This window comes from Octopus sinensis, linkage group LG18 (assembly GCF_006345805.1).
Source record: "Octopus sinensis linkage group LG18, ASM634580v1, whole genome shotgun sequence".
In the NCBI taxonomy this organism is placed as follows: domain Eukaryota; kingdom Metazoa; phylum Mollusca; class Cephalopoda; order Octopoda; family Octopodidae; genus Octopus; species Octopus sinensis.
Genome location: NC_043014.1, coordinates 38,352,259 through 38,404,758, shown reverse-complemented (window position 1 = coordinate 38,404,758; position 52,500 = coordinate 38,352,259). Strand labels below are relative to the sequence as shown.

The following is a 52,500-nucleotide window of genomic DNA, read 5'->3' as shown; positions in this document are numbered from 1 at the left end:
TTCCTTCCTCTTTCTCCTCCTCCCCCGCTCTGTCTGTCTGCCTCTCTCTCTCTCTCTCTCTCTCTCTCTCTCACACACACACACACACACACACACACGCACACACATTCACATCCAAGTAATGCCTAGTACCAATATTAGAAATCAATATCTAACGATATTCATATTATCAGATTTATAAATATTATTCCTTGTAACTTTCCAGCCCTTTCTACGAATATAAACATGGAATGAAATATAGGCACCCTTCGCTTTATCACAGTATGGCATTCTTGAGAACTTTGCCGCGGTGTAGGATTTCGTGACGCAAAATATATTCCTCTCACTTTAACGTCTATGCAACGAGAAAGCCAGTGATAAGTGGGTTTCTCGTTACGGAACTCCATGTTACGGAAATATTTTCAGGAATGCAACGATTCCGCAACACAAAGGGTGCCTTGAGTTTATATTAAATATATTTTGAAGTCTTAAAATTATAAGGGTGTCCATGACCTACTTCACAGGAAGAAGTGCAAAAGTTATCCCTTGATCGGAGATCAGACCTTATTGAAATTGTTGTGCAGTGCTACGTAAAAAGGGGGCGGTCAATCCATAACCACATAGTTGCGAAACAGCTTCTTAAACGCACAGACATTCCTGCAACCAAGTTACCATCAAAAATCGAAATTAGCTCGTCTTTAACGTATGCTAATTCCTCGGGTAACTTTCTCTTATCATATCTTTTATCTCTTACTTGTTTCTCTCATTGGAAAGCAGCCATTCTGGGGCATCAATTTGAAGGGGCTTAATCAAAGAAGTCGACCCCCACCAGTACGTACTTTTGCACTCGGCGAAGGCAAAATACCAGGGGATGAAAATGGTAATATTGCCATCGATTCCATTTGTACCATTGTTAAAACGCCTTCTGATCTCAGAGATGCAGTGTTCCCAGATCTACAAGCTAATTATCAGAAAATGGATTGGATTGGCCAAAGGGCTATTCTGGCCCCGAGGAATAAAACTGTTCACCATATTAATGATGAAATGCTAAAATTCATTGCTGGGGATGTCTATGTATATAAGTCTATCGATACAACTTCTGACCCAGAGGACGTCATCAACTATCCTATAGAGGTACTCAATTCCTTTGAGCCCCCCGGACTACCACCACACATTCTCAAACTTAAAGTTGGTGCCCCTATAATGCTCATTAGAAATTTGGTTCCCCCAAAACAATGCAATGGCACACGTTTGATCGTTAAGTCCTTATCTCCCACCGTAAACTTATATCAATATTTGCCTGAATAGTCATCATAATTCAGTGCAATCATTAGCAGTACTTTCAAGCAATTCAGCCCCGAGGATCGCCGGGCAATTCTGCTAGTATATATATATATATATATACAAACATATATACGACGGGCTTCTGTTTCCGTCTACCAAATCCACTCACAAGGCTTTGGTCGGCCCGAGGTTATAGTAGAAGACACTTGCCCAAGGTGTCACGCAGTGGGTCTGAACCCGGAACCATGTGGCTGGTAAGCAAGCTACTTACCCCACATCCAATCCTACACACACACACACCATATATATGTATGATGGACTTCCACACAGATTCCGTCTACCAAATTCACTCACATAGTTGACTCGGGGCTAAAAGACATATGCCCAAGAAACCGCGCAATAAGACTGAACCTGAAATTTGAAAAGCCAACGTTTTAAGCATACACCCAAACAAACACATTTCTGCATGTATGAGACCTCATTTTCTCCCATTACCCCCATTTATACTAATAACACATTTTTGTCTTTACATTTTTCAGGAATGTTGCCGATATTGACGTATGGAGTGGTGGTGTGTCCGAAATCCAAGTTGCAGGTGGCGATGTTGGTCCTACATTAGCTTGCATTACAGCACGACAGTTCCAAGCTTTGAAAGTCGGAGACAGATTCTGGTACGAAAATGCCGGACCCAACCAGTTATCGCTCGGTAATACAAATTTCTTTTTTAATGACCAGCTTTTATGTACGTTTAAATTAGAACGGCGTTAGGATGCCGGAATCAGTAGAGTCACACAAAATGTGGTATTTCGATAGAAAGTCAAACAAAATGTGATATCTCGGTAGTGAGTCAGACAAAACGAGATACTTCGTCGTGAATCTCTAATGTTACTTGGAGTCAATTCAGTCAGTTAAATTGCCTACACAGGGGAAGAGAGAATAGATTAAGTGATGTACGGGGTTATTTTCGGGTAAAGATATTTCTAACAGTTGGATTTCTGGCCTATAATATCCCTCTGTAACAATATTCCATTGTAGATACTTTGGCTGCTGTAAGAAACGTTACAATGTCTCGATTAATCTGTGACAACACCAACATCGAACAGATCCAAGCTGATGCTTTTCTGCAAATCTCTGACACGTAAGTTTTGTTTATTTTTCATATAATTTCATTTTATGTTACAGTATATGTTGTTCACTTAGGTGAATATATGGTATATTCTGTCATCAGAGATGAAGAAATTTAGTAAACAAATAGCTGGCTTTTAAAAAGGTGCTCTTATGAGTTGTACTTCTCCACCGATGTTAATCTGTTATATAAAATCAGTTCTGTCTGTCTGTGTGTGTGTGTGTGTCTTCTAGGATCTCGGGCATCCTCCATCCGATTGCGCTCAAATTTGATATGTAAATACCGACGGTATTAGGGCATTATAAGTCCTGAAAAAATTACAAAAATCGATTTCAAGTGAGAATGCGATCGATAAAGCCGTGGGAACGTGCATTTGTACGCGCAAGTACATCAGCTGTTGCGATCGATACTACGCGAACGCGAGAAAAATGCACGTGCAGTTTGCGCAAAAAAAGCCGGTTGGCTTGAAATAATGCCACAAAATGCAATATATTTAAGAGACCAAAAAATTTGGTTTAAATGTTTGACAACTCAGCACCGTTGTTAATATATAACTAGTCACATGTTTATCTGAGATAATCTTGAGCTGTTTCGTGGTACTTTCGATTGGTGAGAGAGAATTGACAGCATGAACATGAACATATGTCACACGTATACAATATGATGTTTCAGGAGAAAGTCGGGAAAAGAATATTGGACAACTCCATTATACATACGTGCGTACATGTGTGTGTGTGTGTGTGTGTGTCGTATGAAAAGCAAGATGGTGGTCCAGCATGGCCTTAGCTAAAAACATACAAAATACACACACATACATACGTACATACATACACATTAGGCTGACCTAACTGTATATATTTTGAGTTCACTTGATCTGCCAGGCTGTTTAACACCACCACTACCACCTGGGCCTTGAATGTCTTTCAACAAAGACCACTCGGCTGCAAGAATTCGTGCATCTGAGCAGTAGATAACTTCCACCCACTAATAAACAAGGCTCTAAGAAAAGCCACGGTAGTTGAACTTCAATATTTGACTAAGTCACTACTAGTACATTAGTATGTATGTATGTGTGTATATATGCGCGAATTATTTGGCGTCGTGTACGAAACTCTAGGCACTTGAGTCACATATGTAGCGTTACAACTAATATATATATATATATATATATATATAAACCACTATTGTTCCTGAAAGTTGTTTTTTTATACCTTCTACAGGCTGCTGGAGACTTACCTTTGTACCACATACCCCCACCCCATATGTATATATATGTCGAAGAGCGTAGGCTCGAAACGTAAAAGACTTTTTCTATTCCTGAGCGCTATACTAATACGTTTGTCTGTTTGTACTCCACCTGCCTTCGTCTTTTGTTTATTTTCGTAAACTTTCCCTTTATATATATATATATATATATATATATATATATATATATATATATATATATATATATATATATATATATATATATTCTTTAATAGTACATTTTTCTATCTATTTTCTTTTTCTTTTTTTTTTCAACAGTAACCCCTTGGTCAACTGTAACAGTTTGCCATCTGCTGATGTCTGCGCTCTGGTGAGAAGTTACGGTGTTTGGTCTGCTTGGACTGCTTGCGCTGATGGCCAGATGAGTCGAACTAGAGCTTGTGCCGCCCCAGTTGATGGTCCTTGTTCTTGCGACGGGGTAGCAGAAGAAACCCAAGTACAAGTGTGTCGAAATCGAGCTCAGCAATAAAGGATATAAGCACAAGACAACGAAGATGATAATGAAATGAATATATAAATGTATATGGAATATGATTGTGAATAAATATTTTCCTTGTCTGCTTTATTTCCTCTCATCTTCTTTTCCGTTTTTACTATCATTATTATTATTATTATTATTATTATTATTATTATTATTGAGTGAGAGAGCAGTGCATGCCATCAAATTGACACTGGGGTAAAATATACGAAGCCCGGTATAACCATCAAGACTACCCGTCTGATAAGGGTACACTAGGCACATGCATCACAACCATATGTGCGCGACATGGTGATCTCATATCAAGATAAAAAGCACATGACCTTGCAGGTGGGGCCCAGTTAGAATTTTCTTCAGGTTGAGTAGCCCATCCCGCTCAAAAGGTCCCTGAATAAGGGTTGTTTAAGGATGTTGAAAGAACCACCCATGTTTCCAGAGGTGAATTATTCAAACCCCAAAGAATCCCTCTCAACACATGGCTATGATGCTCCCCCACTACTTCTGCTCGTGATCAGAGATGCACATATCGTCAGCCACTAAGGGACATGATCAACTGATTAAGGTCAAACAACTGACAAGCAAATCTGTGGTATTGAGCAGAATATTTGCTGTAGCCCATCTTTTATACCAAGACAAAACAATGTACATGATAACACTTCCAATCAGTTAAAATCAGAAGCCATGAGAGCCACTGCCTGGTACTGCATCAGGGCATTATTATTATTATTATTATTATTATTATTATCAGGCCTTGTGCCTATAGTAGAAAGGATTATTATTATTATTATTAACTTCTCTATGCCGTTATCTTGAGAAAATTACAGTGTTAGTGACCCTGACGGTTTCAAATTATTTTGAGGGACGATACAACTGAAGGTTTCCTCGCTGGATCTCAATGAAGCTAACAAAACTTCTAGTGATTAATCAAATAATCATGCATCACACAGCTTGCATTAGAATCGTAAGGTAACGTTAAGTAGTTAAACCTTTGCTGTGAAACTGAATATATGTAAATATATCTTGTTATTCTTTTCGCGTTTAGAAAAACAAAAGATATTGACCTGACAGGTTTTGCGGTTAGTTCGTCACTCATCAGAGGACGTGTGCGTCCTCATCATGCAGCTAACGAACTGAACTTGTAAATTGCTATTTACAACAAACAAACGGGGATTTAGCAGTAATAGCTAGGCTAATTTGCATACTATTCATTCGCCTTCGATGTGATTAAACTATTAATAAACGTATATGTATAACACGGTGTTTATTAAAATCTTAACATATATTTAAGGTAGTTCAACAACAATTGTTGAAACCTTTGCTGTGAAACTTTAAACAGATGTAAAAACAACTTATTCTTTTCTGAGCTGGAAAAATAAAGGAGATTGCCCTAACATATTTTATAGTTTGTTGAAAACTCATTAGCGGACAACTCCCTCCAATTTTCATAAAGTGTTCGCTGGCGGCGTAATTATAAAATGTTTATGCATATCGCAACATGAGTCAAAAACCCAAAACCTGTTAATTAAAATAATTATCCAACTTGCTACCATCTTAAAGAGGCAAACCATACTTTTCAAGGTACCTATTGCACAGCTAGTTGTAACAGGTCTCTTTTACTTGTTTCAGTCATTTGACTGTGACCATGCTGGAGCACTGCCTTTAGCCGAGCAAATCGACCCTGGGACTTATTCTTTGTAAGCCTAGTACTTATTCTATCGGTCTCTTTTGCCGAACCGCTAAGTTACGGGGACGTAAACACACCAGCATCGGATGTCAAGCGTTGTTGGGGGGGGCAAACACAGACACACATACATACATACATACATGTGTGTGTATACATATATACGACGGGTTTCTTTCAGTTTCCGTCTACCAAATCCACTCACAAGGCTTTGGTCGGCCCGAGACTATAGTAGAAGACACTTGCCCAAGGTTCCACGCAGTGGTACTGAAGCCGGAACCATGTGGTTGGTAAGCAAGCTACTTACCACACAGCCACTCCTACGTGCAAAATAAATTTATGGTTACGGAGTCCTACCAGTAACGAGACACGTACCACCGACTCTTTGACATGTTGTCCAGCACACTAATTATTCATTCAACAGAGATCACATTTGAGTTTGTACAAATACAACAAAAATCAGGAACTATCAGCAATTGGTACTTCTTCAATTTTTTTTATGGTGGTGTCCCAGTATGGTCACAAGCCAGTGGTTGGAACCAGCAAAAGAGTAATTAATTGGAAAAGGTGACGTCGAGTGAATAAAGGAAGCAATTGTTCAGATGCGTTCGGCTGTTATGACCACCCCAACTTCTTTCCGTGACGGCGCGCGACTCGGTGGTTTGGGCATTTGGTTCACAATCGTGAGTTCGATTCACGGCGGCGCGTTGTGTCCTTGAGCAAGACATTTTATTTCACACTGCTCCAGTCTAATCATCTGGCAAAAATGAGTAGTACCTGTACTTCAAGGGGCCGGCCTTGTCACGTTCTGTGTCACGCCGAATCTCCTAAGAACTGCGTTAAGGATACGCGTGCCTGTAGCGTGCTCAGCCACTTGCACATTAATTTCTGTGGCAGGCTGTTCCGTTGATCGAATCAACCGGAACCCTCGTCGTCGTAACCGACAGAATTCCGGTTATCTTCTTTTCAGGCACAATGCAGTATCATCTCGCACAACGCTACTCAATCAGTCCTTTCCTTTCTTGATATGGTTCATAATTTCGAAGTAGATTAGGTTTCTGTTTATAGCAAGTCAGACACACACACACAGGGACTCTTTTGTTATCTTTTAAGGAAACAAGGAAACATCTTGATGTCAAAAGAAGCAGTTTTAAAGACATTGGTTGATATATATATATATATATATACATACATACATATATATATATATATATATATATATATATATATATATATTATATATATATATATATATTATATATATATATATATACATACATATACACACACACACACGAGTGGTGCCTGTATTTGGTGCTCGATGTGACAGAGATAGTAAACTTCAATTGACTTCTCTGAGGATCCTTAACCAAATTACTGGGTTGTCTGGAAAGTCTGTGCCGATTTATAGTAGCTTACCTTTCAACTTATTTTAGAACATGGTTGAATCCATAAAATAGGATTTGACTACACCTCCATTTAGAGTACATTTTAAGCTATCTTTTCGTGGAAGAAGGTTTGTGTTTCTATAACCTGTATTAATTTTGTAACCCTTTACAATGGAAGATAAGAAAGGTCATTTTCGGCACTTGATGCTTTGGGAACCATACAAAAATTGCTGCAGCTCGGCTGGGATATATTACCCCACCCTCCATATTCACCAGATATTGCTCCTTCGGATTTCCACTTATTCAGGTCTCTGCAGAATAGTCTTAAGGTAAAAATTTCAATTCCTTGGATGACGTAAAAAGATACCTTGATGAATTTCTTTGCCATGAAACCACCTCAATTCTGGGAAGAGGATATTTTCAAGTTAAAGGAAAGATGTAGACGCATGATGTAACAAAATGGTTCATATTTGGTTGACTAAAGATGTAATGGCAAGTATTTATTGACCTTTTCTTTCCTTTAAAAATCGGCACGAACTGTCCCGGACAACCCAATACTACCAAGGTTAATAAAATAACAGGCACTTCGTCGGTTACGACAACGTGGGTTCCGGCTGATGCGACCAACGGAACGGCCTGCGCGTCAAATTAACGTGCAAGTGGCTGAGTACTCCACAGAGAAGCATACCTATTTCTATTTCTTTACTACCCACAAGGGGCTAAACACAGAGGGGACGAATAAGGACAGACAAACGGTTTAAGTCGATTATATCTGGTACTCATTTAATCGACCCCGGAAGTTTGAAAGACAAAGTCGACCTCGGCAAGAATTGAACTCAGAACTTTGCGGCAGACGAAATACTGCAAAGCATTTCGCCCGGTGTGCTAACGTTTCTGCCAGCATACCATTAATGTAGTTCTCAGGGAAATTTGGGGTGACACAGAATGTGACAAAGCTGGTCCTTTGAAATACAGGTACAACTCATTCTTACCAGCTGCGTGGGCTGGAACAACGTGAAATAAAGATTCTTGCCCAAGGACGCAATGCGTCGCCGAGAATTGAACACATGACCTTACGATCGCGAGACGAATACCCTAATCACTAAGCCACGAGCCTTAATTATTTGTTAAAATATTGGAGCCATAGCTTGGCAATGGGTGACACTGCTCAATTATGTGGTGAGTAAAACTCATGTTTATTAACTAGTTCAGACCACATTGGTGGGTTGACTGACCGCTGACTGCTACTGCTATTGGAAGCATTCCGTCGATTACCACGGCGAGGGTTCCGGTTGATCCGATCAGATCAACGGAACAGCCTGTTCGTGAAATTAACGTGTAAGTGGCTGAGCACTCCACAGACACGTGTACCCTTAACGTAGTTCTCGGGGGATATTCAGCGTGACACAGAGAGTGACAAGGCCGGCCCTTTGAAATACAGGTACAACAGAAACAGGAAGTAAGAGTGAGAGAGAAAGTTGTGGTGAAAGAGTACAGCAGGGATCACCACCATCCCTGCCGGAGCCTCGTGGAGCTTTAAGTGTTTTCGCTCAATAAACACTCACAACGCCCGGTCTGGGAATCGAAACCGCGAGTCCGCTGCCCTAGCCACTGGGCCATTGCGCCTCCTACTGCTATTAACTGGCAATGGAATCGCTAACTACTCCCAGTTACCATATGGGAGGTAAATTTAGCAAAGTGAACAAGAGTAGTCTCCCTTGTGCGTATCAGCAAAGAATGTGAAAATAAGGATAACTCACAGTATAATCAAGCTCTTTCTTTTACTTGTTTCAGTCATTTGACTGCGGCCATGCTGGAGCACCGCCTTTAGTCGAGCAAATCGACCCCGGGACTTATTCTTTGTAAGCCCAGTACTTATTCTATCGGTCTCTTTTGCCGAACCGCTAAGTGACGGCGACGTAAACACACCAGCATCGGTTGTCAAGCAATGCTAAGGGGACAAACACAGACACACAAACATATATATATATATATACATCTATACGACAGGCTTCTTTCAGTTTGGTCGGCCCGAGACTATAGTTGAAGACACTTGCCCAAGATGCCATGCAGTGGGACTGAACCCGGAACCATGTGGTTGGTAAGCAAGGTACTTACCACACAGCCACTCCTTTCAAACCAAACTAAGTAACATCGACGTCAAATTTGGGCAAATCCGTGTATGTGTGTAAAACACACACACACACGTACGTACGTACACCTATTGCATACATGTTCGTGTGTGTGTGTGTGTGTGTTACCTGTATATCAATAAAACACTTTTTTCCTCGATGGAAAAAACAACAACTTAACAAAAAAACTTCCTCGTCACTAGAAGGGGACTTAACTCCAGTTTTCAAACAATGGTGATTTCTCCGACTTGAAAATTGTTAACAGGTTTGATAGAAAATTTATTTTTACTGCTATTCGCTGGTGCCTCTTGTGAAAATAAGTCGACGAAAATACAGCTAGGGTCATGACGAATGTCCTCCTAAAAATGGAACGACATGCGTGCTAATTTGTGGACGTGCATAAATTACATTCACGTACACACATACAGGCACACGCACATCCTGTCTTTTATATATACAGATGAAAGCTTTGTGTTGCTTAGAGAAATCCAACTGCTATCAGTGAAAGATGTGGAATAATTACAGAGGAAGAACATCGAAGAAAAGAACAGAGTCGGAAACACTGAGTCTGAGAGGCAAGGTTAGAAAAGAAAACATATAGAGATGTTGTCGTGTATACACACTTTAAAACAGTAACTCCTTTTCATCATTTTAATGTTTACTTTCCCATGGGCCTTTGAGGCAAATTTTCTACAACCGAATGCATCACTGTCGCCAACCCTTGTTACCAGGTAGGTAATAATTCTCTGAAGCAAATTCTTGTTGGTGTTGTTACAATTACACTGATCCTCCTTCCTTAGTTGGTATTTGATGAATAAGGGAGTCTGAAGTTATCATCCTTAGTTGTGTGTCTCCTGCTCTGAAGAAGATTCATTTGGAATTCTAGACAGTAGAACGTCCAGTTACACTTTGAAGACATTTACATACACACGATGTAGGTTTCTTAATTCCTTTGGCTGTCAACTGGTGAAGAGGGGACAAACATAAATGCTTACATATACACACATATAGCCACATGCACGCACACACATATGCACACAGAAAGGGCTTCCTCACAGTTACTGTCTACCAAATTCATTTCCAATGCTTTAGCAGAACTAAACCTGAACTAAACCTTACATGGCTGCAAAGCAAGCTTCTTAGCCACACAACCTTATCTACACACACACACACACACACACACATAAGGATAAGGAAAATTATAGAAGGAACACATCTAAGGCGATCAATACAAATTCCAAAGCATAATGTAAAACACACAATGAAATATATATTCATATAAATATTGTGAAGTATACTTAAAAAACATACTTCATAAGAAATTTAAACTTTATAATATATATATATATATGTGCAGAAAACAGCTTCTGTCGCATTCCAGGGAGAAAAACTACAAGTAGTTGATAGCTTCCATTACCTAGGTCACCAAGTCAGTAGCTGGGGTGAATGCTCTGAAAGTGTAGCTGCTAGAGTAAGAATAGCCTGGGCAAAGTTCAAAGAGCTTTTACCTCTGCTGGTTACAAAGGGCCTCTTGCTCAGAGTAAAAGGTAGACTGTATGACACATTTGTGCAAACAGCCATGCTACATGGCAGTGAAACATGGGCTGTAACTGCTGAGGACATGTGCAAGTTTGCAAGGAATGAAGCCAGTATGCTCCGCAGGATGTGTAATGTCAGTGTTCATACACGATAGGGTGTAAGCGCCCTGAGAGAGAAGTTGAACTTAAGAAATATCAGCTGTGGTGTGCACGAGAGACAAGTGCACTGGGATGGTCATGTGTTGCAACTCGATGAGGACAGCTGTGTGAAAAAGCATCACACTCTAGCAGTAGAGGGAACTTGTGGAAGAGGTAGACCCAAGAAGACCTGGGAAGAGGTGGTGAAGCATGACCTTCGAACATTAGACCTCACCAAAGCAATGACAAGTAACCAAGACCTTGGAGATATGCTGTGCTTGAGAAGACCTGGCAAGTCAAGTGAGACCATAACTGTGGACTATGCCAGTGCAACATAACCAGCCCATTTAACAGTACCCTTCAATCATTGGGCAATAAACTGCACTTGCGAAGACCTGTTGAGGCAAGTGAAATCATTATCGTGGCCAATGGCAATACCACCTGACTGGCACCTCTGCCAGTGGCACGATAAAAGCACCATTCAAGCATGATTGTTGCTAGTGCTGCCTGACTGGCTCCTGTGCCAGTGACACATAAAAAGCACCATTCAAGCGTGATTGTTACTAGTGTTGCCTGACTGGCACCTGTGCTGGTGACATGTAAAAAACACCATTCAAGCGTGGTCATTGCCAGTGCCGACTGACTGGCCCTCATGCCTATAGCACATAAAAAGCATCCACTATGCTCTCGGAGTGGTTGGCATTAGGAAGGGCATCCAGCTGTAGAAACTCAGCCAGATCAGATTGGAACCTGGTGCAGCCTTCTGGCTCACCAGCCCTTAGCCAAACTGTCCAACCCATGCCGGCATGGAAAGCGCACATTAAACGATGATGACAAATGCACAATGCTTCAAGTGACCTACAATACTTTCCTATATGTGTGCGTGTGTGTGTGTGATGATATATATATATATATACATACACAATGGGTTTCTTTCAGTTTCCATCTACCAAATCCATTCACAAGGCTTTGGTCCGCCAGTGGCTATATATAATAGAAGGTACTTGTCCGAGGTGCCATGCAGTAGGACTGAACCTGGAACTATGTGGTTGGGAAGCAAGCTTCTTACCACACAGCCATATGTGTGTGTGTGTGTGTTTGTCCCCCACCACTGCTTGACAACTGGTGTTGGTGTGTTTACATCCCCATAACTTAGCAGTTCAGCAAAAGAGACAGATAGAAAAAGAACCATGCTTAAAAAGAAAATAAGTTGATTCATTCAACTAAAAATTTTTCAAGGTGGTGCCCCAGCATGGCCACAGTCTAATGATTCAAATAAATAAATTTAAAAAATATGCATTTTTAGCACAAACAGAACGCGTTGGATCCACTAAGCATTCCTCAAAGTAGTCGTTACAACACAAAATTACAATATATAATCAAGTTGCTTTCATAAATGGTGTTCATTTTCAAGGAGGAGGAGGAGGGGAGGAGAAGAAGAAGAAGAACAAGAACAAGAACAAGAACAAGAAGAACAAGAACAAGAACAAGAAGGAGAAGAAGGGCTAGCTGGCCTAGAATTAAAATCAACAGATTGTGATTATTTATTACCCATAGTAGAAACTACATATACAATAAATTAAAACACAAATTCATTTTCTCAGAGAAATAAATTACAAAAAACAAAAAAAAATTTTGTTTTAATATTTGATAAGAAGTACATATATATATATTCATGCTTTTTGAGAGTTCCACAGATCTAGATATTGCAAACATATTTCTATTTTGCAATTGAAAGAAAAGTGAAGAAATACTATTAATTACGAAATCAATAAATTATTATAAAAATATAAGTTTCTTCTTGTGTGTTTATAAGGTTACCAATGTACCAGTCAACTTTTCTTCATATTTTGTTGAACCTTCATTGATTATAAAGTGACATTAGTATCATGCTAGTGATTAAGATATATATATATATTATAGGTACATTATTTACATTTGATGGATATTTGTCCTCATCTTGTTTGTTGTTAACACAATGTTTCAGCTGATATACCCTCCAGCCTTCATCAGGTGTCTTGGGGAAATTTCGAACTTGGGTTCTCATTCCTAAGGTATTTTTCGATGTTGTTGTTGTTATTATTACTATTAGTAGTAGTAGTATTAGTATTATTCAGGTCATTGCCTGGAACTGAACTCGGAATTTTGGGGTTAAGAGCACAGGCTACTAGCCCCAAGATTCCAAATTCAATTCCAAGCAGTGACCCGAATAATAATAATAATAACAACAACATTGAAAAATATCTTAGGAATGAGAACCTAGGTTCGAAATTTCCCCAAAATGCCTGAAGGCTGTGGGGTATATCGGCCAAAACGTTGTGTTGACAACAAATAAGATGAGGAAAAATATCTGTCAAATGTAAATAATTCCTCATCTCTTAAATATAGAACTGTTTCCTCTTCATGCACATCAACTTATACCGTTATTAAAATCCAATATGTAGTCTCTGTTGCTGCAGCATGTTAGAACGTTAGTTCAAAATACATATTAAAATTGAGAATTATGGAAATATATATTATAGTATGTTATTCCTCAGTCTGAAGAATTTCTAATAGGAAATCCCTTACATGTCTGTCTAACATGTAAAACTGTAATTCCTACTAACAGATGAAACATGTGTAATGGTTAATAAATAATTCCAAAATATTTCTAATTTCTTGTTTTGTTATATATATATCCTGAGCGTCCAAAAACACTATACTTGTTCCATGTCCTCGCATTGTTGTGTTTTCATGTTTGGATTAACTATATATATATAATATATATATATATATATATATATATAAACTGCTTCTTTTAGCATGTAAAATTACCTGTTAAAGGTAATTTCTCTTGTGTTTAAATATACACTATTTTATATATATATATATATATATATATATATATAAATACATATATATAAAGTTAATCCAAACAAGAAAGCACAAAAAACACAACAACGCGAGGACGTGGAACAAATATAGTATTATTAGACGCTCAGGAAAGAAGGAGGGTTTAAAGTTTCGAGCGGAGCTCTCCGTCGGAAACATAGGAGAAGGAAAGACAGAGGGAAAAAAATCGTCAACGGTACACACGCGGTCACGAGATTCAATAATACTCCCCTATTTCTTAAACTGATCATGTTTTATGAACGTTCAAGTGAGAGACTTCATAATATATATGGAATACGAAGATGGTTGCGGCCATTTAAGTACATTTGGAAATTGGTGCTAAGCATTTGTAGCTAGAACCCAGATGTGTTACCAGGCTGATATAGGAATCATATAGAAGGATAGCAGAGATGTGATTAGAAATTTTTCAGAGGGAACCAGAAGAAAACCTGGTAATAGATTTGGCACAAGTGCTTAAGGAAAACAGTCTTCCTTAGGTAACAATGGAATAATTTAACTGGATGAATGTCTTTATGAGTGACAAATAGTTGGAAGGGACTATGGGTTGTATCACGAACTTAAATACCTGTAAATTCTCTAGTAGTTTTAATGATGCTCTGCACTGCATGAGATACTGAATCTATATATATATATATATTTAATCCGGTGGTACTCACAAAAAAAAAACCCCTTTACTCGATATGACTACAAACCACGTAGTAAATCAAATCATAGGGGTGTAATGTATCGTCCTATGCAGTTTCAATCCAGCAAATTCAAACTTGGTTGAGTTCATTTGGGTAAAGCCGTTTTTCTTATTTTCTGCTCGTTACATAATTTTGCTCACACTTCTTGATACGTGGTTGATGACACTGATCAAGATAATTTGAAATGTAGTCTTGTTGGCATCGGTTCACTTCTAGTTCCATCAAATTACGGCTCTGTAATTCTTTCTGTTTTAGCAAGTTTCCTTTGAGCTTTTTAACTTCCGAGATTCTAGAAGCCAATTTTTCATCCAGTTTCTTATTCTGCTCTTCAAGCTGACTACATCGGGTTTCCAATTCACATTTCTTTTCATTTTCAAGTTTCACAGATTTATTCAAGGAGTTTAAAATTCTTCGGAAACTTTCACGGTCGTCTTGTATCTGCTTCTGTAGAGCGGCTATTTGCTGCTGTGATATTTCTAAATGATCAGTTAGCTCACAGCAGCGTGTTTTGGTTCGGCAATGGTTTAATTTCTCGATCTCCAATTCCTGGGCTACTGATTCATATTGTTTCCAGGAAACCACTGAATCCAATATTTCGGACCCCTTAAAAGTTGATGATTTCGAGTTATCAAAATCTGACATAATGGTAGCACTTTCATTGCGACTGTTCGACTGTCCAGAAGCTTTGGAGGATAATTCCGTAGTTTTGTTAATTAAAAAGTCTTTGAGTTGCAATAAATCTTGAAACTGTTGCTGTATCACTTCGTAACCAGTGGTAACACTTGTTAGAGTCAGCGCCGAACTTTCACCACAATCCGACGCCATGTTTGTAAACAAACCAAAGACAGCATTTCAGTTCTCTCCCTTAGATTCGGTGCTTAAAAATTATGTAAATTTAATTAATTTAAATAATTAATTTAAATAATATAAAAACACACGATTGGATAAATAACTCGATAGAATTATTTATATTTTAAAATATTCTCTGAGATTACAAAACTGTTAAAATAATTTTACTCGGATGCTACTTATCTCTGATCAGTTAAGCCAGGTATTATAATTTCTCATACATTAATTTGTTCCCTTGAATAAATATTACAGGAGGAACTTCTAAGGTTATCACCGTTAGCAGTTAACAGCGTTTTTTCGTAAATTTCTGCTGCAAAACAAACTTAACCAAGTTGAGTGGTTTTTTTTGTAATTTTTCGTTAATTAAAAATTAATTGTAATGTTCGATTAAGAGTATAATGTACCAAAGAAACAGAGAATTATCTAATATGACATCATGGTGACTTGATAAAAATAAGATACTTTTTTTAAAAATTCTATTTTGCCGTAATAATCTCTCTTAATCCCAACCTTGTTCCATCCCTAATACAAAAAGAAGCTTCTTAAGATTGTTTTCAAGGATCGATTTATCAAAACGTTCAAAATGGACTTCTCGGAAGCTTACGCTGATACTTGTTCAACAATAGGAGCAGCTGCCAGAGTCGGTGATGTTTGTGCTCTGCAGACATTACTTACACAAGGTAATATAAGATGCATTCAAATTTTGTCATTACGTCTGCAATTTTTATTTAATTTTAATTATAGTTTAACTTTAAAACCATTTATTGGCTTACAATTAATTAAGTGTCTTTGTGTCCACTTTATTCTTAGTTCCTGATGCAGCAGGTGTCCCTCGGTATTCCCTATCTCTGTCCAATTAATCTTTTAAATTTTTCTTATAGCAAGATGCGTCCAGAAGCAAGAACGTCATCTTTTGAATAAACAAACAAGAAATTTTAATACTTGCTCAATACAAATAAACTATATATGTACCTGTTTTTGATTTTTTACTTATAAGCTGAAATATCACTTCATTGTTTGTGAGTGTGTGTGTGGAAAAAAAAAGCGAATTTTTAATTTTTAAACAAGCGGGTTTTCATTTTAATCCTGTGGACAATTAGCTTATGAATCTAATTGAGTTAAAGTTATTTAGTGTTTATTTGTTATTCATAATTATAGCTTAGATTTTTTGTAAAACTGTTCTCAGTGGAAAGAAAATTCATTTTTGTAGTGTTGTTTTTTTTACCCCTTTGTATCGTATGTTACTTATATTTAAATGTTTGCTTAATACGTTTAGATATAGGTGGGGCAAAATGAGGTGTTTTTACTGTATTTCTTTCTTTGAAACAAAGTATATTTTTTTACAAATATTCACTACCTTACGAAAGCTATATCAGCTAAGCAAATGGCCTTCCCTAAATGCATTAAAAGCATTATAACATAATCTGGTCACCATTTCAGAAAATTATCGCCATTCCCTTTTGAGCGTGTAAAGGACAAATTTGACCGGGGCAAAATGAGTAAGACAAGATTATGTAAATTTGCCGCTTCACTTCTCCAGAAAACAGACTCATACACATCAATATCCATCCTTGGACATCAGAAAAATCATAAATGCAAAAAGAAAAAATAAATAAAATAAATATCTAGATCAAATGAAAGAGGATAACGGTAAAAATGGTACATGATATCAAATTAACGAAACTTGACTAAGAAAAACAGTAACTTAACATAGAATATTCTCTATAGCTTCTTCATGATATACTGGAGTGTCCTCTTCGTGACATATTCGCACACCATGCAGTTAAAGAGAAAAAATTATTGAAATTAGTAAATACTCATTTTACCCCATTTTATACCACAATTTTTTGTAACTTGAAAATATTCAAATTAGACATTAGTATGGGTTAAAAAATTGACTTGTAATCCAACAGAGAAAAGAATATTGATTGTTAAACACCAATAATTCTCCAGCTATTTTATTAGCAACCTCAATTACAATTGGGTCAAAATTTGAGGAAAAATTTCTTGAAAAAACAGGACCTGCCACCTGACTATGTTTTGGGCTCCCACAGCTTCATCAACAACTATGCTGACTAATTGTTTCTGTTAAATATAAGGTTGCAATACAAAATGACGATGCAGTAATTGCAATGTCATAATTTCAAACAGACAAAAAAAAAATAACAAGAAATCAGAAGTTACTCATTTTGCCCCACCCCTACTTTTTGAGACGTTTTTAATTGATATTTTTAAACTTTGGTATAAAGCTTCAAATTCATTGAATTAGCAAGAAACTGGAGATTGTATGAGGATTTTCTTAAAATTCTCGTATGATAGCCATGACTAATATTCTTTTTATTTTCCCTGTCAAGTTGCTTGTTATGGACTTTCTCGTTCTCTTAACCAGGGAGGCCGGTTGATGTCCGAGACAACAGGGGCTGGGAACCATTACATGAAGCGGCATTTTGGAATAATACTGGTTGCTTGCAAGTTTTGTTACACAGAGGTGAGTCACTAACTTATCGATCTCAAGTTGACAGAAAAACCTTCAAGTCAATGGTTGGCGTCCAAATCACCCTTTGTAAAATTTTAAGATATGCATAACACTAATGCACAATTCTATTACAATGCAGCATGTACAGTACAGTGCTGTTATAGTTTTAGTTTTCATTGAAATGGACAAAGTTGTTTTGTCAACTCCAAATGTTGGATGTGTGTACTTTAGTCTTTGACATAACCAGCCTTATCTCTAAGCTTTGAAAAAACCCCTTCAGGAGTAAAAGTCTGGCTTTGTACGGATCAGCTACTGTGGCAGGTGGGGAAATACGGGCCCTTATTCAGCACCATCCAAACGTGGCCGATGCCAGTGCCACCTTGAGTAGCTTCCATGCTGGTGACACGTAAAAAGCACCAACCGATTGTGGCCTTTGCCAGCCTCCTCAGCCCCTGTGCCAGTGGCACATAAAAAGCACCCACTACACTCTTGGAGTGGTTGGCGTTAGGAAAGGCATCCAGATGTAGAAACACTGCCAGATCAGACTGGAGCCTTGTGCAACCTCCTGGCTTCCCAGACCCCGGTCGAACCGTCCAACCCATGCTAGCATGGAAAACAGATGTTAAATGATGATGTGAAAACTGTATGCAGTCTAAACTAAACTAATTCAAAATAATCTAACCTGAGCTGAGCTGACCTTTCACAGTACATAAAAACACTCATTTTCAGAACAAATTTTATTTTGTTTTTAATGGATCACTATAAGTACATTGAGAGATCACAGCTCCTATACTATGTGTGATTAGAACATTGCAGGAAAGAATCACAAGGCAGATTTTCAAGTCAAGTAAAACAGCAGGGGACCTAGAGGAAGGCCAAGAACAAGATGTGGTTGGATAATAGCCAGTCTTAGTTGGTCACACTTGGGAATCCAGCTGGAGAGTCTCATGACAGCTGCTTCTGATAGTAATCTGTGGAGGAGGTGCCTGAGGTCTCTATCTCTACAACCCTCCCAAGAACAGCCAACAGAGAAGATGGATGGATGATTTACCATCAACTACAGACCTCTACTTATAGCTTTGCATTTTCCCTGTATTTCTGGCATAGTCTGTAAAGAGCACAATTCTTTTTAATCATTTAGGAGGAACCACTCCTTTTAGTGAAGTGGGAGAGCATGAAACTATGGACTCCCCTCTCTGCGCCTTTCATATAACCCCAACCAAATGCAGTTTCCATCCTGATTGGGGTAATTATGTCACATTTGTGAACCACTGTTTTATATAGTTGTTAGACAGACCCAAAGCAATCCTGATTGAGCAAGCTTATGATCAAAGGCATTCCAGTTGTGATTATCCCATCTATTTTTTAAGAAGGTCATTTTGCAACAGCATGGCTCCAGGTTTGATTTCACTGCACAGCACCTTTGACAAATATTTTCTACCATTCTTTGAGTTGATCAAGATGATTTTTGTGGAATTTGGTCAACTGAAAACTTTGTTGGCTCATTTTTATGCCCATTTTTACATGCTAGTATGGGTTAGCCAAATATATTTTTGAGGCGCTGCTTTACAGCTGAATGCTCTTCCTGTCACTAACCCATACCTGTTTTCCATGAAAGGGATCTTTTATTCCATGTCTTTTTGGAGACACCTGCATCGCCTTACTTGAGTGTGATCGTTACCTGCGACGCCTTACTAGCACTTGTGCTGGGGGCACATGAAAAAACATTCAAGCAAGGTTGTTGCCAGTGCCGCTGGACTGGCTCCTCTGCAGGTGGCACATAAAAAGCACCATTTGAACATGGCCGTTGCCAGTACCACCTAACTGGCCCACATGCCAGTGGAACATAAAAGCACCCACTACACTCTCGGAATGGTTGGTGTTAGGAAGGGCATCTAGCTGTAGAAACTCTGCCAGATCAGATTGGAGTCTGGTTCGCCAGACCTCAGTCAGATCGTCCAACCCATGCTAGCATGGAAAGTGGACGTTAAACGATGATGATGATGAAACCCAGCAGATAATTTGTTGGTAAATAAAATGATGCCACCAGTGTTGTGACACAGAGATTTTCAGAGAAGTTCAAATGTGCACAAGGACACATAAACACATGTGAGAGAGAGAGAGCGAAATGAATTGAAGCAGTTAACAAGATAGACTTATAAAATAGAGGGGAACAAGTTCTTTTGAAGCAACCTACTGAGGGTAATGGACTAAATTTGTGACTGGCTCAAAGTTCCAACTAGACCAAGGGAGGTAGACGAAGCCATAAAAGCAAAGAGACAGGCTTGGAAAGAATGGGAGGATGGAGGTAGCAACATTTTTCTCATATTAACTGTGACTGGGTCACTGACACAGTTCCCGTACACGAGTTAAGAATTAGAAAAATATATAGAAAACTATTATTCTGCTATTCTATTACTTGTTTCAGTCATTTGACTGGAGCACTGCCTTAAAGGGTTTTTAGTTGGAGAAATGGACCCCAGGAGTTATTCTTTGTAAGCTTTGTACCTATTCTATTAGTCTCTTTTGCTGAACCACTAAGTTACAGGGACATAAACATACCAATATCAGTTGTCAAGCAATGGTTGGGGGAAAAACACAGACACATACACACATAAATATATACTTACATAATTATATATACATACACACACACACACACACACACACACACACATATATATATACATACGCGATGAGCTTTCAGTTTCTGTCTACCTAATCCACTCACAAGGCTTTGGTCAGCCCAAGGATATAGAAGATGATACTTACCCAAGGTGTTACACAGTGGGACTGAACCTGGAACCATGTAGTTGAAAAAACAAGCTTCTTACCACACAGCCATGCTTGCACTATGCACTATAGAAAACTATTGTTTATTTTGCTTTATTAATCCTGCTTATGTATAACAATAATTATGAAAAACATATTTTTGAAGACACTCAAGCCTTAATATGGATTTTCTAAAGCCTTGCATTATATTTTTAAAACTTTACACCTAGCCATTCCCTGTGACAAACCAGTGCAGCATGGCACATTATTTGAGAAACCAATCCATGCAAGAATGGAAAAGTGGACATTAAAATGATGTCCACTATGCTACCATCTTTAAAAAAGACACACACATTGGGAAATATAGTCATAGGTAAACAAAAACAGGATGGTCATGGCCTTTGATTTATAGGACAATCAGTATTGGCCTGGGGATAATCATCATGGTCATTTTCATCATTTAACAGCTGCGTTCTGTGCTATGGACGTTTTGACAGGATCTGATGGGCCCAAGGACTGCATTGTGCTCCAGTGTCTGCTTAGGCATGGTTTCTGTGGTTGGATGCCCTTCCAAATGCCAACCTCTGTACAGTATGTTCTGGGTGCTTTTTTTCATGCCACCAGCATTATTGAGGATGCTGTGCAGCTTTCAAGACTACGAACTCCAAGAAGAGTAACTTTATATTGTCGAAGATGAGGACTAGAAGTGGGTAAACTATAAGAAAAAAAGGACCAAAGCAGAGCAGGTTTGTATGTAGTTTGCTTACCAACCACATGGTTCTGGGTTCATTCCCACTGCGTGACACCTTGGGCAAGTGTCTTCTACTATAGCCTCGGGCCAACCAAAGCCTTATGAATGGATTTGGTAGACGAAAACTGAAAGAAGCCTGTCGTATATATGTATATATATATATATATGTATGTATGTATGTATGTATGTGTGTGTATATGTTTATGTGTCTGTGTTTGTCCCCGCAACATCGCTTGACAACTGATGGTGGTGTGTTTATGTCCCCATAACTTAGCATTTTGGCAAAAGAAACCGATAGAATAAGTACTAGGCTTACAAAGAATAAGTCCTGGGGTCGATTTGTTCGACTAAAGGCGGTGCTCCAGCATGGCCACAGTCAAATGACAAACTATATGTATTTGTGTGTTTTTGCTTAACCCACATCTCCGTAACTTAGCAATTTGGCAAAAAAGACCGATAGAATAAGTACTAGGCTTACAAAGAATAAGTCCTGGGACCGATTTGTTCGACTAAAGGCGGTGCTCCAGCATGGCTGCAGTCAAATGACTGAAACAAGTAAAAAATAACAAAAGAATTTCTTTGGATTGAAAAGGTTTATAGAAACTGTATTTGTTGGCATAAAAGAGACTCAAGCATATTGGATGCAATCCCAGTTTCAGCACTGCATATTCTGGACAGAATGTTTTTGGTGCCTTAAAGCATACAATATTTAAAACAGTCTAGCAGCACATTGTGAAACATTTCAAAAGTACCTTACTGTATACAAAAAGTACATAATAAGTGCAGGCATTACAGGTACTACTCGTCTTTGCCAGCTGAGTGAGCTGGAGTAACGTGAAACAAATTGTTTTGCTCAAGGACGCACTGCGTCGCCGGAAATTGAACTCACGAGTAGCCTTCTGGTATAAATAACAGGCAGCGAGCTGGCAGAATCGTTAGCACGTCAGGTGAAATGCTTTAACGATATTTCGTCTGCCGCCACGTTCTGAGTTCAAATTCCACCGAGGTCGACTTTGCCTTTCATCCTTTCGGGGTCGATAAATTAAGTACCAGTTTCGCACTGGGGTTGATGTAATCGACTTAATACCTATGTCTGTCCTTGTTTGTCCCCTCTGTGTTTAGCCCCTTGTGGGTAATAAAGAAATAGGTATAAACAACAGTTGTATGGTAAGAAGCTTGCTTCTCAACCACGTGGTTCTAGGTTCAGTCCCACTGCATGGCACTTTGGGCAAGTGTCTTCTACTATAGCCATGGGCCAACCAAAGCCTTGTGAGTGGATTTGGTTGACGGAAACTGAAAGAAGCCCATCGTATATATTTATGTGTATCTTTGTGTCTGTGTTTGTTCCCCTATCAGAGCTTGACTACTGGTGTTGGTGTGTTTACATTCCCATAACCTAGTGGTTCGGCAAAAGGGAACGATAGAATAAGTACTAGGCTTTAAAAGAAATAAGTTCCTGGGTCGATTTCGTTCGACTAAAAACCCTTCAAAGCAGTGCTCCAGCATGGCCACAGTCAAATGACTGAAACAAGTAAAAGAATATATGTGTATCTGTGTTTGTATTCCACCACTACTGGACAACCAGTGTTGGTGTGTTTACATCCCCATAACTTAGAAGTTTGGCAAAGGAGGGGATCAATTAATTTGATTAGAATTCTTCAAAGCAGTGCCCAACATGGCTGCAGTCTGAGGGAAACAAGTAAAAGCTAAAAGATAATTTCTTTTACAGTAAAAATAATAATAATAATGTTTATGTAAATATTATTACTATGGCATCTTGACAAGTAGGAGAGACTATCTGGATTGAAATTAGCCTGCAGTAGAGTGTCGGGGACAAAATTAGCTTGTGGAGGACCTAATTTTGTATATAGTACATAGATTGATTCTTTTTTTTAAACTATTTTTTAAAATTCATTTTATATGCCATCAAATACAGTATGTATATGTTTCTTCAAATTTTCATTGCATTCTGTATATCTACCTATCTACCCACCTGCCTGCCTGCCCACCCACCCACACTGGAAAATAAACAAAGGTTATGCAATGAACTTCATTAGCTTACAACTGTTTCTGCTTATAAGATGTGATGGACACTTGAGTACTCAGATAACATCCTATAGCTTCATCAGACCCTTGAATATGAAGTGCACTTTATTTGGGAAAATTGCATTTTTGAATCGTACAGATATATATATATATATATATAAAGTTAATCCAAACAAGAAAGCACAAAAAAACACAACAACGCGAGGATGTGGAACAAATATAGTATTATTGGACGCTCAGGAAAGAAGGAGGGTTTAACGTTTCGAGCAGAGCTCTTCGTCGGAAACATAGGAGAAGGAAAGATCCAGAAAAGAGAAGACAGAGGAAAAAAAATCACCAACGGTACACACGCAGTATATATATCACTGTGATCACCGTGACCGATCAGGCTATCAGATGTTGCTACACATCACTGGTCACAATGTGCTTCGCATTGTTTTAGCCTTCAAATGACGCCACCCTGCTGGCTAAGCGAGCAGGCCAACAGAAGAAAGAGAGAGAAAATTGTGGCAAAAGAGTACAGCAGTGATTGGTCTGGGAATCGAAACTGCGATCCTACAACCGTGAGTCCACTGCCCTAACCACTGGGCCATTGCGCTTCCACGTGTGTGTATGCGTGCGTGCTTGCATGAGTGTGTCAGTAAAAAGGTTGAATTATATTTTGTCCTTTAATTTGGAGGATTCTAAAAAAGATTTCTAATATAGATTCTTCATATTTTGCTGGTAGCTTACTGGCGTAAGTTTGCGAATATGAAAACAATACTTGTATATGGTGTGTTATGTGAATTTATGGAAAGAAATCCCATAAAACTCAAAAAATTTATTAAAAATAGAGAAGAGATGTTAAAATTTAAGAGAATTCTCTTAAATTGTAACATCTTCTCTTCTCCATTTTTAACATATTGTGATACCAGTGCCGGTGGCACGTAAAAAGCACCATCCGTTCGTGGCCGTTGCCAGCCTCGCCTGGCCTCCGTGCCGGTGGCACGTAAAAAGCACCATCCAATCGTGGCCGTTTGCCAGTCTTGTCTGGCACGTAAAAAGCACGCACTACACTCACGGAGTGGTTGGCGTTAGGAAGGGCATCCAGCCGTAGAAACATTGCCAGATCAGACTGAGCCTGGTGCAGCCTTCTGGCTTCCCAGACCCCAGTTGAACCGTCCAACCCATGCTAGCATGGAAAGCGGACGCTAAACGATGATGATGATATAAGTTGCATGGCTGAGTGGTTAGGAAATTGCACTCATGATCACAAGATTGTTGTTTCAATTCCAAAACAGAGCTGTGTGTTGTGTTTATATATATTTAAATCTTTTTTTATTTCTCTTTCAATTTAGGAAAAGTGGATGTTAATGTACAAAGCTTTGCTGGTGAAACTCCTCTCCTTCTAGCTGCACGTAAAGGACATTATCAGTGTGTTTCTGCATTGTTGCATTGTGGAGCAGATCCAAATTTAACAACACCTGAAGGTCTCAGTCCACTGTGGGAAGGTAAGTATTACTAAATATTCTCAAATATGCCTGCAATCTATGCAAATTCTACAATACTTAGTTGTTTAGCCTCTGATCATCTCTGGTCATGTTGACACTATGGTCAAAAGCAGTCCAACTGTGACCCTCCTAGCTTTCTGTGCATCCTTTGGTCAAATGTAGTTTTCGTTTCAAACATTTGGATGTGACTAGGGACAGATTTAGCTGTTATTTCTTGCAGGTCAGTTTTTATTTTATTTTTTATTAGTTTGTTTTTAAATTGAGCAGGGAACATTTAAGCTTTGCTCTGAACAGTTTAGGTTTGAGCATAAATACATTTGAAAAAATAGTTGGGGACAGGCGTAGGAGTGGCTGTGTGGTAAGTAGCTTGCTTACGAAACACATGGTTCCGGGTTCAGTCCCACTGCGTGACACCTTGGGCAAGTGTCTTCTACTATAGCCTCAGGCTGGCCAAAGCCTTGTGAATAGATTTGGTAGATGGAAACTGAAAGAAGCCCGTCGTATATATGTATATATATATATATATATATATATGTGTGTGTGTGTATGTTTGTGTGTCTGTGTTTATCCCCCCTCCCAACATCGCTTGACAACTGATGCTGGTGTGTTTACATCCCTGGAACTTAGCTGCTCAGCAAAAGAAACCAACAGAATAAGTACTACGCTTACAAAGAATAAGTGACTGAAACAAGTAAAAGAGTAAAAGATAAATTGGCATCTTTCACCTCTGGTACATGGCACTTTTCATCAAACATTAATCACCCATTCAGAGTTAATACCTATGGACACAGACAGAACTATGTGGTCAAGAAGATTGCCAACAGCCGCGTAGTTCTGGGTTTAGTCCCACTGTACTGCACTTTGGACAAGTGTCTTGTGGTGGTGGTCGTGGTTTTTATATTTTGAATTCAGGCAAGTTATATTGATCCTTAACCCTTCTCTTGGGCATCTGCAACTTGGAGAAGGTGAGATTTGTTGCATAGACAACTGTCAGGGCCTGCACCTAGCAGTGAAACTTTCCCCAGTGAAGGTACATGTACTGCTGTGACCAATGAAAGCCCTGGGCAGATGCATGTTTGTGTTCAGATGTTTGAATATAGACCGATATTTCTCGCCAATACTAACAAGGGAGGTAACTCTAACTAACGGTTATAACTCGTTGAACTCCGTCATTCCTTGGGGAGAAGTCATAAAATAAGTACGAGACTGCAATTGATGTGCTGGCAGAAACGTTAGCACGCCGGGCGAAATGCGTAGCCGTATTTCGTCAAGCGGTACATTCTGAGTTCAAATTCTGTCGAGGTCGACTTTGCCTTTCATCCTTTCGGGGTCGATAAATTAAGTACCAGTTACACACTGGGGTCGATGTAGTCGACTTAATCCCTTTGTCTGTCCTTGTTTGTCCCCTCTGTGTTTAGCCCCATGTGGGTAGTAAAGAAATAGATATAATTAATAAAAAAAAATTTTTTGAAAGCAGTGCCCTAACATGGCCAATCTACTGGTTGACACCAGCAAAATAAGACTACTAGTTGAAACATCATACTTCTCGTATACCTTAGCTCATTCATTTTTTTCAACTCGCGTTCAGGCATGCAGATTATTTCAACTATCCTTGCTATATTATGAGCTGGCTACGTGCTATCATCATTAATTTTTTTTTGAAAGTTATTTATACCAGAAGGCTACTCGTGAATTCAATTCCCTGCGACGCAGTGCGTCCTTGAACAAGACACTTTGTTTCACGTTACTCCAGCCCACTCACCTGGCAAAAACGAGTTGTACCTGTAATTCGAAGGGCCAGCCTTGCCTCATTCTGTGTCATGCTGACTCTCCCTGAGAACTATGTTAGGGGTACACGTGTCTCTGGAGTGCTCAGCCACATGCATGTTAATTTCACGAGCAATCTGTTCTATTGGTCGGATCAACTGGAACCCTCATTGTCCTAACCAATGGAGTGCCAGATGCTCCTCACAGAAATATTGTCGCTGTTGGATGTCTACACTCTGTTACCCTTAAAGCACATGTTGTACAATGACGATGTTTAGAAGGATTTTCAAGGAAGGAGTTATTTAACAACAATGAACAACAAATTAGTTGGAAATTGATAATTAAAATTTTTTTTTTCTATTTTCTAATTTAAGTATTTTTTTCTAGGCATAGGAGTGGCTGTGTGGTAAGTAGCTTGCTTACCAATCACATGGCTCCGGGTCAGTCCCTCTACGTGGCACCTTGGGCAAGTGTCTTCTACTATAGCCTTGGGCTGACCAAAGCCTTGTGAGTGGATTTGGTAGACGGCAACAAGTAAAAGAGTATTATTAACCTTGTGTTTGTAACATAACAGAAGTATCTTATATAAAATTATGATGGAAAGTTTTAATTCAAATTTAAACATTTTAAAACAAGCAGTTTTGTATCATAATACCAAATGTCGTCTGATGTGGGTTGATATGAAATAATAATTATATAGCGAAATAGGTGAGTCCAAAGAAAGGTATGTTGGGCTATGTTTAAAAATGGTAATGCAAAAAGATCACACAATGGAATACACACTCATCTCTCTCTCCAGTGAGAACTTCAACTCAAATTGTTTGAAATCTCTTCTGCTTAGCATAAAATTTATTTCAGTTTATTGCATTATAGGCACAGGCATGGCTGTGTGGTAAGAAGCTTGCTTCCCAACTACATGGTTCCAGGTTCAGTCCCATTGCATGGCACATTGAGCAAGTGTATTTTACTATAGCCTCAGGCCAACCAAAGCCTTATGAGTGGATTTGGTAGATGGAAACTAAAAGAAGCCTTGTATATATATTTGTGTGTGTATGTGTGTATATTTGTATATATTTGTGTGTGTCCGTGTTTGCCCCCTCACCCCAAAGAAATGCTTGACAACCGATGTTGGTGTATTTAAGTCCCTGTAACTATGCAGTTGGGCAAAAGAGGCTGAACATACTAACTTATTTCATTCAATCTATTTGTAACATGAAGCTGATTTGATTTTCTCATCAAAGCTTAATACCTCCTTGTATTCTTTTGTGTATTTCAAGCTGTTACTGCTCGCAGTTTTCCGTGTGTGAATCTACTGGTCGATAAAGGTGCTGACATTGAAAATAAAAATTATACCCAAGCTACTTCGCTGCATCAAGCTGTTGACTTAAATGCGGTACAAATAGTCAATTTCCTATTGAAGGCTGGAGCCAACATTGATGTTGTTGATGAAAATTTGCTGACTCCACTGTTTATGGCTGCTCAACGAGGGAATTATGAATGTCTGAAATTACTGTTGGAGAAATCCGTTGAAGAAGGTTTGATGGTTTATCTGAGAAATTTACTTGACTTGAAAAAAAAAAATTATCTCTCTTAATTTTCTATTAGTTTTAATCTTTATATATAAAATTTAAGTTGTGTGTGTGAGACTCTGTCTCCTCCGATTTAGATTCCTAACTACTCCCACATTTTGCGGTGCAGTTTAACCAAAAGCGGGTATCTTATAGTCGTCATTCATATCGAGCCCTTCTGGGTATTAGCGCGTGTCTACGATTTTAAAAAAAATTTACCATCATTTTTTCCGCATTTTTAATGATTTTTGCTCGGGTTATTTAAGGGAAGTAACTCTCGAAAAATGCTTATATAGTTATTTCCCTTACAAACCCGAGCAAAGCTGGGCGATACTGCTAGTTATGTTATAAAGTTTGAGTTAGCAGAATATTTAGTACATCGGACAAAATGCTTAGTGGGATTTCTTCAAATTCTTTATATTCTGAGTTGAAATACTGCCAAGGTGAACTGTGTCTGTCATCCCTCAAGGGCTGATAAAGTACCACTCAAATACTTGGGTTGATGTAATTAATTTACCCTTACCCTCAAAATTGCTGGTCTTGTGTTAAAATTAGAATTATGTTATAAGTTACTATTGTTGCTTTAATCCTTTATTATGATTTACTGTTATTTATAACTTGTGACTATGTTTTAATTAATTACAATCACTCTATTTTGTGACTTTACCATCTACTGTTTTTGACGTTTAACCTTAGCTCAGCTATGATCAATGATTTTAGACTCCGTTATTTACTTCTCTCTCTCTTCTTTCCAACTGGGGTGGCTGTGTATCTCCTCTAGTGAAAGGCACATATCTCTGTCCCTCTATTATATTTTAACTTCTCTCCACCTGGTATAAAACCAACTCCCTTAATACTATTCTCCACTCAGTTGAACGGAGTCTTGTCTTACAAGTTATTTGGTGACCTAACTGGTGGTGCTGATACCATGTAAAAAAAAAAAAACACCCAGTACACTTTGTAAAGTAGTTGACATTAGGGAGAGCTGTAGCCATAGAAACTATACCAAAATAAACATTGGAGCTTGGCACAGACCTCTGGTTTGTCAGCTCTTATCAAACCATCCAACCCATGGAAAATGGTTGTTAAATGGTAACGATTATCCATTTTTATTTTTTAAGACAGTAATTGGTAGTTTGAGATAAATTTAACTGCTTTTTCTAGCTGGTCAAGTAACCATGTAGAGACTTCTTTTTTGAATCATACAATCTTAAGATAACATATTGACTTGTTTTGTCTTGGGAAATATAAATTGAGAGCTAATCTTTTAAATGTTGTGCAGTCATACAGTTCTATACTTAAGAGATGAGGAATTATGTACATTATTTACATTTGATGGATATTTGTCCTCATCTTGTTTGTTGTTAACACAATGTTTCGGCTGGTATACCCTCCAGCCTTCATCAGACAGAGAACACCACTGGAAAATATGAAAGCTAAAAGAAGCAGCCTATATGCTAGGACACAACAACTTCCTAAGCAGACTGAGTGCAGATATGAATAGCATATGGGAACCAGTATTAAGGAAGGATAGGAAAATAACCGGCCTGTTTAAAAGTACTCTTCAATACATCAAGCAAAATATGCCTTGCTTGAGATCTGTTGAGTCAAATGAAATCATTGTCATGGCCTTTGCCAGTGCCACCTGACTGGTGCCCATGCCAGTGGCACATAAAAACACTGTTCGAGCATGGCTGATGCCAGTTCTGGTGGCACATAAAATGCACCATTCTTGCATGGTTGGTGTCAGTGCCACCTGACTGGCACATAAAAAGCACCATTCGAGCATGGTCGATGCCAGTACTGCCTGACTGGCCTCCATGCTGGTGGCATGTAAAAAGTACCCACTACACTCTCGGAGTGGTTGGCGTTAGGAAGGGCATCCAGCTGTAGAAACCATGCCAGATTAGACTGGAGCTTGGTGCAGTCTCTTGGCTTACCAGTCCTCTGTCAAACCGTCCAACCAATGCCAGCATAGAAAGCAAACCTTAAATGATCAGGAGGAGGAGGAGGATAATTATTCTTTGTATCTTAATGTTTATTAGTCACAATTTATTTTAGAATATTCTTAATTGTTTAAGCCTAGCAGAACTGAAACATATCTCTTGCTATTACCAGTTGGTTTTAACTCTTTTCTTTTCATATCTTTCATCATCATCATCATCGTTTAAACGTCCGTTTTCCGTGCTAGCACGGGTTGGACGGTTTGACCGGGGTCTGGGAAGCTAGGGGCTGCTCCAGGCTCCAGTCTGATCTGGCAGAGTTTCTACGGCTGGATGCCCTTCCTAACGCCAACCACTCCGCGAGTGTAGTAGGTGCTTTTTACGTGCCACCTGCACAGGTGCCAGGGGGGGGGGGTCCGGCATCGGTCACGATCGGTTCGAGCTTTTAACATGCCAGCGGCACGGAAGCCAGCCAAGGCGGCGTGGCAACGTTCGGATGGTCTTTTTTTTATGTGCCAGTCGGGGCGGCACTGGCATCGGCCACGTTCGGATGGTGCTTTTTATATGCCACCGGCACAGAAGCCAGTCGGGGCGGCGCTGGCATCGGCCACGTTCGGATAGTGCTTTTTATGTACCACCGGCACAGGCATCATAACTACTATTTCCATTGATATTTATTTCATTTAATCTTGAAAATAATGAAGAAGTTGATAAAATAACTTGTTAGTATTAATGTGCTATTTGGAACATAGATTAAATTGAAATTTTAATAGAAAGTTTTAATTTAGGTCACTTGAAACAAGAACAAGGGGATGAGCTCTGGTGCGTTGGTATCAGAAAGGTTAAAGACCTGATTGACTCCAGTGTGTATTGCCTTTAGTGTCAAAAAAAAAAAAAATTTGTTTTGATCAACTGAGCTTATTGCAGTTATGTCCCTTATTTTCTTTTTTTTCTTTTGCTCTTTTCTTTTACTTATTTCAAGGATTTGACTGTGGCCATGCTGGAGCACCAAAGAAATTGACCCCAGGACTTATTCTTTGTAAGCCTAGTACTTATTCAATCAGTCTCTTTTGCTGAACCACTAAGTTACGAGGACATAAACACACCAGCATCAGTTGTCAAGCAATGGTGGAGGTACAGGCACACATAAATATATACATACATATCATCACCATCGTTTAGCGTCCAAACATGGGTTGGACGGTTCAACTGGGGTCTGGGAAGCCAGAAGGCTGCACCAGGCCCAGTCTGATCTATGTGTGTGTATATATATATATATATTATATATATATATATATATATATATATACACACACACATATACACAGCACATGAGAAAAAACACTCGAATGAGGTTGTTGCGTATGCCACTAGACTGGCTCCTGTGCAGGTGGCATGTAAAAAACACCATTTGAGCATGGCCATCGCCAGTACTGCCTGACCAACCCTCGTGCTGGTGGTATGTAAAAGCACCCACTACACGCTCGGAGTGGTTTGCGTTAGGAAGGGCATCAAGCTGTAGAAACTCTGCCAGTCAAAACGTCCAACCCATGCCAGCATGGAAAATGGACGTTAAACGATGATGATGATGATGATATATATATATATACATACATACATACACATTCACACGATAGGCTTCTTTCAGTTACCATACACCAAATCCACTCACAACAGTGCTTTGGTTGGCCTGAGGTTATAGTAGGAGACACTTACCCACTTCTACACAGTGGGACTGAACCTGGGACCATGTGGTTGGGAATCCAGCTTCATACCTCACAGCACGCCTGTGCTTATTTACTCTTTTTTTTTTTTTTATACTTGTTTTAGTCATTTGACTGCGGCCATGCTGGTGCACCGCCTTTAATCGAGCAACTCGACCCCAGGACTTATTCTTTTGTAAGCCCAGTACTTATTCTATCGGTCTCTTTTGCCGAACCGCTAAGTAACGGGGACATAAACACACCAGCATCGGTTGTCAAGCAATGCTAGGGGGACAAACACAGACATACGAACACACACACACACACACACACACACACATATATATACATATATACGATGGGCTTCTTTCAGTTTCCATCTACCAAATCCACTCACAAGGCTTTGGTCGGCCCGAGGCTCTAGTTGAAGACACTTGCCTAAAGTGCCATGCAGTGGGACTGAACCCGGAACCATGTGGCTGGTAAACAAGCTACTTACCACACAGCCACTCCTATTTATTTAACTTTCAAACAGCTGTAGGGGTTATTCTACTAATCAATTGGATAATCAAAAAGATCTTATCATATTTATAAATATTTGCTTCTGACTCACTACTTATGATTTTCTAGACACAACATTATGTGTATGCCTTTGCGTTTGTCTAGCTGGTGTTGGTTTGTTTACATCCCCAGTTCAGCAAAAGAGACTGATGGAATAAATAAATAAATAAATACCAGACTTCAAAAGAAAAAAATATATATATAAGTATGCAGGTTCATTTGTTTGGCTAAACATTTCGATGCAGTGCCCCAGCATGGCCAGGATCCAATGACTGATCTCAGCCAATTATTTTTTCCTGTATGGTTGTCTTTTTATAATTCTTTAGCATTTAAACTGGCCATATCCAACCTAAACAGTCTAACCATTTTAAGCTGAAAGCAGCCAGATCTAGCCTCTCCTACCTGCTCAACAATGTCATTTCTAAAATATACAATCACATCGTTGAAATCTCAAAGCTATGAGATAATGCAGGATTAATTCAAAACCATGTCAATAAACAAGCATTACATTTGAGAGAGTAATCTGAATGCTAAAGGGTTAAAGTATCTCAGGTGGTGAGCTGGCAGAAACGTTAGCACGCCGGGCGAAATGCTTAGCAGTATTTCGTCTGCCGCTACGTTCTGAGTTCAAATTCCACTGAGGTCAACTTTGCCTTTCATCCTTTCGGGGTCGATTAAATTAAGTACCAGTTACGCACTGGGGTCGATATAATCGATTTAATCCGTTTGTCTGTCCTTGTTTGTCCCCTCTGTGTTTAGCCCCTTGTGGGTAGTAACGAAATAGGTTAAAGTATCTCATGCTTTCAACTGATTCCTTGGTTAATGAAATCTTAAATATTTAAAACCAGACATGCTTATCAAAACAAAAGCAGATTAGAGCAGGCAAGAGATAAGAGCAATATAAGAAACTAGCAGTATCGCCCGGCGTTGCTCGGGTTTGTAAGGGAAATAACTATATAAGCATTTTTAGAGAGTTACTTCCCTTATAGATGCCAATTCGGGCTTTCTTAGCCATTTCTGTTTTGGTGTCTTCAAGTCATGAAGTCGTTCTAAAAGAACGCTGGTCTCCTTGACAACGCTTTACGACGTTGATTTCCTTACACTCCCTTCCCCACAGCTTCACGAGTGAGGGAAGAAGGGGGAGAAGCAAACAGGTGCAGGTGTGACCATGGATGCCAACTCCGCCGCCATCGACACACGAAAAATTATGCATTAAAATGGAATAAAAAATGATGTTAAATTATTTTTTAAATCGTAGACTCATCATAGACGCGCGCTAATACTCAGACGGGCTCGATATGTATCACGACTATAAGATACCCGAATTTGGTTAAACTGCACCGCAAAATGTGGGAGTAGTTAGGAATCTAAATCGAAGGGGACAGACACTCACACAACTACAGTTTTATATATATAATCAAACTTCTTTAATGTATCTTTTTTTTTTTTTTAATTGTTGCTTTTATTTTTACAGGAAAATCTCATCTCGTTGATGCTTCTGCTTTTGATAATGCCACCCCATTATTAGTGGCCGCACAACAGGGCCATACCTCCTGTGTTGAGCTGTTGATATCTTATCATGCCAACCCTAACCTTTTCACTTCTGATCCTGAACCAGTGTGTCCTCTGCAGTCAGCCATTGTTTGTAACACTCTTGAGTAAGTTATACATATTATAATCATCAACATTGAATGTCTGTTTTCTATGCTGGTATGGGTTGGACGGCTTGACAAAAACTGACAAAGCCAAGGGTTGCATCAGGTTCCATAATCTGTTTTGGCTTAGTTTCTGCAGCTGGATGCTCTTCTTAATACCAACCACTCCACAGAGTGCACTGGGTGCTTTTTTTCATGGCACCATCATCAGTGCTATTTATGAGGCATCAGCACCTACGCCAATGTTTAGTGATTTGACTGCAACCATCCTGGGGCATTTCTTCAACAGTTTTACTACAACCTGATGCCCTTCTTGTTACCAAACCCCTACTTGTTTATAAGCAAATTAATGATCTCCCAGTCTATCAAACAACAAACAGCCCGGACATATTTTTTTGGAGGACTGAAAACAAATGACACTGTATGAATGAACCTTTTGTTTACAAAAATTGCTTGCACAACATGTCAAGATATGTCAACGAGTCTATTTTGACATGTGGCATGATACCTAGAAACAGAATACTCATTTAAATAGTGTTGTTTGTTTCCATTTCTCCACCTAACCATGTCATGGTTGTTTGTTCAATAGACTGGGAGATTATTTATTACCTTACTTGGAAACAGGTGAGGATTGGCATGAGAAATGGCATCTGGCCATAGAAGACTCTGCCCCAGTTTACTCTTGTCTAAAATATGCAAGTATTGAAAAGTAGATGTTAAAACAATGATGGTGCTCTTTCTGTTGCTAACCTTTATTTGTTTTTCAAGGGATTTGTTGACAAAGATTTGTCAACATAAACATCTCTATTTTTGCTTAAGTAATTTCATGATCTGAAAATTCAAAGATTCACACATAAGGGGTTTCAATACCTTCTTTTAACCAAATTCATTCCTAATTGGTTGGCCTGTGGTTATAGTAAAAGAAAATCCTTGCTCAAAGTGCCCTACATTTGGATTGAGCCCCAAAACCACATGCTTGAAAAGCATACTTCTTAACCACACAACAGTATATATATATATTTTAAAATAGGATAAAATCTTTATAAGAATTTATCAAGTAGTTAGCACGAAAAATCTCATAAGAGAAAAAAATCCACCAATTTTTTCACTTAAATATATTTATTTATTTATATATAGAGGGCATTACTATACATAAATGCCACACACTAAGAGGGACTCTTGAAGTCAAAACTTTAAGAGTCCCTCTTAGCATGTGGCATTTATGTATAGTAATGCCCTCTATAAATACACACGCACACACACATAGGGTACATAAGATATTGAAGGACAGATTTATGTTTATAAAACAAACATATATAATAACTTTATTTATCAAAAATGATATGAGGTTAAAAATAAACCTTTTCTATTATATTATATAATAAAGCCACCTTCAGCTTCAACAACTGCTTCTATATGAGATCTAAATCATCTACATGCTTGAATCAAGTGGTCCTGGTTCATTCTTGACATTACTCTGACTATGACAGCTTTCAAAGAATCTTTGGTGTTATGGGTGTGTTCATTGACCTCTTTCTCAACAACACTCCACATGTCCAATGGATTGAGATTTGGGGAATTAGGAGACCAAATGTTATGGGTTATGTGATCATGAAATTTTTCAGCCATCCATTCCTGTTTTACTAGAGCCATGTGTGACCAGACATTAACTTTATTACTTTAATATGTATATATATATATATAATATATATATATATATATAATAATAATAATAATATAAATAATATATAAATATATGCATATATACATACATATATGTACATACCTACATCTACAGGACATCAAAAAAAACGTTGAACACAATGAGAAACGAAAACATAAAAACAAAATCATGGAAATGAACTTTTTTTTCAAACAATGAAAAAACATACAACATAAGGAATATTCCCCTTCTTCAGTTGTCCCTGTTTCGTCTACTCCGCGTTTTCAAAACATGGAGTAGACAAAACAGGGACAACTGAAGAAGGGGAATATTCCTTGTGTTGTATGTTTTTACGTTGTTTGAAAAAAAGTTCGTTTCCATGATTTTGTTTTTATATTTTTGTTTCTCATTGTGTTCAACGTTTTTTTTGATGTCCTGTACCCATATATGCATGTATATATACATATAGATCTAGGTATGTACATATATGTATATATGCATATACATAGATTATTTATATTATTATATGATCGAACGCCACGCATCCTTTTCCAGGTTTTATATATATATATATATATATATATATATATATATATATATATCAATAATAAAGGGTGAAATTAATTAATTTAGAAATAATCATTAATTTCACCAAGTAGAGTTCAGCATGTAAAAGCCCCATTCAAGGAAGGTTTAAGTAATACTAAGTAATTAATTAAGGGTTTAGCAACGATTTGCTTCACCACACACCGAATTTAGAAATAGCAGTCAAAAAGTTTTGGCTATTCTTTCTACTTAAAAGGGAGATCCCAGTAAAACCACAGCACTTAAAAAGCAAACGACGCAGGCAAAAGAGAAAGAAATGACGACAATCATTCTATATTAAGTCACCTACGGACGTACGTTTCGGAATTAAGTCATAGCAGAGCATAAAAATTAAATTATTATGTCTTACCTAACTATTTTCCTCTTCAGCGTAGGACTCTTCAATTATAAATAATTGCGTCTCAATTATTAATAATTGTGTATTAAATTTGATAACACTAGAAGACATCACCTCAACTCATGGTATCAGAGCGGTGGTTTTACTGGGATCTCCCTTTTAAGTAGAAAGAATAGCCAAAACTTTTTGACTATATATATATATATATATATATATATATATATATATTCAAATAAGTTATCATTATCTTTAAAAAAAATAATGATAAAGTGGCCAGCAAACAATCCAAATAGACAAAATATATATTAAAAGTCAGAGTACAATATGCACCTGTTTGCTAGAAAGAAGAGTTAAAACTCTCCAAAACCACGCATCTCTCAGTATATGTAAACACGCACGAAGAATGTAGCAAATATACTTAGAAAAGCAGTCGTCCCCATTTGTAAAACTACAAAGTAGATATCCCAGTATCAATTGATTTCACTTTCTGTGCCAAATTGACACTTCAAAGCTCATCAGCTAGGCTTACTATGTAATCTATTTTTAAAAACGACCGTTTTTCTAAGTATAACTGCTACATTTTCTGTATGTGTTTACATATAGTGAGAGATGTATGGTTCTGGAGAGTTTTAACTCTTCTTTCGAACAAACAGGTACATATTGTACCCTGACTTTTAATATATATATGTATACATGTATATATATATATGGCCTGCTCGCTTAGCCAGTGGGGTGGCGTCATTTGAAGGCTAAAACAATGCGAACGCATTGTGACCAGCGATGTGTAACAACATCTGATGGTCTGGTCGGTCCCGTGATCCTGTGATATATATATATATATAAATGCATACATGTGGAGGCGCAATGGCCCAGTGGTTAGGGCAGCGGACTCGTGGTTGTAGGATTGCAGTTTCGATTCCCAGACCGGGCGTTGTGAGTGTTTATTGAGCGAAAACACCTAAAAGCTCCACGAAGCTCCGGCAGGAAGTGGTGATCCCTGCTGTACTCTTTCACCACTCTTTCTCCCACTCTTTCTTCTGTTGGCCTGCTCGCTTAGCCAGCGGGGTGGCGTCATTTGAAGGCTAAAACAATGCGAACGCATTGTGACCAGCGATGTGTAACTACATCTGATGGACTGGTCGGTCACGTGATCACGTGATATGCATACATATAGGGCCCACAGCTGTTTAACTGTCTGCCGAAGCATCTGTGGAACCTCTATGGAGTGGATGTAGACATTTTCAAATGTGAACTTGTCCTCTGGCTCGCCGAGATCCCGGATGAGCCAACATCTAAGCAAGAAACTCAAAAGAGGGCAGTAGCATCGAACTCCATCCTTTCACCAAGAGCCGCTCCGACAAAGGTGGAAAGTGGAAAGATGATTACAATGGCGGTGCTCCAGCATGGCCACAGTCATTGGACTTAAACATATAAGAGAATATATATATATGTACACACACACACACATATATCAAGCATGTGAGAGGGTAGAGGAAAAAGAATTAATGCTACAAATAACACTGCACTAGACAGCTGAGATTTTGTGAAAGTTTGTTCATTGAATAGAAGGTTTAAGTAGCTGTAACAGCACTTAAAACAATAGCTGACTACATGCTTAACCCTTTAGCATTCAGATTATTCTGTCTAATGTAATGTTTATATGCACACATCATCATCATCATCGTTTAACATCCGCTTTCCATGCTAGCATGGGTTGGACGGTTCAACTGGGGTTCAGATCTGGCGGTGTTTCTACAGCTGGATGCCCTTCCTAACGCCAACCTCTCCGTGAGTGTAGTGGGTGCTTTTTATGTGCCACCGACACAGGTGCCAGACAAGGTGCTGGCGAACGGCCACGCTCGGATGGTGCTTTTTACGTGCCAAAGGCCAGTCCGGGCGGCGCTGGCAACAGCCACGATCGGATGGTGTTTGTTACGTGCCACCACCATCCGATCGTGGCCGTGCCAGCCACATTGTTTTTAATTAATCAGGCATTATCTTGTAGTTTCAATATTTCGATAATGTAATTGTTATTTCTAGAAGGACTTTGTAGAGTAGGTGTGAGAGGCCAGATCTGGCCAGTTTGAAGATAAAACAAGTAGAATATTTGGGCTGGATATCACTGGTTTAACCCTTTAGCATTCAGATTACCCTGTCAAAGCCTATTTAATTACATTGTAAAGCCTATTTAATTACATTGTTTTAGATTAATTGTACAGCATCTTGTAACTCTGAGATTTTGATGATGACCCTGTTTATTTTTAGAATGACTTTGTAGGGTAGGTGTGAGATGTCAGAGCTGGCTGGTTTGAGCATAAAACAGGCAGACAATTTTGGCCTGATATGGCCAGTTTAAACACTAAAGGGTTAAAGACTTTTTACCCCTACAAAAGCAAACCATTATTGAAAGGGTGTACAAATAGGTTATGTAGAGCCTGAACATTGAAGTGAGATTTTGTGCTATTCCTTAAAAGTATAATATTTCACATCAACTTGGACAGGGGAGTTTTTTTAACTGAAATATTATTTTGTTAATGGATAATCTGTTTACAATAAATTGTTCATTGAAAAAATATTGCACTGAAAAGCTTACAACTATTTTATTCAAAATGTTATCTACTCAACCCTTTTGTTACCAACCCGGCCAACTCTGGCTCAGTAGTACAAATGTCTTGTTTTCATAAGTTTTGAATTCAAATCTTCCACCAAATCTTAGTTAAAATTTATGTTCCTAACACTAGCTTAATGATAACAAAGTTAGTTTACTAAATTCTTTGTTATATTTAAAGTAATTGAAAGAAACACAGAGCATCTCAAAATAAATACAGTAATGAAAGGGTTAAATACATATATTTCTTTCCTTTTGCTAGATGTGTGAAGCTGCTGTACAAAGTAACTAAGATTGAAGAAATCCACAAGAAATGCTTCTCTGAATGGTTCCCCCTACCCCTGTCTCTGGATTTTTCTCACCAGAGCATCTTACAGTTTCTATTGTTAGATGATGTTTCTACTGATATCACGGTTACATACCAACTTTCGTCTGGTCGTGTCTACCCACGAACTGTGCCACTGCTCAGCTATGCAGTTCTAGAATGTTCTGATGTGCAGTGCATTGAAATCCTGCTACAATACGGCTTTCCAGTGAATGACCCTCGTGAAAACCTGATGCCACCGATAATGGCAGCCTTTGAAACGATGAGAGAAGAGTGTTTGAAACTATTTTGGAAGTACGGTGCCAAATCGAACATCTATCATCCAAATGTCTTCGGAAACTTCACAGTCCTCTATGCAATACACAATGATCTCATGACTCAAAGCGTTCACACATCTACATTCATTGGCAAGTTCCTGCTTTTACTGCTGAGGCAGAAGGTTGAAGTTAGATCTTGTCTGGTATTTCAGAGACAGCCATCAGCAGAGTCTCTCACTGTACAAAGTATTGCATCCCTCCTCTGCTTCCATCGTCTTCACTTCATGCATTTTGACATCATATTCAATTTGTTGATTTTCAAAAGTGGTGCCCTAACGAATCTCAACGAATCATTTGCTACATACTTCGAAGATACTGAGTGGCAATCAGTCAAACAGACTTGCAGTAAGTATTTTTACTTTAATCAAAAATATACTCTCTCTCTCTCTCTCTATCTATCTATCTATCTATCTATCTCTCACTCACAATCCTTCTTTCTCATACCTCTCTCTCTCTCTCTTTCTATCTCTCATACACAATCTCCTTTTGTCTCTGAAAAACAACACATTAGTGTAGAAATATGACAACAAAATAATCACCGGCATGGCTGTGTGGTTAGGGAGCTTGCTTCCTAGCTACATGGTTTCGGGTTCAGTCTCACTGCATGGCACTTTGGGTAGGTGTCTTCCGCTATAGCCCTGAGCCGACCGAAGCTTTGTGATTGAATTCGGCAGGCGGAAGTTACTGCCGTGTGTGTATATGTGCGTGTAGGTGCTTGTGCCTCTCCGAAAGAGAGAGAGGTAGGCACAGGAGAAAATTGTTTTCTGGTCTCCAGTTTTATAATGTTTATTGTTATATCTTAATGTTTTGTATACTTGTATGAAGGTTCTTGTAGGAAGTAGGGGCTATGATAGCTACAACCTCATGATTGGAGTGTTAGATGATCCTCCGAGCGCCATCTGCAAATCATCTCCTGAAAAATTCTTCCTATAACCACTTCATCTCTCGCCTAAATAGTGTTACTAACTATCTTACCATCCTCAGTCAAGCTGACAGGAGTTTTAAAACAAGCAGTTGACCAGCAAAGGAAGTCAGTAAACCAGGTTTACTCACGTTACCGTAGAAAACTATAGGAAATGAAAAGCTCTGAATGTCATTTATGATTTTAGGTTACCAATCCATTGGTTTTGAGCTAAAATCCACTACACACCTTGAGCAGTGGACAAAGTGCTTTGCAATAGTCACTTCTCTTTACATTTGATACAGACTGCTTTCCATACTTCAGAAATGAATAAAGTCAAGTACTGAGTCTAGTTTAATGTACTGTAATACTTCTTGGCCAAAGTTTATAGGTCTATGCCAAGATTAGAAACTATGATTATTATTAATACATTACGTAAGTAGTTTACAGTTCTGGAGCTAATTAAAAAAACTTTTTTTTGTTTTTCTTGTGAGTTAACCCTTTAGCATTTCATCTGGCCATTTCCAGCCAAAATATTCTGTTTTATCTTCAGATCTGGTCTCTCACAACCTACCGTACAATGTCATGCTAAAAATTAATAATCACACCATCGAATCTCGAAGCTGCAAGATAGTGCATGATAAATTCAAAGCAATGCAAATAAATAAGCATTACATTTGACAAAGCAATCTGAATGCTAACGAGTTAAATGTCATAACCACTGATATTTGATGCTGATAGGGCAGAGTATGAGTCGCCTACCTTTCCTCTGGATCATCATTGACTCTTCCAGTCAACCATTTGTATTCTCAGTCCATTTCATAGTTTTCCACATCATTTCCTTTCATTAAATTTTACTCACAAGTCTTTGGTCAACCCAAGGCTATGGTAGAAGATATTTATACAAGATGGTCATGTGGCGAGAATGGATGAAGGTAATTGTGTGAAAAAGTGCCACACCCTAGCGGTTGTGGAAGAGGCAGACCCAAGAAAACCTGGGACGAGGTGGTGAAGCATGACCTTTGAACTTTAGGTCTCACTGAGGAAATGACTAGAGATCGAGACCTTTGGAAGTATGCTGTGTGTGAGAAGACCCGGCAGGATAAGTGAGACTATAACCCGTGGCCTCTACCTGGGGTGTAGCCAGTCCACTTATGCATACCTTTCCTTCTTGGGAGGCAAGTGAAAATCAAAATCGAAATCGATCAACATCAATGGAAATTGCAGCTGTGATACCAGTGCCGGTGGTACGTAAGAAAACCATCCGAATGTGGCCGTTGCCAGCGCCGCCCTGACTGGCCTCATGCCGGTGGCACGTAAAAAGCACCATCCGATCGTGGCCATTGCCAGCCTTGCCTGGCCCCCATGCCGGTGGCACGTAAAAAGCACCATCCGATCATGGCCGTTTGCCAGCCTCGTCTGGCACGTAAGAGCACCCACTACACTCATGGAGTGGTTGGCATTAGGAAGGGCATTCAGCCGTAGAAACATTGCCAGATCAGATTGGAGTCTGGTGCAGCCTTCTGGCTTCCCAGACCCCAGTTGAACCGTCCAACCCATGCTAGCATGGAAAGCAGATGCTAAAGGATGATGATGTGCAGTACTGTGGAATTGAACTTGGGATCATGTGGTTATAAGGCAAACTTCTTAATCATACAATGATGTCTATGACCACTCTACATCAAGTAAATTATGAGATTATATTTGTTATTGAAATTTTCTCTTTTTATCCCATTTTTTTATTTTTCTCAATCCCTTTATTTTTGTTAATTTTAATATTTTTTTTTTTTTTCTTTTTCACAGAAAACTGCAACACCTTATCACATTTAAGTCGATTAAAACTGATCCACGTTCTAAGAAATCAGAATACATACAACAAAGACTTCATCAATAGCATGGCTCTTCCATCAGCTGTACAAGATATGTTACTTCTTGAAGATACTGGCAAATTGCAGAGCTACCTAACAGATATCTTTGATTTGAAATAGCGCAATATTATTCATAATTGTCCAGTTTCTTTGTTTTTCTTGTTATCATTATTAAGTTTAAGGTGGCAAGCTGGTAAAAAACAAAAGTAATGTTCAAAATACAAAGATTGCCACATTGGTGTGTCTACTTCTGTGTATTGCAATATTGCAATTATTCAAATTTCAGAATATATCCATCTGGATATATTTTGAACATATAAATTATCATACATACATCTTCACATTCTCATGCAGGGCAGATGGTTTCCCTTCTCAAACTGGCCGTCACACTGCTTTGGCTCTGTCTTTCTGTCCACTTCCTCAGCCCATATTCAATGTGTTTACACGAAAAAGATTTGATTCTACTTTGCAACATCTTGAGCAAGTATATTCTATTTCTACCAAAGCTTTGGGCTGAACCGTACATTATATATGGAATTTTGTAGAGGGGAACGGCATGGTTACCACACAGTCAATAATTTATTTTTACCAGCTACTTAATGTAGCAAAGTTTTCTTCTGTCAATGTTGTTTACAGTTATGCAAACTCAACCAACAAGTAAATTCATTTAAGTGTTTTTGCTGTCAACACATATGCCAGGAAGGAGATACAAAACCATTCTCATAGTAGCCCTGCACTTTGTTGTCACTCTTATCCAGAACTAATATATATATATATATATATATAAATTTAAAATCATAAGGGTGAAAAATTGAATATTAATTTGATTAATATCAATTTAAAACCAGTGGTAAGACCTTAGCGGATCTTCTTCTAGCATAATGGATGTTCACTTACAGGTCATCCCTCGTATGTATGTATGTATATGTATGTATATATATACAGTTTAAGATCCACTAGAGGTAGAATCAACAAAAAAATACTCCATCCAGTGATAGATAAATTTCAATTTAAATACACAACTGAAAGAGCTACTAATGGTTTTATACTTGAACAGGCATCTTTATAAAATATGTCATGTACCTTAATGCAATATTTCAGCCTCTGTTTAATGTACACGGCATATTTTCTAAATATGCATGTTGAAATATCATACAAACATTAAACTATTAGTAGCTCTTTTGGTTGTGAGTGTGTGTATATATATATATATATGTATATAATGTCCTTAGAGTAGCTGGAATATATTTCAATCACTTTGAACTCAATACACTGAAACACTGTATAGGTGTGCATTTTCATCCCATTTATGTTTGTTGTAAATATGGCCATCCTGGAGCACCAGTCGTGGGTTACATATGTCACTCATTTTCACTGTGGTTGCCACTGACTGGGATTTCTTATCAATTTGTTTGCCTTTGTCATAGGTTTCAAAATGAACTGCTTCTCAAATATAATCACATTTTCTGCACTTCAATCAGAGAAAGAGAATCCTTCCTGCAGCAAAAACTTATCCCTTTGAGAAAAGGGCAAGTTATATAAAGTATGTGTATCAGACTTTCTTCAGCTGGATATCCTTCCTGTTGCCGAACCTTACCTGTTTCCATGTAAGGTAATAGTTCCCCCATAGGCAAACATGTCGCTGTAGAATAATGGAAATGAATGACACTGTTTGTATCACAGTGATGCTCATTTACAGCGACCAAATGGTGTCAAGACTAGGAGACACAAACATAAACAAGCACTCACAGTCTGTATTATCGCTTGGCAGCAAAACCTGGTCTGTGAATGTAGAGAAGGTGTGAAGGCTGGAAAGAAATGATGCCAGTATACTCTGCTGGATATACGAGGGGCTACCCAAAAGTAACCAAAAACGTTCTATGTAGGACAAACTCACAGTAGTTCAGTATTCCGCTGCTAGAAGTCACTTGATGCGACCCTCAGGCATCATCAGTTTGCCGACTGGCATCGTCAGTGTAGTCCTACTGCCACGTAGTGCGTCTTTGTTTTGCAGTGCTCTCCCCATTTCATCGATTTTTGCTATAGCTGAAACAAAAGAATCACGTGTTTCCGTGAAATTCTGTTTTCTGCTGGGGTAAACGATGACCAAAACAGTTGTCAAGCTTCAAGCAGCTTACAAGGATGCTGCCTTGAGCAAAACACAAGTTTACGAGTGGTTTCCAAGCTTTAGAAACGTTCACTTGTCACTTGAAGACCAACCTTGTTCAGGACGACCATCGACCTCCTGAACGAATGAAAACATTATGTAAATTCACGAGCTGATTTTGGAGGACTGTCACCGAACAATTGATGCACTTGTTGATATGACTGGTGTGTCCTGGATCTCCTGCCAACAAATTTTGAGCTAGGAATTGCAAATGAAAAAAGTTGCAGCAAAATTTGTACCTTGCTTGCTCACAGAAGATCAAAAGCTGTCATAACTGTATGCATGTTGTGAACTGAGAGAACAGTTGGAAGTTGACCTTTTTTCGAAGGTCATCACTGGTACTATGGAATTTGCAGATGTGAGGGGGGAAAAAACAACAAAGGTGCTAAAAGGCATTATTTCACAAGAGTTCCAGCACTGCTTTGAACAATGGAAAACACATCTGCACAAATGCATTACTTCAAATGGAGAATACTTTGGAGGTGATATAAGTGTAATCATGTAAAACTAAGTGAATAGATAATATTGCAAAATCCCAGTTTCTTTTGGGTAACCCTATGTAGAAGGTTACTCTGTATGGACAAACGACAGGGTACAAAATGGGGGCTATTTGGCGTTGTGGTGGGTCTACTGTTTAAAGGGAGATTAGTTTCAGTTACTTTTTAGTTTTCAATTTCTAAATTTTTTAAATACTTTTATACATAGCATTGTAAATGTGTTCTTTTCAAAATTCTTACCATTTTAATAATAACTAGCAGTATCGCCCGGCGTTATCGGGTTTGTAAGGGAAATAACTATATAAGCATTTTTAGAGAGTTACTTCCCTTATAGATGCCAATTCGGGCTTTCTTAGCCATTTCTGTTTTGGTGTCTTCAAGCCATGAAGTCGTTGTTCTAAAAGAACGCTGGTCTCCTTGACAACGCTTTACGACGTTGATTTCCTTAAACTCCCTTCCCCACAGCTTCACGAGGGAGGGAAGAAGGGGGAGAAGCAAACACAGGTGCAGGTGTGACCATGGACGCCAACTCCGCCGCCATCGACACACGAAAAAATATGCATTAAAATGGAATAAAAAATGATGTTAAATTATTTTTAAAATCGTAGACGCGCGCTAATAGCCAGACGGGCCCGATATGAATTACGACTATAAGATACCCGAATTTGGTTAAACTGCACCGCAAAATGTGGGAGTAGTTAGGAATCTAAATCGAAGGGGACAGACACTCACACAACTACAGTTTTATTTATATAGATAAAACCATGTTTCGTTTATGTCTTAGTAAATGATAATAAGGAACCAAGAATAAGCAATATAATAATTAGAATAAGCGTGTAGGTCACAGAAGTGTGGCAGCCGCAAGTTTTGCAAAATTTCACCGTGTGACCCTTCTCTTTCAGCTTCCTTCATTTCTCCGCCTCACTGATGACATGATGCAACACTTTCTTCATCATCTAAAAGGCCATTTCTTTGTAAAAGTGCAACTGCCTTCATCTCGTTTGCTGAACACATTGTAAAATTATTTAGCCAACATCTTAAGAGTTTTTAGAAATTGAAAAGTAACCTAAAGTAATCGCCCTTTAAATTGTAGATCACACGCCAAAGTAGCTCCACAGAATGAGCTGACAGAACAAATAGCTATTAGATGAATGAGATGTAATGTGTAATAGAGGTGACTAAGCTGGTCTGAGTGTGATGATCATTGAGAGATGATAGTTGTATGAAGAAGTGATGAATGTTCCAAGTCAAGGAGCCTGCTGAAGGAAAAGATGGGATGAACGCTTACTTCAGAAGGGGGCTGATCTTTAAATAGAAGATAGCTAAGAACTGTAATAATTGGCTGGACGCAGAGCTTTTCGTTTCATGGAAGAGTGGAAAAACTAACGTGTTAATTATTGAGCCTTTCTTGGCCAGTAAATTTCAGGAGTGTGGAAGTTTATTACAAGGAACCCAATGTCCACTGGTACTTATTTTATCAACCCCAAAAGGATAAAAAGTAAAGTTGGAAGAAATGTCCCTATGCATTTTGTTCGGTGCAGTAACGGTTCTGCCAGCATAACCGCCTGAAGTAGCATATATAGTTTACGTGAATTTCGATGTTCAAAAGAGTTATTCCCCTTACATTATATATATATATTTTATTGACTTGGAATAATGGAGATGGTTATATCTAATTTCAAAAAAAAAAACATTAGCTATTGTTATCAACAGTATTCTATCGGTCTCTTTTGCCGAACCGCTAAGTTATGGAGACGTAAACACACCAGCATTGGTTGTCAAGCGATGTTGGGGACAAACACAAACACACACACACCCATTTATATGCTCAAAACTGAATCTTTGGATTCGCTTGAAATAAGATACCTAGAAATAAATGTTATTCCAGCTATTCTTTTAATCAAATCTGAGCCTCATAATGAAATCGAATTATATTTTCCCTGCTAATTATGGAACTTCGTTTCTCCTAAAATCGTAAATCATTTTATTTACAAATAGGATCTGAAATTGTCCATCTCAGGTCATTCTGAGCTATACTGATTTGACCAAGATCAAAGGCGAGTAGTAAGGTAAAACAGTATACTAATTTTAAATTTTGGTGCAATGCCAGCAATTTCAGGGAAGAGATTAAGTCGATTATATCAACCGAAATGCTCAACTGCTACTTTTTGGTGATCCCACAAAGGATGAATGCCAAAATCGTCCTTGGCGGAAATTGAACTCAGAACGTAAAGATGGACGAAATGCCGCTAATGATTTTGCCTGGCGTGCTAACGATTCTGCCAGTTCGCCACCCTTAAGGTAAAGTAAAAACATTGATGACAAATTGCTAATGAATAGCTGGTGTCTTAATGATTCTTATTTCTTTATTGCCTTTCATCCTTTCGGGGTCGATAAATTAAGTACCAGTTACGCACTGGGGTCGATGTAATCGACTTAATCCGTTTGTCTGCCCTTGTTTGTCCTCTCTGTGTTTAGCCCCATGTGGGTAGTAAAGAAATAGGTAATTCGTCTGCCGTTACATTCTGAGTTCAAATTCCGCCGAGGTCGACTTTGCCTTTCATCCTTTCGAGGTCGATAAATTAAGTACCAGTTACGCACTGGGGTCGATGTAATCAACATAATACCTTTGTCTGTCCTTGTTTGTCCCCTGTAGGTTAGACCCTTGTGGGCAATAAAGAAATAAGAATCGTTAACGTGCCGGGCGAAATGCTTAGCGCAATTTCACCCATCGCTACGTTCTGAGTCCAAATTCCGTCGAGGTCGACTTTACCTTTCATCCTTTGTGGAGTCGATTAATTTGAGTACCAGTGAAACACTGGGGTAGATGTAATCGACTAATTTCCCTCCCACAAAATTGCAGGCCTTGTGCCTATAGTAGAAAGAATTATTATTATTTTGATAGTCCATCTGTTACCGGATGCGCTCGATCTACTAAAAATAGCAACCAGTCCTCGCTCATATATCATAGTTTATTGTCTTTAAAAAAATAATAATAAATAACGGAAATGACACACTTAAAAATACTACTGGATACATTAAAAGATGGGATGGTCATGGTGGGAACTCCTTTTAGACCAGACGAGAAAGAAAGGCATAACAAGTATTTTCTTGAAGCTAAAACAATGAAACGTAATGCAAAAGTTGTTTAATGTCTTTTACAAGGGTACATAACTCTTGTTTACTTCGGTAGTTTTCTTTTTCATTTTCATACATTTTTAAGATAAGCAGGAAAATGGCGGTATTTTAACTTGTATAAGCAACCCTTTTTTTGTCAAAAATTAGGTTTAAAAAATATGGGAGTTTCTTATACATGGATAGTACTATAATCTTTTACAATACCTTTTTTTTTCAAATTATAAGCCAAAACAATTAGGTGGGTTCCTTATACAAGTTAAAATACAGTACTCTTTTACTTGTTTCAGTCATTTGACTGTGGCCATGCTGGAGCACTGCATTTAATCGAGCAAATCGTCCCCATGACTTATTCTTTGTAAGCCTTGTACTTATTCTATCGGTGCCTTTTGCCGAACCGCTAAGTTACGGAGACGTAAACACACCAGCATTGGTTGTCAAGCGATGTTGGGGACAAACACACACACACACACACACACACACACACACATATATATATATATATATATATATATATATATATATATATATATATATAACGGGCTTCTTTCAGTTTCCGTCTACCAAATCCACTCACAAGGCTTTGGTCGGCCCGAGGCTATAGTAGAAGACACTTGCCCAAGGTGCCACGCAGTGGGACTGAACCTGAAACCATGTGGTTGGCAAGCAAGCTACTTACCACACAGCCACTCTTACGCCTATTTTCACATCTTATTATTTTTTGCTGTGAAAAGAGGGAAATATTTCGTTGGTATTATACCAAAATGTCGCAAGTCCAAAACGTTGCTTTTTCAGAAAACGAAAAAATAGTTTCACCATTCCATAGTAAAACCGTTGTACTACACTTTGACAATTTTTGATATCTTGGCATCTGAACCAGCTGGAGATACGATAGTTTGACCAAAAGAACTGGCTATTGCAAGCATAAATATATATCGAGAGAAAAACACATTTGACCAAATTTGAATATACGACAGTTTAAAATACTAGCAACGATTTCGTGTTTGTACTTGGTTTGCCCAATTCTTGATGTGAAATAGCGAAAAACATTGACTTAATTCGGCAAGATGTAGTTTCTTTGCTTATATTAATTCATCAGGGCAATATATACGGAGTAACTTTACATAAGGAAATGGAACGTACAACTTCGTGCATTTCAGACCGTTTCATGATCCCACCAGACAAAATTGAGAAGGTGTTGCCCCGGGAGATGCGCTGGAGTAGCCACTCTGATTCAGGGGTCTCACACTTGCGGACTGTCATCTCGAGCCCCGATAGCGGTGAGCAGGGATATGGTCCGGGGACCAAGAACGCAGGAGGTTTCCACTGCCACAGGCTCAACCATAAACCTGTCAGGGAGCGACCTATACCTTGTCAGTTTGCTTTTCGCAGCTTGACGAGCAGCAGAGCCTGGGCTTGTAGCTGAACAGGCCAAATTGCCACTAGAGATGGTGTTACAATCTATAGCATCCCACCACAGGACGGTAAAATTGTCATACCGTCAGACCTTTTTACCATTCCTTCGGTCTAGTCCCGTTGGCTCGAGCTGGAATAGGAAGCCTGCTACATTTAGACCACGCTTTATGGTCTTGTTAAGGCTGGCATGGCATGAAAGGCGGCTAACACTTTAACAGCATGATAGTGGGTTCATGAGGTTTAGGTTATGTTTTGAAACAGATTTTGTTGTATCATAGGAGGGTCATTATGCCAATAGAAACACACGCACTAGTTCTATTTCACTTAATATATTATTATTATTATTATTACTATTATCATTATTATTATTATAAGTAGTAGTAGTAGTAGTAGTAGGGTTAGCACGCTGCGTGAAATGCTTAGCGGTATTTCGTTTGCCGCTACGTTCTGAGTTCAAATTCCACCGAGGTCGACTTTGCCTTTCATTCTTTCGGGGTCGATAATCTAAGTACCAGTTACGCACTGGGGTCGATACAATCGACTTAATCCGTTTGTCTGTCCTTGTTTGTCCTCTCTGTGTTTAACCCCTTATGGGTAGTAAAGAAATAGGTATTTCGTCTGCCTTTACGTTCTGAGTTCAAATTCCACCGAGGTCGACTTTGCCTTTCATCCTTTCGGGGTCGATAAATTAAGTACCAGTTACGCACTGGGGTCGATGTAATCGACTTAATCTCTTTGTCTGTTTTTGTTTGTCCCCTCTATGTTTAGCCCCTTGTGGGCAATAAAGAAATAAGAAACTAATATGGAGCTAAACAACAACATATCCACCAGTGAAGTGATACATTCACGTTTTCTAAATATCTTGGCATTTTCCTTACTCGAATTGAAGAAAAACAGAGAGGAATAAATTCTCTCTCTCTCTCTCTCTCTCTTCTCTCTCTCTCTCTCTCTCTCTCTCTCTCTCTCTCTCTCTCACACACACACACAGAGAAAGAGAGAGACAGAGTAATTAAAACAGCATACGAGAATGACTGATTTAAGAAGATTTTTTTTTTAATATTCTCAGACATAATATATCTGGGACTACATGAAATATCGTAGCCTTCCTAATTTAAGGTGGTTGAGAATTGTTTGTCAGCTATTTCTAGCAGGTCGAGTGACCACTAGGGGCTCCGACGTTCCCAGCTCGTTTTGGAAAAAGCCTGGATTTATCTGCGAAGAAAAGTAAATCTGCTACAAAGGAAATCCATTCCTTGATACTTGTACGATCTTATTAGGATTAAGGGAATTGCATCTAATCCACTTAACCAGCTAACCGCCACTACCACCACCACCACCACCACCATCATCATCATCATCATCATCATCTACATAAGTAGAGAAGATCTTTAAGCTGATCCATCATGACACGGAGATAATCCACAGTTTTAAATCATCGATAAAGCAGTTATTAATTATGATAGTTGATTGATTAGTATCGAAGTCGATACTTGAATTAGTATGATTTTGATAAAAAAAAAAAAATGGGCATAGTCGTTAGACGTTATATCGTTGTTTGTTCCAACTCTCTGTACTCTGAGTTCAAAACCCACCGAAGATGACTTTACCTTATATCCTTTCGGGGTCGATTAAACAACTACCAATAGCCACATCTGCTGCTACTTCTACGACCCAACAGCAATTAGAAGGAAATGAAATTTCAGCACCTTGTGAATTTTGTTAGAAAAACAGGTGAAATTCCAGAACTGATATCATGACAGAGTAATTTGATTTAATTTATTTTAGTTTGTGTTGTGTCTGGGGAGAGTCATTCTTTTTTTGTGCCTTATAATTTAACACACTCACCGGTAAAATTTCCACTTATTGCTTATTTTTATTTTCCTAAAATTTTCGTTGCATCTTGCAACCTTTTTTATTGTCAAGACTACCGAAAAGGTTGCAAAACGCAACGAATATTTTAGGAAAATAAAAATAAGAAATAAGTGGAAATTTTACCGCTGAGTGTGTTAAATTATAAGGCACAAAAAGAGAATGACTCTCCCCAGACACAACAGAATATGCTTCAACACACGAACTCACATAAAGAATCTTGCAAACAAAATCCAAAAACGAAATTATTTTAATTTATTTCCCCTTTTGATTTCAGCATGGCTAAATTGTCTTTTGAAACGGTTGAAACCGGTTGCACATTTTCTCTCGTTTATATATACGTGTGTGTGTGTGTTGTGTGTGTATGGATGGATCATGTGCATAACTTTGCTTAAAATAGCATCAAATTGATGCGAAAGACTAGTATCTCTCTGGATATACCACTAATTTATCACATGTAACATTTCCCTCAGAAAGACCATGTATTAATTTATTCAGCACACTGGAGTGACTGTCAAACGTAAAAGTTAGGAGGACCTCTATCCAGAGACATAATGAAATCGTAGAGAGAGATATGAACTCTGTGAATGATCATGTAGAGCAGTGTTCCGCAACCTTTTCA

At 38.5% G+C, this 52,500-nt stretch overlaps 2 protein-coding genes across 2 annotated transcripts in view; both read left to right on the top strand.

Moving 5' to 3' along the window:
- LOC115221247 (peroxidase-like) overlaps nt 1-4,220 on the top strand; it is a 25,705-nt gene extending 21,485 nt beyond the window's left edge. Inside the window, exons 12-14 of the mRNA XM_036510894.1 lie at nt 1,803-1,969; nt 2,299-2,401; nt 3,914-4,220. Of these exons, the coding sequence (XP_036366787.1) occupies nt 1,803-1,969; nt 2,299-2,401; nt 3,914-4,124 (481 nt within the window). The 3' untranslated portion in view covers nt 4,125-4,220. The remainder of the gene's footprint in view (nt 1-1,802; nt 1,970-2,298; nt 2,402-3,913) is intronic.
- Nucleotides 4,221-15,709: 11,489 nt separating this feature from the next.
- On the top strand, nt 15,710-42,941 carry LOC115221778 (ankyrin repeat and SOCS box protein 3). The gene is made up of 7 exons (XM_029792001.2): nt 15,710-16,117; nt 17,827-17,925; nt 24,820-24,972; nt 28,017-28,274; nt 33,989-34,172; nt 39,646-40,370; nt 42,730-42,941. The coding sequence occupies exons 1-7, from the start codon at nt 16,021-16,023 to the stop codon at nt 42,912-42,914; spliced, it is 1,701 nt and encodes a 566-aa protein (XP_029647861.1). The 5' UTR covers nt 15,710-16,020; the 3' UTR covers nt 42,915-42,941.
- The last annotated feature ends 9,559 nt before the right edge of the window (nt 42,942-52,500 follow it).

What these genes read in the sequence shown, in the direction of transcription:
- LOC115221778 (XM_029792001.2), top strand. Translation starts at nt 16,021, where the DNA reads ATGGACTTCTCGGAAGCTTACGCTGATACTTGTTCAACAATAGGAGCA. An exon ending in GCAGACATTACTTACACAAG is followed by an intron (nt 16,118 to 17,826) that starts GTAATATAAGAT and finishes TCTCTTAACCAG; the next exon opens with GGAGGCCGGTTGATGTCCGA. An exon ending in GCAAGTTTTGTTACACAGAG is followed by an intron (nt 17,926 to 24,819) that starts GTGAGTCACTAA and finishes CTTTCAATTTAG; the next exon opens with GAAAAGTGGATGTTAATGTA.